At 35.8% G+C, this 72,089-nt stretch overlaps 1 long non-coding RNA gene across 2 annotated transcripts; it reads right to left on the minus strand.

The window, feature by feature from the left end:
- Positions 1–20,349: 20,349 nt before the first annotated feature.
- Positions 20,350–59,014, minus strand: LOC129468008 (uncharacterized). Of its 2 annotated transcripts, none has more exons than XR_010117289.1 (4): positions 58,877–59,014; positions 56,781–56,851; positions 29,370–29,456; positions 20,350–20,451 (listed from the first exon to the last, which is right to left on the minus strand). It is a non-coding gene; the product is annotated as an uncharacterized lncRNA (long non-coding RNA). The 2 variants fall into 2 exon arrangements; XR_008652524.2 differs by lacking the exon at positions 20,350–20,451 and adding an exon at positions 25,640–25,777.
- Positions 59,015–72,089: the final 13,075 nt, after the last annotated feature.

Raw genomic sequence — 72,089 nt, forward strand, 5'->3', positions numbered from 1 at the left:
AATACCAGATAAAACTAAATTGAAAGACATTGCATAAAATATGTGGCCAGTACTCCTAAAAACTGTGAAAGTCCTCAAAGTCAGGGAAAATCTGAGATTCTAAGAGACTGTCTCATTCAAGAAATATCAAAAGAGATACAGCAGGTAAATATAATATGATTTCTTATGGTATCCAGCGATTCTGAAACATAAAAAATACAGAAAAACTAAGGGATTCTGAATAAAATATGGCTGTTACTTGTAATCCATTGATGTAGGTTTATTAATTGTGATAAAAGTTCCATACTAATATAAGATGTTAATAAGAAGAGAAACTAGGCATGTCATAAAGCAGTTCTCTTACTATATTACAACTTTTCTGTTAAATTACAGCTTGTAAAACGAAAGTGAATTAAAAAACAGCAAACAACAACAACAAAAATGGGCCCCGGAGTCAGACTGCCTGGATTTGAATCTTCATTTGTTTATTGGCTATATATGTGATTTATTTTCTTGGTTAAAAAACTTCAATTTATAAGCTTATAAAATAGTGATAACAGTAAGTATATATTAATTTCAGGAATATTAGTTCCTTAAATAGAAATAGTTTCAAATTTTGGCTATACACACACACACACACACACACACACACTTCTCACTTACTAGGTTAAATACAAGCACCTCTGTTAGTAACATCTGGAAAATCATGACTCAGTAAACCAGTTTGTTTTTTTTCATCTTGTGGCTCCACTATCTTCAACTTGTTCATTTCAAGTGAAGAATGCATAACACATAGTAGTTACTAAAATCTCTATGTGCATTGAAAAAAAGACCTCTATAATAGTATAATAGGTATGGGGGTTTTTAGAAGATTAGATCTTGATTCTGGTATCTGAGCAGAACGGCTTTGTCCAATGCTATGGAAAAGATCACATGAGAGAATGAGAACAAACAGGTGCCTAGCATTCACACAAGGATGAGAATAGTGACTGTTTTCATCAGCCATACCAGAGAAATGCATGGGATTGGGTAGAATACTCAGGAAGATCTTGCCTAGGTAGTGTAGAGAAAATAGACCTAGACTAATTAGCAAATCTGAAAAGCAAGACCCAAAAGAACTAGTTTATATACATATATGTATTTTTTTATTATACTTTAAGTTCTAGGGTACATGTGCACAATGTGCAGGTTTGTTACATATGTATACATGTGCCATGTTTGTGTGCTGCACCCATTAACTCGTTCATTTACATTAGGTATATATCCTAATGCTATCCCTCCCCCCTCCCCACACCCCATGACAGGCCCCGGTGCGTGATGTTCCCCTTCCTGTGTCACACATGCACACATATGTTTATTGCAGCACTACTCACAATAGCAAAGACTTGGAATCAACATAAATGTCCAACAATGATAGGCTGGATTAAGAAAATGTGGCACATACACACCATGGAATACTATGCAGCCATAAAAAATGATGAGTCCATGTCCTTTGTAGGGACGTGGATGAAGCTGGAAACCATCATTCTCAGCAAACTATCACAAGAACTAAATTGTTTCGAAGTAACTACATCCAAAAAAAATCAGTGATATTTATAGAAATAAAAAAAATCAAGTACCAAATAATGTAAAAGCACAAGGTCTGATGCTCAATCAAACATTACCAAATATGCAGAGGAGAAAAACACAACTCCTAATGAGGAGAAAATCAATTGAAACTTGAGCAGAAGTGAAACGGATGTTATAAGAAGTGAATACAGATGTTAGAAAAGTCATTAGAAGTATATTTTAGAGGTTCAGAAAGTTACATAGAGACAGGAAAGTTATACAAAATCAAACTTCTAAAGTGGAAAGTACAATATTTGAGATTAAAAGTACGGATGGGATTAATGACACATTAGGTGTTACAAATGAAAGAGTAATAAACTTGAACACATAGTAGTGTAAACTATCCAAAGTGAAATAAAGGGAAGAAAAATAATCTTTAAATGTACAGGACATTAATATGCTGTGTAATAGCTTTAAGTGGCTATACAAATGTACATAATTTTAATATATTCTATATACAAATAATTATATAATCTATATTATAACAGATAATATGTAATATTATTATATAATATATAATATAATAACATTGTATATATAAACACACACATATGTATATGACTAAATAATTGTAATCTCTTAAAAGAGCCAGGGCAGAAACACTATTTGTAGAAATACTGGCTGAAATTTTATAAAGTTGAAGGAAATTATAAATCCACAGGCCAAAGAAGTTCAATGAATTGTTTATAATACAAGTGTAATAAGGACAGCTGTACAAACACAACATAACAAAATGACTAAACAGTGATACAGACTACATTATAAAGATAGCCAGGAAGTGGAGGAAGGCAGCATGTTACTTACAGACCAGTAAAGATGGGGATTACAGTATATTTCTCATCAGAAACAATGCAAGTGACAAGAAAGTATAGAAAAAAACTTTAAAGTGGTAAAATAAAATATGTTCACCCTATGCATCCAGTGAAAATATTTTTCAAAAGTAAACATGAAATACTTTTTCATAAATAGAAATGGTAAAAAAAGTATCATCAGAAGATGTGCATAACAAGAAATATTAAAGGTAGCTCCTAAGGCAAAGGAAAATAACACCAGATGAAAATGTGGATCTTCACCAACAGACAAGAAACATTGAATATGGTAAAGATATAGGCAATTATGTATATATGTGTGTATGTGCATACATATATATGTGTGTCATCTATAGTTCTTTAGAATATTTATATCTGTGTTTTTAAACTTCTTTGAAAGATCATTGTTTAAACAAAAATAATAGCAAAGTCATGGGGATTTGTTAAAGGTGACAACACTGCATAAAATTCAGAAGGGACAAAAATAGAAGTATAGCATTTTAATACTCTTTTATATAAAGTGGCATAACATCAATTAAAAGTAAATTGTCATAAATTAATGGTATGTAACATAAATTCTGAATCAACTACTGAAACAACAAAACAAAGGGTTGTAGCTGAGAAGCAGCACAATATACTAAATTGAATTATTAAACATCTGTTAATACAAAAGAAAGCAGAAAATGGAGAAAAATGGAATAAAAAAATGGGAAAAGTTGAAAACAAGTGGCAAGATGAGTGACTCAAACCTCACTGCGTCCTAACTATTGTATTACAGGTAGGTGGTCTAAACTTCCTTATTAAAGGCAAAAATTGTCATTTTAATTGGAAACATTAAATTTAACTGTATAACTTACATGCTGTATGCAAATAAAGTATTTTAAACACAGAGTCACAAATAGGCCAAAAAGTGAAACGATAGGAAATATATACTGACATTAGTTTTAAAAAGAAACTAGAGTGGCTATGTTAATATCAGACAAAGTAGAATTCAGGGCAAAGAATATTTCTTAGGATAAAGAAGGTCATTTTATACTGATAAAGGAGTCAATTCATCCAAAGGACATAACGTTCATAGATGTTTATGTACCTAATAACAGATCTTCAAAATTCATGAAGCAAAAACTGATGTAAGTGCAAGGAGAAAGAAACAAAACTAAATTATGGCTCAAGAGCTCAATAACCCTATCTTCATAATTGGTAGAACAAGTAAATACAAAATCATCAAGGATATACAAGACTTAACAATATCAACCAACTTACATCAGAACACTTATATCAACAACAGAACATGCATTCTTTTCAAGAGCACATGAATATTTACTGAAATAGACCGTATTCTAGGATACAAAAAAAATGGCTCAATAAATTTAGGAGAATCCAAGTCACACAAAGTATGTTCTCACACCACAATCACATTAAATTAAAATTAATAATAGAAGTTTCACTGGAAGATCCTCAGGCATTTTAGAACTATATAACACACTTCTAAATAATCCAAGGATCAAAGAAGAAGAGGGAAATTGGAACATATTTTAAACTGAATGACAGAGTCCATTTTACCCCCCTGCCACCTCCACTGGAACAGGTGCTGGTATCCACAGCTGAGAAACCCACAGATGGTTCAAATAACAGGACTCTGTGCAGACAACCCCTAGTACCAGCCCAGAGCCTGGTAGACTTGCTGGGTGGCTAGATACAGAAGGGAGATAACAATCACTACAGCTCTGGTCTCAGGAAGCCACATCCCTGGGAAAAGTGGGAGAGTTCTATATCAAGGGAACACCCTGTGGGACCAAAGAATCTGAACAACAGCCTTCAGGTCTAGATCTTCCCTTTGACAGAGCTTACCCAAATGAGAAGGAACCAGAAAACCAACTCTGGTAATATGACAAAACAAGGTTATTTAACACCCCCCAAAATCACACTAGCTCACCAGCAATGGATCCAAACCAAGAAGAAATCCCCGATTTACCTGAAAAAGAATTCAGGACGTTAGTTATTAAGCTGATCGGGTAGGCAGCAGAGAAAGGTGAAGCTCAATGTAAAGAAATCAAAAAAAGGATACAAGAAGTAAAGGGAGAAATATTCCACGAAATAGCATAAATAAAAAACAAAACTTCAGGAAACAATGGACACACTTATAGAAATGCAAAATCCTCTGGAAGGCTTAGGAATACAATTGAACAAGTAGAAGAATGAAATTCAGAGCTTGAAGACAAGGTCTTCAAATTAACTCTATCCAACAAAGACAAAGAAAAGAAAATAAGAAAATATGAACAAAGCCTCCAAGGAATCTGGGATTATGTTAAATGACCAAACCTAAGAATAATCAGTGTTCCCAAGGAAGAAGAGGAATCTAAAAGTTTGGAAAATATATTTGGGGGAATAATTGAGGAAAACTTCCCCAAGCTTGCCAGAGACTTAGACATCCAAATACAAGAAGCACAAAGAATACCTGGGAAATTCACCACAGAAAGATCATCATCTAGGGACATTGTCATCAGGTTATCTAAAGTTAAGACAAAGGAAACAATCTTAAGAGCTGTGAGACAAAAGCACCAGGTAACCTATAAAGAAAACCTAACAGATTAACAGCAGATTTCTCATTAGAAATCCTTCAAGCTAGAAAGGATTGGGATGCTATCTTTGGTCTCCTCAAACAAAACAATTACCAGCCAAGAATTTTGTATCCAGTGAAACTAAGCTTCATATATGAAAGAAAAATACAATCTTTTTCAGACAAACAAATGCTGAGAGAATTCACCACTACCATGCCACCACTACAAGAACTGCTAAAAGGAGCTCTAAATCTTGAAACAAAGCCTGGAGACACATCAAAAGAGAACCTCTATAGAGCATAAATCACACAGGACCTATAAAACAAAAATAAAATTTAAAAGACAAAAACAAAAAGCAAGAAATCAAGGTATACAAGCAACAAATAGCAGTATATACAGAATAGTACCTCACATCTCAATACTAACATTGAATGTAAATGGTCTAAATGTACCACTTAAAATATACAGAATTGCAGAATGGATAAGAATTCACCGATCAACTCTCTGCTGCCTTTAAGAGACTTACCTAACACATAAGGACTCACATAAACTTAAGGTAAAAGGGTGGAAAAATACATTTCATGCAAATGGACACCAAAAGTGAGCAGGAATAGCTATTGTTATATCAGACAAAACAAACTTTAAAGCAACAGCGTTAAAAAGACAAAGAGGGACATTGTATAATGATAAAAGGCCAACAGGAAAATATCACAATCCTCAGCATGTATGCTCCTAACACCAGAGGTCCCAAATTTATAAAACAATTAATAATAGACCTAAGAAATGAGATAAACAACAACACAATAATAGTGGGGGACTTTAGTACTCCACTAACAGCAGAAAGTCAGAAAGTCAACTCAAGACAGAAAGTCAACAAAGAAACAATGGATTTAAACTATACCCTGGAACAAATGGACTTAACAGACACATACAGAGCATTCCATCTAATGACTGCAGAATATACATTCTATTCAATGGTGCATGGAACTTTCTCCAAGATAGACCATATGATAGACCACAAAATGAGCCTCAATAAATTTAAGAAAATTGAAAATTTTCAAGTACCCTCTCAGACCACAGTGTAATAAAACTGGAAATCAACTCTAAAAGGAATCTTCAAAACCATGCCAACACACTGAAATTAAATAACCTGCTCCTAAATGATCATTGGGTCAAAAATCAAATCAAGATGGAAATTAAAAAAATTCTTTGAACTGAACAACAATAGTGACACGACCTATCAAAACCTCTGAGATACAGCAAAGGCGGTGCTACAAGCAAAGTTCATAGCCCTAAATGGCTACATCAAAAAGTCTGAAAGAGCACAAGCAGATAATCTAAGGTCACACTTCAAGAAACTAGAGAAACAAGAAGAAACCAAACCCAAACCCAGCAGAAGAAAGGAAATAACCAAGATCAGAGCAGAACTAAATGAAACTGAAACAAACAAACAAAAAAACCAATACAAAAGATAAATGAAACAAAAAGCTGGTTGTTTGAGAAGACAAATAAAAGTGATAGGCCATTAGCAAGATTAACCAAGATAAGAATAGAGAAAATCCAAATGACTTCAATAAGAAATGAAACAGGAGATATTACAACTGACACCACAGAAATGCAAAAGATCATTCAAGGCTACTATGATCACCTTTATGCACATAAACCAGGAAACCTAGAAGAGATAGATAAATTCCTGGAAAGATACAAGCCTCCTAGCTTAAATCAGGAAGAATTAGCTACCTTAAACAGGCCAATAACAAGCAATGAGATTGAAATGGTAATTAAAAGATTACCAACAAAAAAAGTCCAGGACTAGATGTATTCACAGCAGAGTTCTACCAGACATTCAAAGAAGACTTGATACCAATCCTATTGACCCTATTCCACAACATAGAGGAAGAGAAAACCCTCCCTAAATCATTCTATGAAGCTAGTATCACCCTAATACCAAAAACAGGAAAGGACATAACCAAAACAGAAAACTACATACCAATATGCCTGATGAACATAGATGCTAAAATCCTTAACAAAATACTAGCTAACCGAATCCAACAGCATGTCAAAAAGATAATCCACCATGATGAAGTGGGTTTCATACCAGAGATTCAGGGATGGTTTAACATATGCAAGTCAATAAATGTGATACACCACATGAACAGAATTAAAAACAAAAATCAGGTGATCATCTCAATAGATGCAGAAAAAGCATTCAGCAAAATCCATCATCCATTTATGATTAAAACTTGCAGCAAAATTGGCATAAAAGGGACATACCTCAATCTATGACAAAACCATAGTCAACATAATACTAAATGGGGAAAAGTTGAAACTATTCCCTCTGAGAACTGTAACAAGACAAGGTTGTCCACTCTCACCACTCCTCTTTAACATAGTACTGGAAGTCCTAGCCAGAGCAATCAAACAAGAGAAAGAAATAAAAGGCATCCAAATTAGTAAAGAGGAAGCCAAACTGTTTCTGTTTGCTGATAATATGATCGTCTACCTAGAAAACCCTAAATACTCCTCCAAAAAGCTCCTAGAACTGATAAAAGAATCCAGCAAAGTTTCTGGATACAAAATTAATGTACACAAATCAGTAGCTCTTCTACACACCAACAGTGACCAAGATGAGAATCTCAAATCAAGAACTCAACCCCTTTTACAACAGCTGCAAAAAAAATAAAATAAAATACTGAGGAATATAACTAAATCAGGAGGTGAAAGACCTTTAGAAGGAAAACTAAGAGACACCACTGAAAGAAATCATAGACAACACAAACAAATGGAAATACATCCCATGCTCACGGATGGATAGAAGCAATATTGTGAAAATGACCATCCTGACAAAAGTAATCTACAAATTCAATGCAATTATCATCAAAATACCACGATCATCCCTCACAGAATTAGACAAAAACACTTCTAAAATTCATATGGAACCAAAAAGAGCCTGCATAGCCAAAGCAAGACTAAGCAAAAAGAACAAATGTGGAGGCATCACATTACTTAATTTCAAACTATACTATAGGGCCATAGTCACCAAAACACCAAAACAGCATGGCACTGGTATGAAAATAGGCACAAAGACCTATGGAACAGAATAGAGAACCCAGAAATGAACCCAAACACTTACAGCCAGCTGATCTTAGAGAAAGCAAACAAAAATATAAAGTGGGGAAAGGATACCCTATTCAACAAATGGTGCTGGGATAATTGGCTAGACACACGTAGAAGAATGAAACTGGATCCTTATCTCTCATCTTATACAAAAATCAACTCAAGATGGATTAAGGACTTAAATCTAAGACCTGAAAATATAGAAATTCTATCAATTAACATTGGAATAACCCATCTAGACACTGGTTTAGGCAAGGATTTTATGACCAAGAACCCAAGAGCAAATGCAATAAAAACAAATATAAATAGTTGGGACTTAATTAAACTAAAGAGCTTTTGCACAGCAAAAGTAGTAGCAGAGTAAACAGACAACCCATAGAGTGGGAAAAATATCTTCACAGTCTATACATCCGACAGAGGGCTAATATCCAGAATCTACAACAAACTCAAACAAATCAACAAGAAAAAAATCCTATCAAAATTGGGCTAGGGACATAAATAGACAATTCTCAAAAAAAGATACACAAATGGCCGACAAACATATGAAAAAATGTTCAACATCACTAATGATCAGGGAAATGCAAATCACAACCACAGTGAAATACCACTTTACTCCTGCAAGAATGGCCATAATCAAAAAAAATTTTTAAAAAGTAGAGTTGGCATGGATGCAGTGAACAGGGAACACTTTTACACTGCAGGAGGGAATGTAAACTAGTACAACCACTACGAAAGACAGTATGGAGATTCCTCAAAGAACTAAAGGTAGAACTACCATTTGATCCTGCAATCCAACTACTAGGTATCTACCTAGAGGAAAAGAAGAAGTCATTATGAAAAAGATACATGAACACACATGTTTATAGCAGCACAATTCACAACTGCAAAAATGTGGAACCAAGACAAATGCCCATCGATCAATCAGTGGATAAAACTTTATATATATATATATATATATATATATGAATACTACTCAGCCATGAGAAGGAATGAATTAATGGCATTCACAGCAATTTGGATGAGATTGGAGACTGTTATTCTAAGTGAAGGGGTGGAAAGCCAAACATCGTATGTGTTCACTCATAAGTGGGAGCTAAGCTATGAGGATGCAAAGGCATAATAATGACACAATGAACTCTGGGGACTCAGGGGGAAAGGGTCAGAAGGGGGTGAGGGATAAAAAACGACAAACAGGGTGCAGTGTATACTTCTCGGGTGATGGGTGCACCAAAATCTCAATTCACCACTAAAGAACTTACTCATATAACCAAACACCACTTGTTCCTCAATAATCAAACATCACTTGTTCCTTTTATTTTTTATGGAAATAAAAAAATAAAAATTAAATTAAAATAAGAACAAACTATAATGAGAAATGAGTTTATTTCACATTTTAATTATAATGCCTTTTATTTGTATAGAACTTTAAAATGTCTAAAGTAGGGCTACATAAAAAAACATATTTTAAGTTGAATGAATAATAAAAACACAACATGTTAAAATTTGTGGAATGTTCCTAAAGCAATAACTTAGTGGAAAACCTTCTAGCACAGAAGATCTACATTAAAAAACAAAATCGTCTTAATCAATGATCTCAGCTTTTATCAATAACCCTGCTAAAGAAAAGCAAATTGAACCCAAAGTAAGTATGAAAAAGAAATAATAAAGACCACAATTTAATTCAGTGAAAAAAGAGAAAAATGGAGAAAAATCCATTAAATAAAAGGCTGATTCTCTGAGAAGGAAAATAACTTAGATTATATCATGACCAGCTAGATCATGCCCATTTCTGAGGTCTACCCCAAAATGCAAAATTGGTTGAACACTCAAAGATCCACCAATAATTCAACATATTGACAAAATTAAAAAGAAAACATAGATGGTCCCAAATAAATGCAGAAAAGCATTTGATAAAATTCAACATCCATTCCTGATAAATGCTCTCAGCAAACTAGGAACAACAGAAAACTTCCTTGATCCAAGGAAGGGAATTGGTGAATAACCTACAGCTAATGTAATACTTAATGGTAAAGACAGATTGTCTTCCGTGAAAAATCAAGAACAGAGGTTTTTCTCTCACCACTTTTGAGAGGTGAGCAGGATCATTGTTGTGGTGGAGAAAGACTCACTGGAAAAGCTTTCCTGTGTGTTCTTCTGCTACAGCTTTGGCTAACTTTTTAATAACACTTTCATAATAAGCAGATGTTAGTATTCTCTACCCCTCCACAGAAGCTGGAAGGTGCTAGGCCCCTGTGTAGTAGTGCATAGCATTCTAGCTTTTTTCCTCCTTTCTCTGTATCTTGGGCTCAGAGAGTACACTGTGTCTCTATGTGAATATGGACAGTTAGCATTTACCAACATGTATCTGTCTACTTTCTCTTGTTTAAAAAAAGAAAAAAAAACTTAAAAAAATGGGGTTATAGAAGGTCAGCAAAGGGTGGGTTTGAGATGTTTGGGTGGGTTAAGTGGGCATTTTGACAACATGGCTTCTCCTTTGGCATGTTTAGTTGTGATATTTGACAGACATCCTTGCAGTTTAAGATGACACTTTAAAAATAAATTCTCTCCTAATGATGACTTAAAAAAAAAAGAGTATAATTGGGGTGTTTGTAACACAAAGAAAGGATAATATGCTCCATTCACTCTGATGTGATTATTAGGCCAATGCATGCCTGTGTCAAAATATCTCATGTATCACATAAATATATGCACCTACTATGCATCCACAAACAAATTTTAAAAGAGTTTAAGTAAAACTAACTTAATTCTCCAAAGGTTATTTTTGTTACTTTGGGGGCTAGATATATCTCTTAAGCTTCTAGAATAAACAGATGGAGTTTGAGGAGGACGAAGAACATCTAAGACATTTAGGACAAGAAAATGATGTCTAAAATCAAATATAGATGCCCCATCCTATCCTATGCTCTCTCTCCCCACATACACATTTGTTTCATTTTATCAAACAAATGCTTTGTAGGACAAACCTTAGGGCAATAGTAAGAGTATGAATTAAGGTCTATAAATTGTTTTTCTGAAAGTCTGTGAAGTGTCTTGAAGCTGAATAATCCGGAGAATCATTCAGAAGATGGAAAATCTTAAATAAAGGCATGGATACTTATTCTTTAAAATGAATGTTACGAAATAACAGTGGGCAATAAAAATAATGTAGTGATATGTAAAAATGACATGCAGCCTAACTTAGTCACCAAACCACCCTCCTTGGCCAAGATTCATTGGTCTCCACATCAGTTTCACTATTGAGTACCTTTATAGAAATGCATGCAACGTAATGGAAATATACCTGCACCTTATTATACAAGTCGTCTGAATATAAATAATGCAGGAGCCTGCTCTCTGCAAAAAGATGTCGTGTTAGAAAAAGAAAACTGTAAACAGATTTCTAGTGATAGGTATTGTATATGCTCCAGACAGCATCAAGCTTTAATATGTGTGTGAGTGTAAATGTGACACACACACACACACGCGCACACACACACGCACACACACACAAACGCGCGCGCGCGCCCACACACACACACACACACACACACTCCTTTAACGGCACTGGATTTGTGCTTGCTTGTGTTTTTGTGTTTTGTTTTACTCTTTCTTTTGTATTCCTCAGCGAATCTCTACAGAACCTGTAATGTGAGTGTTCTTTGTTCATGATATTGTATACAAGGTTCTCCTGAAAATTAATAAGGCTGTCTCCAACTCACAGCCCTATTTGCATACTGCTCCCCTACCAGTTAGCTTTTGATTTTCCACTGTATCTCTTTATGTTCAGGCTGTAGCTGAATGGTTCCTCTGCCAAATCCCAGATCACCCTTTCATACAGATTTCACATGATATTCTTCTTCAATTCTGGACCTTGTATTTTGGGCATTTACTGCTGTAAGGCTCTTATGATTATTTTGTATTTCCTTTTTCCAAAAGATAAAATATGTGTCAAATTATCTTAATAAGGCAGTGCTAAATGGTTAATGAAAACAGAATTCTATAATGATAATTAGGATTATAACCAAGAGCTTTCCAGTAAAGTTACAGTGCAATTAACCCTTTAAGAGTGTAATATTAAGTAAATCTAATTTAATAGAATGTTAAATTGGTGGGTATTCTGTTTTTTTTTTTTGTTTTTTTTTTTTCCTTACTACCGGGATTCCCTCTGAGAAGAATTCACCAAAGGGAAGACTTAGCTGCTCCTTTATGGCCTAATATAATTGAAGTCTTTGATGCACGGACAAAAAGGGTTAGACCTGCTGAGGGTGAGCTTCCAATATTCATTCTCTCTCTCTTTCTGTCTCTCTCTCTCTCTTCTCAAACCATCTCTTGCTTCGCAAGAAGGCTCTACTGTACATCATTAGTTAATGATGTTTACAAGGCCATTACTTAGTAACTCTTGATTTTGAGGTTGAGATTAGCAGTACCTTTTAATCAATAAAAGGCACATCATTTCCGCCGGAGAGCACATATTCAGCTCTTAGGAATCTCATGGCCCTTGGCCTGTCCCAAGATTCTAAATGGTCCCCCTTCCCTTGAAAACTTATTTTCTCTTTATAATTTCAAATATCTCCTGGAATGGGCAATATGTACATACTTTTCAGCCAGAAGAATATGACAGTTCTCATATTTTTACCCTCTTAAATTAAATCCAAAGCACCTTGGATGCCAACACAATGGCAAGAGAATCTTTCAGAAAGCCATGACCAAAATGTTGAAGTTTTAAAAGTTATATGGGGTAAAAAAAAAAAAAGTGTTTGATTTTAAAGCCTTTACTGAATATTTATTAGAGGAAGAGAACAGAGCAGGAAACATGCATTTCTTTGTAAAGAGTCACATCTCAGGTGTCAAAGGCACAGAAGTGCTATGTGCAAGCAGTGTAAAACAAAGGAGAGCCACCCTGCTCAGCATGGACTGACATATGTGTAAAATGTTACTCCTGCAGGAGGCTCAGCAGCTGAACAGATGAACTAGCAGTTAAAGAAGTGTTCATCCTCTTCTATGTGGATTTTGTCTTGACTGTCTCAGAAGATGCATGGTGTTCCTTTAGAAGTGTTGTCTTTGTTTGACTCAATAGTTACCTTTTGGATAATCAAGCAGAGTGAAAAAGCATATCTGTACCTGATGCTGATAAGGAGGTATCACAAGATCTGAACTGGCACTGGGTGACACATATATCTTAGCTTGTTCTCTAGCCATTCTCCCCCTTCCTATGTATGTTGTGATATTATTCTAGACTGAATTACTTATGCCTTAGAACATGTACAGAAGCAAATTTGCATGTCGATTTTCTTGGTGAAGGGAGAGATGGATGTATTCTAAAGTCAGATAAACTCACTCAGATAAGCAACTGGGGTCACTCTAAAAGGAGACAGGATTTGCCTTGTTAAAGTATGAACAAGAAGGCACTCTCCAGGAAGGCAATGGGTCTCAGGAGAGAGGAGCAAGTTGGGAATTGGGGTATATCACAAGACAAAATCACATAAGAGGTGTCCATTTTTGTGCCTCACCCGTCACACTTGGGCCTAGAAGGTTAGTCATATGCAGCATGCAGCTTTTATTTTTGAACATTCCTCAATACATTTAAATTTCCTTCTGTTACCAAAACTCCTCAGTAAAATCAACATTTCCATTAAAATGTGTAAACACCTTGTAGAAAATTAAGCAATGGACCTTTAATGGAAATACAGTCTACCCCATATTCTCCTTTCCTGTTTTGAAAAGTCTGTGAGGAAGAAGTGATATCTTGTTGAGGAGAACTGTGGAATAGAAGTTCTAGGTGTTTGCCAGTATTAGTAACCCCTCAAAAGCTGAATTCAGATGTTCATAAGATAGAGAAATAACAGCCCAGGGACACAGCTCAAAGGCTAAAGGGAGACAACTCCCTCTTCTCAAAACCTTATAGGAAATTTATCCTTACAGGGAGTGAAACTACCAACAAGATTATACTTCCTATATACTTAACAAGAAGTGACAGCAATGTTCAGCCTTTCGTTAAATGTCTTTTGTAGGCATGTTGAACTCTCATTACTACCTTGGAAAAATATTGAGGTATGCAAGATGGTTTTTCTTTTTAAAATGTCCCAAGATTGTGGTAATTTGGGGATCCATTTTGATTTCTCTTATTGGCTTTATTATTTGGTACCAGTTCTTATATTCACTTCTTTTCAAAGAGTAGACCTGCCTCTAGATATTTCTTCCTTTTTATCTAATCTATTGACTCTAGTTAGTGATGAATGAGAAAACAAGTAAAAGTAAACTAGAATAATAGAAAATGATTTTGTAAGTTGAGCCTGAACAGATTGCTTATAAGTCAAGAGCAGACCCGGTATTAGTTTAGATCAGGTATTAGCTCCTCCAGGCAGGCAGCTCTGATTCTCTAGAGCTTCCCTAGTGCTCCCTACTTGGTTCTCCTGAATCATATCACCCTGTGACCATCTATTTCTTGTTGATTTCTATTGATGGACTATATGTTCCTTGAATTTCAGGACTCAGCATATCTTGATGACTATATATTCCCATCACCTATCAAAAAGGCTGGCAGAGGGTATGTTTTCGATGATATTCTTAGCTCAAACAAATAAATGAGACATTAACTATTATCTCTTATTTTTATCAGAGGAGAAATATAGCATTTTAAAAATTATTCTCTCCAGCTCTCTCCTTTATCTCCCATGTCAATAAGCCCATATTCCCCAAAATTACTTAAACTAGGGTTCACAACTCTGTACGTACATTGGAGTCACAGAGGACTCTCTACAAAGCCCCTATGTCTGGGCCCTACCCAAGAGGAATTCAATCACTTCTCTGTGAATGTGAACCATGAAACACTTCTTGTATTTATTATTTTATGAATGTATATTTATTTGTATTTATTTTTACTGTTAATTCTTCCAGGTAATCAAAATGTAAAGCCAAGATAAAGAATCACTGAGTTTGTCTACTCTGTTTTACTGATTTCTTTGCTCATTGCCAAGTATTTTGTACGTACCATTTTGATTCATTTTGTTATTTTGTTTTTTTCTCCATGAATTTGAATAATATCTACTGTTTTAAATTGTACATGATATACTTTAAATCTTTTTTCATCTTCAAAAAATTTTGGGGGTTGCCATTAAGTACAAATGAAAATTTGGCTAGATATATAATAATTGGGAATGAACATTTTCCTCTCAGCAACTGATATGGTTAGGCTTTCTGTCTCCACCCAAATCTTATCTTGAATTGTAATCCCCATAATCCTCCCAGGTCAAGGGAGAGACCAGGTGGAAGTAATTGAATCATGAGGGGGCAGTTTTCCCATCTGTTCTCGTGAGAGTGAGTGAGTTCTCAGATCTGATGGTTTTATAAGGGGCTCTTCCCCGTTCAGTGAGCACTTCCTCTTGCTGCCTTGTGGAGAAGGTGTCTTGCGTCCCCTTCGCCTTCCATCATGATTGTAAGTTTCCTGTGGCCTCCCCAGCCATGCTGAACTGTGAGTCAATGAAACCTCTTTCCTTTATAAATTACCCGGTTTTGGGCAGTACTTCATAGCTGTATGAAAACACACTAAAGAAGCAACTTATGACAATTTCAGTTCTTTGGCATTTACTGATACTGAGAAAAAATATGATTTATTAGTCACTACGCTTTCTTTAGTATTTCCGCTAGCTTCATAAATATATCCCCTTAAATGTCTTTGCAGGTAAGAATTAGATAATTTCTCAACTTTGATAGAATAACTGCTTTTATTTGGTTTTGTTTTCAGAGAGCAGAATTTGAATTCTTTTTTCATTTTGGTTGCCTTCCTTTGAAGTATAAGGTGTTTTAATGTATCTTGCAATTTTTCTCAGAGGGCACTGTGTGTCCAATATTGAGATTTAGGATTGGTTCTGTCAGAGTGGTGTGAGTTCCTATCAAATCTTTTAAGCCACAAATAAGGGGCAGATGTTGAAGCCAATTACAGCCTTTAGTTATAAATATGGGTTTCAGGTGCTCATTGAGAGGAATAAATAAAATACAGCTGGAGGCAACCTGACCAGAGAATCACTGCTGGGCCAAAGAGATTGTTGGGTTGTGTACCAGGGTGACTAAGTTGCTGTTTTAGAAGCTGCCTGCAGTTTACACCTGAGGTTGAAGAAGAAGTTGGGATTCACAGGGGACATACTGTTCTTTGGAAAACACCGTAGCGGGTATTTTTCTAGGTGGTTCAATCTTTCCTGGTGGGAGAGACTATAACGAAAGAAGGTGAGTAACTCTGAATAGTAGAGTAGCAAGAATTAGACCTGTTCCTTGGAGGATACAAAAAAACAAAACAGACATGCAAAAAAAAAAAAAAAAAATCCTGGGTAACGAGGTTAAGGCAGGTGGGAGGGAATGGGCTTTGGAGGATGAAGGAGCTCTTGGTTTTTTTATGTAATCAAAGAAGTTTGGCCAGTGAGAAAATTTCTCTGGATGACCTAGGAAATTCAGTATCATTATTTCTAACATTTAATTTTAAATTGTTCAATATTCTTTGCTGTGCTTTAGACCTTTTGAGTTATACTCAAATCTTCAGAAGTAGTACATTACAAACACTAGAATTTTATTAATGGCATATTAGAAAATGAAGGAGGAAGGACAGTACCTGAAGTGGGAGTGGCCTTCAGAAGACCTGAGATAATAAAGGCTGACCAAGGAAACAAAATGTACCCCACCTCCAGGTAGCTTCAGAAATGCTGGGAAGATTACTGGAATTTCCACAGTACAATATAAGGAGACAGGAGACATTTTCATTTCCTTTGAAGGGAAAGCTCTAGAGGAATTGGAAACAGAAGATTATACTTGCTTTTACAAGTGTAAATGACTCAACTCTAAGTTCTAAGTTCCCTCACTGGGGAACTTCTATGATGCTTCCATTTTGCCTGGAATGCTGTTAGGGCGGGGGGTAAGCCAAGGAAAAGTCTTCAGCCACTAAGTTCTAGGACCCAGGATTCAAGACTCTTCTTGAAGGGACAATTCCCAGATTCCATAGTTGCCTCCCTCCTCTCCCATCCTGATTTAGGCTGTATAAGTAGATTCCTGTAGGGACTCCATTCACTCTCCCCCAATAGATTTTTTTATTCAGATGTCTTATGTTCTACAGTGTTTATGATAAACTTCTCTCTGTCGTACACTGTAATATGTCTTATAGGAATTTCTCATCATTTCTATGGATGGAACCCTTCCATACCAATAGTTTTGTTTTATTTTGGGCTTTGATTTATATTCCTGTGAATCTGGGAGGCCAGCTGGATAGCCCAATTTGTCTCTTGCACATTTAGATTACTTCATGTTTTCGTAAGGGTAATTTCAAAACTCTTTTTATTTGTTAATTTGTTTAAACAAACTACTTTCTCTTAAATGTGAATAGGAAATATCACAACTGTTGTGCTATTTAATTAGCTCATGATCCCTATGCCTCAGAATAGAAATGTGAAATGGTCAGGTATTGGTGAATTTATTCTGGGGAGATGTGATGAATGGATTTGCTTCCTCTTGCTGTTGTAACAATTACCATAAATGTAATGGCTTAAAATGTAAATGTGACACAAATGTATTAACTTACAGTCCCGGAAGTCAGAAGGCTAAAATGGGTCAGGACTGCATTCCTTTTGGGGGCTTAAGTGAAAATCTGCTATTGTGCCTTTTCCAGCTTCTAGAGGCCCCTTGTATTCCTTGGCTTGTCGTCTCTCCTTTCATTTTTAGAGACAAACAGTACCACAGCATCTTCAAATCCGTCTCCGAATCTCTCTGTGATCTCTGCTTATCACATCTCTGCTGGCTGACCTTCCTCCCTCCGGCTTATAAAGACCCTCATAATCACAATATGCTCACTTGGATAAGACAGGCTAACTTCTCCATCTCAACATTCTTAACCCATCACATGTGCGATGTACATTTTGCCACATAGGGTAACAAATTCACAGGTCCCAGAGATTAGGATGTCAGTGTCTTTGGGGGATCATTATTCCATCTACACAGTGAATAAACACTTCACTACATGCATGCAGATATTAGGACATCCATTGAGGCTTGCAGTAAATGGAGAATCTTACCTCAGTGTTAAATGATTGAACTCAAAACATTCTCCAGGGAACAGCTCCCGACTCAGGGAGCCAACTGGACTCATGGAATACAGATATGATTTCCCCAAATGAAATAACTTCAGAAGACAAGTAATCATTTAGTAGAAAACACTGTGCTTTCTCTTACCTCCAGCCATCAAAGACATGGCTTTTTCTAATAGAATATTTCACCATACCCCCCTTTTTCTACTCATCCTTCAGATCTACAGCTAATTAATGTTGAAGCAGCATTGTCAGATGGAGTTTTTCAGGCCTGATGATTTTGGACAACACTTTGTATGTTAGTACCCCATAGACTCTGGAGTTGCTTGCTGAGTAATTTTAGATGACTAATAACCTCATAATTAGATAAATAATTGATATGGTTTAATTATATGCTCCTTTACAACTTTATTAATATTCGTGTTTGAGCTGTAGTTTCCTTTCTGCCCTTTACCTGCCTTGGAGAAAACAGAATTCTCCCCGGGTTTGGCAGAACGTGCTGGAGAACCCTTGCCAGCACTCAGGATATGTAAATTAGCCATCTTGTTCCAAGGCATTAGCAGCTGTTGTTTTTAGTTATTAATGAGATGGCCAGTATTTGCTGTAGGAGAGTGGAACCAAGTGAATGGGTTTGGTATTTGTCTTGTTTAAACTCTATTTTTTATTCAAGGACCCTCAGCCAAAGTAGTTGAGTTGCTCAGAAGGTGGCCAGAGATCTGCTGGCATTCCCATATTGTGTGTGTCTCTAGGCTATGAGCTGTTGTATTCTTCTTAGTCGTTGGCCTGTGTTGGGCTAGACTAAAGTTAGTAAGGTACGATTAATAAATCATCGATCTATTATTGGTTGAAATAATAAAAGTACTTCCCAAATGCAAGAGATGTTTCTATTATTACCTATCATAACATCAATAAGACAATAAGTATAAAGTTACTTTATTAACTGGAAAAGCTAGAAATCATAGAAATGTTATAGGACATTTTATATGTACCACCTGGATTAAATAGTAGAACACAGTAGATGATTATAATATCTGCCAATTTCTTTCGAAGGCACTATCTTAGAGCTGCATTTAAACTGAAGTATATAATTGTTTTCCCTTCTTTCAACTCCATTAATTTAACATCTGCAACACATTTGAACTTCTATTACAAATATTGTCAATTGCTTGGTCACAGGTTTTGAAACTAGAGGCTTTGTTGTTTTTGTTCTGCTGCCTCCTACCATCACAGATTTTAAAATCTAGAATATGGGATAGATACACCTTTCCCCTTCTATTACCTTACTATTACCATGGTCTAGGGTATTAAGGTGTCACACCTATGCTACTGTAGTAGCTTCTGAACTAAACAATTTACATCCAGTCTCTCAGTTTTCCAGATATTGGCTCCCATTGCTGGAAAACAAATGAAATATCCTCAATACTCTTAAAAAAAAAAAAAAAAACCCTGCTTTCTGCTTTTTTGTTGTTCACTTTTTTATTTTTGAAAATTGTTTGTGGGTACATAGTAGGTGTATATACTTATGGAGCACATGAGATGTTTGGATACAGGTATGTAATGTGAAATAGGCACATCACAGATAATGGGGTATCCATCCCCTCAAGCATTTATCCTTTGAGTTACAAACAATCTAGTTACATTCTTTATCTGAAAATATACAATTATATTATCATTGACTATAGTCATCTTACTTTGTGATCAAACAGTAGGTCTTATTCATTCTTCCTAACTTTTTTTTTTTAAACTCATTAACCATCCCACCTCCCCCAACCCCTTACTACCCTTCCCAGCCTCTGGTCATTATCCTTCTATTCTCTACATCCATGAGTTTAACTGATTTGATTTTTAGGACCCATAAATAAGTGAGAACATGCAATGTTTGTCTTTCTGTGGCTTATTTCACTTAACATAATGATCTCCAGTTCCATCCATGCTGTTGCAAATGACTGGACCACATTTATTTTTATGGCTGAATAGTACTCAATAGTCTTTTCATTATACTAACTTACTTAAAAGGGACCTACATCATAGCCAATAGGTTAAGGCAGGAAAATGGAAAAACAAAATATTATTTAAAGGTAATTTAAATCTCTGGAAAGATAAAACTGCTTTGACTTAAAATAACAGTTGATTTTTAAATGAATCAATTAAATTTTAATAAACCTGAGACTCTAAGCTTGAGCAGGGCATGCTGAGTATAGTTGTACCAGGGCCGCAACTGACATGTGACTCAGCTCCTCTGGATGCCTTTCACCAGTGATTCCATGTTCCCACATCAAGCCCCATGGCCTGAGGGTGGAAGTAGGGGTTGCCCTGTGATGAGGAACAGGAAGGAATTACAGCATCTTTGGTTTCTCTGTAGAAACTTTCAAAGTAAATTACTCTTATATTCTTACTTGGTAAGATTAAAGTCGTGATCATGTGTCTATTTTATTAAGTTTCTGACATCATTTCCCCCAATAGTGAGTTTATGCTACATCATGTGAAGCAGTTTGTGTGCTACAGTATTTCCTGCCTACATTAGCAATTTGGCAGTTACAAATTCAAGAAGGACTAAACTGTTTTAATTATTTCTTTCTTTAAAGAGCAACCTTTAAAGGCCTTGCTCTGTGTTCTTTTTGTGTGTGTGTGTTCTTCACTGAATGAGAACAAAGGAATATACCATAATGGTCTCTGCAATGATTGAAGCCTTCTAATGAGAACTAGATGGCTTTCTGGAAGTTTCCTTGCCTGATACTCCGGTAAACTCATTTCTTACCAACTGCTTAAATATCAACAGTTGTACTTGTCAGTCATAGCAACACAAACTCAATTTGTAATTTATTCTATTATAAAAATATTACTAATGATTAACTACTTAGATCATTTTTTATTAAAAATAACAATTCAAGATGTTTGGTCTGAATTACCTGAAAAACACAAAAAATTGAGTAGACTATTCAATTCAAATAAGGAAAAAAATGTAAGAAAAATTTAAAGAATGAAGTTATTCCTTTCCTAATTGTATTTGAAAGCGCTAAGAATGAGTACTACATATGTAGATATAATCCTCAAAGTACTCTTTGTCTGGAAAAAAAAATGAAACAATATAGGAGGAAAAGATAGTGATAAGAGTAACTTCTACATCTGGCCAGTTGTGCAAAGATCCTGAGGAGTGATTTCCCTCAGAGACATACATTTAAGCAGTAGCCAGGATAGAGTATGAGAGACCCTACAATGTAATATAAGGAATCTGACCATTTCATCAGTTATTATTTTTGTATCTCTAAAATTTTCATCTATATAATATATCACAATCCTATTTTAAAGGAGAAAGTATAATTTCTATTTTTCTGGCTCACTCTTGAGCAGAGATCTTCTTGGGAGATTCTATAGGTTCAATAGCCACATACAAATTATACTGTAATTTTATATATTTACACTATAACACATAAAAAAAAGGGCACTGCATTGCAGAGGATTAAGAAAGCAGCATTTGCTTCATAGCCTTCACAGAGAAGTATGTAAGAAATAAAGTATTTCTCCACTCTATTGATTCAGATTATATTAGTCTAGAGAGATCTCTTCAGATGATTACTGATTATAGAGCTCGAAGTCATAAATAGAGCTTACGATATTTCTCCAGAACTTTAAGTTGTTCTTAGGCAGATGTTTTCCAGTGATTGAGATACATACTATGGTTCCACACACACTAATATAAGGTTTTTTTAAAATTTTATTTTATTCCATGGTGTATATGTGCCACATTTTCTTAATCCAGTCTATCATTGTTGGACATTTGGGTTGGTTCCAACTCTTTGCTATTGTGAATAGTGCCGCAATAAACATACGTGTGCATGTGTCTTTATAGCAGCATGATTTATAGTCCTTTGGGTATATACACCATGGAATACTATGCAGCCATAAAAAATGATGAGTTCGTGTCCTTTGTAGGGACATGGATGAAACTGGAAAACATCATTCTCAGTAAACTATCGCAAGGACAAAAAACCAAACACTGCATGTTCTCACTCATAGGTGGGAATTGAACAATGAGAACTCATGGACACAGGAAGGGGAACATCAGACTCCGGGGACTGTTGTGGGGTGGGGGGAGGGGGGAGGGACAGCATTAGGAGATACACCTAATGCTAAATGACGAGTTAATGGGTGCAGGAAATCAACATGGCACATGGATACATATGTAACAAACCTGCACATTGTGCACATGTACCCTAAAACCCTAAAGTATAATAAAAAAAAAAATTTATTTTAATGGAGTCAAGGACTTCTCTGTGCTTTACATGAACTAGTAACTATGTTAGCTTGAGCAGGGTTTGCAACTAAACAATAAAATAAAGAGGTCAGAGAAAATGGTATAAACAATTTTCAGGAAACAGGAGAGAGTAACAGGGAGAAAATTTCCACGATACATTATTGTGGGGCCTTTTATTTACTGCCGAAAATGGCATTCTTTGAATTTGACATTTAATTAAGATGATATAGCAAAATGGTGGATATCATTTTTGATGTCTGATGTTTGTTGTAGATGTCGGTTTAACAAACAAATCTGTAGAGAAGATCAATACTCGCTGATTAGAAACAAGTTGGTCTGTACAGGGAGACGTGGACACGCTCAAGGCATGCTTGTTAACAAAGGCCACTGATCGGACGGCTGTGATGCCCCATTGGTTGGAGACATTTAAAACCAGTTGGAACAAAGATTCTCCATGAGTACTCATTCTGGAACCATTTTAACTTCTAGTTAATCTGATGATTTCTGATTAGTCAGAAATGTGAGGATTTCTGTGGCCATGAGAGTAAAGATAAGTAATCAGGGTCAGAGATACAGACTTTGTGCATGTTGTATTATTGCTACCTTAGGCAAATAAGGTGAGGCAGAGACCAGCTGAATGTGGCCATGATTGCTGGTTGCTCAGTGAAGACATGTAATCATAGAGCTCATGTTCAAACCTTTTAGAGGTAGAGGGTGATTCTACCAATGATGCCTGAAAGTTCAAACATGGCAAGTCCTGCCTCTCTGCTCCCTATCTTCACGGCACTTGAAAATTCCCCACATTCTAACTTGTAGGAAGACCTAACAGTTTGAAAGCCTTCATCTTTTTAAGTGGATTAAGTATCCAGTTATCAGTATATCTAAATGGGATTGTAGGTACATCACCTTCTGAGATGGAAATATGGTGGTAATATTGAATGTCAAGTTCTACCCAGATGATTGGGTTTTATAGATGTGGACATTCATAGTTATCACCGGTAATCTCAAGGAAGAGGAATGGGGAAAAGCACATGTGAGAGGTGCTGTGCTGGACACAGGATGGCTGCTGTCACTCAGCCTCATTGCCTCCATCCTTCTTGTGTAGTGACCTTTCATGTTGGCTGTGAATTTGCTACTTGGGAAAGCCTTTAATCTCCCCAGTCCATCTGTCAATAGGAACAACAATCTTTCTTTTATTTTTAAAGGAATTGTAAGGAATTGTTGTGATTATTAAATAAGCTGATGTCCTAAAACACTTCGTGGTCTGAGTTGGTCTGTGGATACATTTTTTTTTTAAGCTGATTTTATGTAATGCTATCATACTTGCAATAAGAACCATAGTGCTGCTTTGCCAACTAGGAAGTAATTTTTAAAATTATCTAGACTCAGTACAGGCTGCATATCCAATGAGCAAAAACAATTAGAAATATGGGGCTAATCCTGTAATAGAAATATGTCAGTCTTGCTAGTAAAACTAGAAGTGTGAATCTCTCGCACCCACAAGCAGAAACTGGGAAGACAACTGCATTCTGTGAAGTCATAAACTGTAATTTCAAAGTTTAAATCTTTTCCAATAAAAAAGCAGGTCTCGAATGATGTTTGTTGGAGCTTCTGTGGAGAACTGAACCGAATAGTTTTGCTTAAGAAATCAAAAATATTTTTGTTGTGGTCTTTCCTTTGTTGTCTCTTTCTAGGGAGGGTGATGGAAAAGGGAGAGTCAATGAGGAAAAGAGGGAAAAGAGGGAAGGGGACACTAGGAAAGTCACTTGGCCATGCAAAAATGCTAATGTGTATAGGAGAAATGGTCATTGTGTCATGTGGAAGTGTTTTGGACTGGTGAAATATGAGCCTGTTCTGTCCTTCCTGAGGTAAACAAATTTCTGTACCGTGGAATTAAAATCTAATACGTGTTTGCATATGAGCAAGAGCATGAGGGGATGGTTGGGATAGACAGGAAATGACGAGTAGATGGATGGATGGTTAGATAGGTAGATAGGAGAGAGAAAGGGAGGGAGAGAGAAAATAGTTACTTATTGCAATAAGTGCTATGAAGATTTACTTATGGAGTTTCAATAGATAATATCAGAGGGTACTTTTCTTAGGGTAGGCCTACCTGAGAATAAAAAAAGAGGCCTACAAAAAACCAAGGGAATGAAGATAAGCAACAAGAAAATAACAAGCCCAAAGGCTCTAAGGCAGATCAGAGAGATCTTGTGTTTTAGGAATGGCAGGGCCAGCTTAAAGGGAAAAATTGACAAGGAAAAGTATCACAAGATGAAGTTGACTTGATCCACTTATGTGTTTTTAAAAACAAAATAAATCACTCTGGCTACTATGTGACAAATGGATTGGAAGGGGGCAGAATCACTCTGCTGACATCAGGATTAATCTTGTATTAGAATATGATTCAAAGTCAACATTCAAGTGTCTAGCAGCATACATCTGTATTAATCAGAGTGAGCATTCAATCAATTTCTTGAATGATCAAATGAAGGGATGAATGAAAAAATAAACACTATATAAACAATTATTTAACTTGACTGGTTTTCAAACCAAAACAAATTTACAGTGTGCTTTTTCATAAAAGCCTAAAGTAGGTTCATGGCAGATGAAACTTATGAAGAGGAGATCTTATCAACAGAAGCAACCCTATGATGAACTGTCAGAATTAATGAAGAGAGTTAGTCATCTCTGATTTTGTTAAATAGGACAGCCTCTGTTAAGTAATATGAATTTTCTCACTTGAATAAAATCGTAGTTTTATGAATACCTTAGTCCTAAATTTGGAGGTTTCTCAGTGTTAATCTCAAATGCAAAATATATCTAACTCACAGTCTCAGAGAGGTTAAGGATCCAGTGTGGGAGCACGCAATTTTGTCATTGTGTGATGTGAAATTGTTTTATGTGTCTCAGTGCAAAGTAAAAATACAAAGAAATCATCATTTAGGTGATAAATTATTGGCTTCCAGACTAACATTTTAACTGATTTACCCCTGTTTTTCCTCTAGGATAGCTATAGTTGTTTGATATATCTGTTTTCCAGCTGATCAGTGATATTTAGGGGAACATTTCTTTAGCTGTATGCAAATTGGTCATGAAACACAGAAAGCCAAGCAATATGCCACAGAGTGAGATTTGTTAGGAATATAAGCTCTAGAAATATTGAGCTGTTAATCAGACAAGGAACACATCAAAGGCGTTAAGAGTAATGGATTGGCCAAATCACACAGTGCTGTCAGGACACACAATACAAGAGTCCTGTGCACTCCTGGGATGTTCAATAATTGATCAAAAGGAGCCTTATCAGAGGTGAATCAGAAATCAATCATTGCTTCATTGCTTGGATACACAGTGACAGCTCCATTTAAAGTACTTGTAGAATTTCTGAGAGGAAAAAATGGAATTTAAAATTAGTTCTGTTAGTTACTGATAAAATAAATTGAGATAAAAATCAAGAATTTCTTTCCATATTTTCTAGGAAATAGAATTTTAACTATCCTGATTTTGGGTCCCTACAGAACTATTAGGGTATCACCTCCTTACAATGAAAAAAGGGAGAAATACAAGAATAAATTCCATTTTTCAGTGATCCATATGAAGGTAAGAAAACATATTGTTGCACAGAAATAGAGAATTTTTATCAAAAGCTATGAAAGATTTGAGAAAAACTTAAGAGGCTCCATTCCTGCTCTTGCGTCTGTCTAAGGGGTTAAAAAGTCTGAGTTGTGGGTTGTTATTATTCCTGCTTGAGGTTGTAGAAGATACTTAGACCTTTATATCAGTTTCCTTATGTGTAAGATATACCAATTATCTTCAGAATTATTGAAATGATTAAACGAGGTAATGTATAGTGAAGTATTTTAAAATGGCAATTAAAATAGTTATAATAATGCTAATAAAAATAATATCATTTACTATGTGTATATGAGTGAATAACTGTAGAAAAAAGGTAAACAGGAAAGTAGAGAAAAACATAAATGTGTCTGAACAATTCCACATGGAAAATGTTGTTTGAAGATGTTAGTAGTTAAAATTATGACTTTAGGATATAAATTTTGTCAGTGATAACTCAGGAGTCAACTGGCATTATATTGGTGAAAAGTCCTGGCTCTTGACCAGGAGTAGGGACAGTAGGGTACAGGAAATGATTTTGTGGGGCTTGGAACATCCTACTGCTGCAAACCCACTTTATCCTCAACCCTCTGAGCCCTCAATACCCCAGTGTTGGGAACTCACACAGCTGTGTGCCATGGAGAAGCAAGTTATGATCAGGTTCAAATAACAAGAATTTCAATGACTACACTTGGGTGAATTTTATGCCAGTGAAGAGGAAGATGGTAGCTGTGATGTCTCATTAGAACCAGTTCATCTAGATCAGTAAACAGGAAGGCAGTTACTGAATTAACTGGACTGAATGACGCTGATTATTAAGGAAAAATAGGTCTGCTGCTATACAGTAGTAGACAGGCGAATACATCTGGGCAAGAGCGTCTGTGAAGTATCTTAGAGGACATCAGAAACTTCCATACCAGTGCTCACACTCCTCAGGAATGAAGCTTCAGTTGTCCAAGATGCAAAGAACCCTTAACAGTCTGATGTGCTGCCTCAAGGTAAAGGAATAATGGAATATATTGTGAAAGGTGGAAATTATAAATACCAGCCATGGTCTCATGATCAGTTGCAAAAACAAGAAAAATAGCAATGCGTATTTATTTCCTTCTTTGTTATGGCCATATTATTATAGTAAACAAATTCCTTCTCTTTTATATAAAGTATGCTGTTGGTTTTGAACTTCATGATTTAATTTTTACGTTATAGTGTCTCAGGGTGGAATTTTGACTAGATGAAGAATGAACCACACAAAGGAAGAGAAAGAGTGATTGATGAGCCTCCTCTTGAAGGGAGGGAACAAGTGACTTTTCTTTATACAAGGGACTGTTACATTACAGTAGAGAGGACCAAGTGGATCTTTCTGTTACCACTGTTCAATATTATGGATGTATGTCTCTACAGGGTTGTCTATGTGGGATAACTGGATGTTGGGATCGGCCTCTATTTCAGTTTCATTTTTTGGAAGGTTTGGAAAGATAAAAAATACATATTTTTTCTAGACAATTTTGTAGCCAGTATTCTGGATATTAATTAGTTTCTGCCAATTAAATGCACTCACATGCACAATTTCACTTTTCTTGTTTGGGGGGAAGGTTCTGAAAGGTAAATATTACATTAATGCAAAAGTAATTGTGGTTTTTGTTGTTAAAAGCAAGAACAAAAACCGCGATTACTTCTGCATCAACTATATATTTTCTAGACAGCTTCGTAGCTAGTATTCTGTATATTAATTAGTTTCTGCCAATTAAATGTACTCATATGAGATTAGAAGAACAAACCCATCTCTCTGTCTGTGCTAGCTGACAAGCAAGCTCTAGCAAACGCGTGTCTGAAGTGGATTCATTTGCTTGTCACCCGCTTCATGGGTTTGAGACAGCTGTGGCAATGACAGCAGTGGTAGTATAAAAGCAGATAGTTCCTGCCAGCGAGTCTGTGTCATGAAGGTGTCACCTTGAAAAGCAAATTTAGTAGTAGCCCCTGACGTCAGCTCTCCAGCCTTTTCAAAGATTTCTATATTAATTCCACTGTGCTTGAAAAACCTAGAGTAGTTTGTTTTCCTGCATTTAATCTCTTGTTGTCTGGGAATGTCTTTGAAAGGACTACAGTGTAAGTTCTAGGACCAACAACTTTAGACAGAGGTGTTTTCTGTTCCTCCAAGTGAATCAGAAACCGCTTATTAGAAGCCTAGCACAGAAGTGCAACAAAAAAGGTTCAAAAATAGTTATTTGATGAATGGATGTATGAAATATGATAGGGAAATAAATGAGAGAAGTAATAAGAAAAAGGAAATTATTTGGGTTGTAACCTGCTTCTGAAAAAGCAAGTGACTTTTAGAAATAATTAGCAACTAAGTAAATCAAGGTTAATAGTGAATTCCAGAGAGGATGAGAGCTGGTATTTGCCAAGTTCTCTATTGTGTACTAGACACTGTCTAGTATTTAGAGTATTTAGTATACATATACATATATATGTATGTATATATATACGTATATATGTATGTATATATACACGTATATATGTATGTATATATATACATGTATACGTATATGTGTATATATGTATATATACATATATGTATATGTATACTAAATACTCTAAATACATGTATATGTATACATGTATATGTATACATGTATATGTATACATGTATATGTATACATGTATATGTATACATGTATATGTATACATGTATATGTATATGTATACATGTATATGGTATACTTTGCAAACATTATTTCCTTTAAGCCCCATAACATCTATACTAGGTAGGTGGTATTATTATTATTACCATTTCACAGATGCAGAAACTAAAGATTCTGGGTGTTAAGTTCCGCAATATTTAACACAAGTAAACTTTGTACTTGAACCACAAAGCTTTAATTTTGGAAAGTGTGGTGTCGATGACTACCCCACACTACCTCTTACTGGTTTAGAGAACATTTTTTCTGAACATGCCAGCCAGAAGGACCCCTGAAAATCAGTTTTTCCAGATGATTTTACCCCTGAGGGACATTTGGAAGTGTCTGGAGGCATTTTTTTATTATGACTGGGGATGCAGGGGACATCCAGTGGGCAGGGGCTCTGCATTCTACAGTGCACAGAACATAGCTCACAACATAGAATTATGTGGTTCAAATGTCAATAGTGCCAAGTTTAGGAAACTCTGGGTTAGTCAAACATTTCTCAAACTGTCCCATAGAATTTCTATGTATTGTGAAGAACAGACTTGTGATTAAAAAATACACCTTGGGAAGTGCTATGTTTTATTCTTTTTGAATACTCTCTGTGAATATTGTATTTAAAACCTTATTTTAACATATAATTTAAAATTATGAAAAGTCCTACAACAAAGACACCTGCTTACCTTTGTTTATGCCACAGTTAGGGATATTCATAGTTAGGCTCACAGATGGAAACGGTCATGGCAGTCATATGTGACTCACCCAAGTTACTGGAATAAAAAAAAACACAATAAAAAGGCAATTTTCTTGACACCAACTCTAAAAGTTGTAAGATGTTTTTCCAGAAAAGAATATATTAATTTTAATTTACAAAGTTGAATATTGAAATCAAAAAAGAGCAAATAAAAGGTTATGAACCACAGTTTAACAATCCTATTTTCAGTCAATTGGCAGAGATCAAACTTCATAGGTATCTCATGTTTTATAAGGGCACTGACGCTCCTTCTGGTTCAAGGTGGAGAGGGGATAGAAATGGAGCTACGTGGAAGTTCTATCCTTTAATACCTTACCTTTCACTGCTGAATATGACAGAGTCCATAAGCAGGAGGGGAGATAATGGCAAGTGATGGGTTAACTTCTGCAGAGTTGTTCCTGCTTACAAGGCTAATCCATAATTATTAAGCTACATACCTGCCTTGGCCTTTGCTCTCTTTGGAAAACTGACTATACACACTCTGTTGCTTTCTTCTTTACATACTGCCAACCGCCCAACATTGCAAACCCTATATTCCCTTGAAAGGTCCTTAGAAGAGTGGGAAGTAACACAAACCTATTTAACAATGTTTTTCTTGAATAGAGAGGTGGAGATGGGCCATTTTTCAGTGTGGTCTCAAAGGAACCCATCAGGGGGAAAAACAAAAGCCTTGGAACAATGTTTCTCACCATACTTCAGACTGATTTGGAAGAGAAGTCTCTGCATGCCAATTTCTAACCATCTACTTTTCTGCATAGCTTAATGGTTGGCTTGGCACACCTCTGGGTTCCTTCAGACTTGGGCACAAGTGCTTATTCCTCTCTCATAATGAGATTTAATCAAGCAAAGCCAAAACCATTGCTACAAGTTAAACACTCCCCAGGGAGGGGGCGCCAATGACTAGGGAAGTAATGAACCTCTATTTAACTTTCAGATTTTGTTAATAACAGTTTGACTTGTACTGGTAGGAGCTAATTAGTTACTGCAGTTTCTCCATTACTGGCTTATAAAATGGGGCTTACCTTGTGCATGTTAAGCAATTTTCTCAGTGTGGGTCATTTTAGAGAAAACAGATGGAAACTCAGGGTCTTAAGCATGCATGATCATTTTGCTTTGTTGTGATTTACTTTCATATGGAGTGTCAAGAATGTCTACAGGTCAAGTTCTGACCAGTTCAGAAGCATATACTGAGACAAAATGGTTTAACTTTATTTGGGGATTAGCTCAATTATTTGTGAAGCATTAAAGAGTAGAGTTCATATTTATCTCATAGAAGATACCCCAGACATGGTATACTTTCTCAGGATTGACAGTTTAAAAAGTTGGGTACTGTTGGTGTTGGGTAATGAGTTGAGGCTTCTCCCTAGACTGAGAGGTATTCACTATGTCCTTAGGCTCGCAATGCTTGGTATTGTTCCCAAAGCAGACTGTGTCCACTGCTCTTATTCTTTCCCAGGGTGGTATTCTCAAAATTAGGAAAGGATCTTGATTACAACATAGCATTCGAAAAATCACTACAAAAGGGATCAAGTAATATGAGGACAAAGAGTTGGAAAGTAATAATCATAATTCCAGGCTCTAGGGGCCTTAGATGTTTATGAGCATTATGAAACATGGCTTTGAGACCAGAATATTCTGGATACTAATGTCATATTCCATGTCCCAATGTCACTAGACTCCAAACTAGATTTGGAGGTGGCTGTCATCCCAACTAAGAGTGATGGACAAAAGGGCATCCTGCTGTATACTCTGGACCACTGGACTAGAGATATATTGTCCCTCAGCCCAAGACCTCCCTTTTAGACCAGGCTGATTTTGAACCCTATTCAGGCCTCTGGGCCAATTGTTTCTGTTCCATGTAGTCCTTTCCACACCTCTTTAATTTCTGTGTCTCATCTTCTCAATTTCTAAAACAAAGATTTGGCATCTGATCTTTTTCGTATTTATATGTATATAATGAATAAAATTAATATGCTTTTGGATATATTAGCTAGATGGTTTGATTTACTAATAGGATGGACTCTAGGTTATTTCAGATCCTGAGCATCTGATGGAGCAGGAATGATTAATAAATGAAAAATGAGAAGGGATTTGAGTTAGTCTTGACTGAGAAGGAGCAAAATCACATTGATAATTCCATTTACTAGACTCAGTAGTATTTCTGCATTGTGTTTTAAACCACGTACACTGCATAAGTGGGCAAAGTTGAATAAACTTGGTTATAGTATTGAACACTTGCTCAAGATACCCATTTCTTGAAGTCTATAAAACCTTTATTTTTACATGTCACATTTTAAAATCTAAAATGTAATACATTTAACTGTATTCCAAATTTGCAATAAAGCAAGGGGTACTCAGTGGTTATAATCTCTTTTTCTCTGGTGCCAGGCTGGAAATGATTTTAAGAAACAATGCACACTAATTTGGTGACAATGAGATGCACTTTTATTTTTGTTCAGTCAGCATCAATGAAACAGGTCAAATGACACTGGAATCCCCATGTGTAAATATCAGTGTATCTGATAGTTAACAGTTCTACACTTATCCATCTAATGACAGTATCTCCTACAAAGTAGTCCTTTTGAAAGACTGGGGCCTTGCAGCAGATTCAGTCTGAGAACTTCCTTTGGTGTCTGAAATTTGTTCAAATCAACCCAGCATACACAATTTAAAGGTGCTGAGATATAAAAACTATATCTGCAAGAAATATTTGAATGACTTTTTGTTAGTATAAAAGGATGAGCATTGCATGTATAAATGCTACAGTGACTTAACATTAATTATACTGAAGTCTACTGTTTTAAGTAGAAAATTTTGGAACCATGAAAAATAGAAGTGTCTTGATTTACATTGTTCTTCCTTCTATTTTCTCAATATAGGTACCAGAGTTGGATTATTTCTTCTACAAGGCTAAATGCCTTTCAATTTTTATACAGATTGTGTTTTTGCTCTGTTGGTTTATTTAGCGTAGCCTTCTATTTGCTGCATAAGATGATATAGCAAAGGGAAATACAGAATATGGCAACTTTATGACATATAAAAGGAAGCGATGGAGGATTTGGTGAAGATAATTATCAAAACCTCACTTATGAATCCATGGTTGCTTTAGTTTTCTTGAGATTAGTTGAAGGCATATTTGGAAGAAGAATGGAAATGGAAGAAGACACTGCAGCATGAAAACCAACATTCTCCACTAAGGTCTCATTAGAGTTGGTTGAAAATGTGCGTTCCCTTTAGGTGCCACTAACACTACGAGCACATAGCCTAAGATTTTGTAGTCTCATTCTACCTTACCCTTAGGATCTTGAAAGGTTAAGATCCTAAGCCTGATTTTCACAGTATTTTAATATTCTATGATGCTGAATTTTTATTCTATGAGAACAATTTTGTTTATTAGAACCACTGCCAATTCATTCAGGTTCAATAATGATAAATATATTAAGAGATTAGCCCAGGCTACATAATTATAAAAGATCATCTTTTTAACCTGGAATTATATTAGAGAACTAATATATGCACCTGGGTAAAAATATAACCTGCCCAACAAAAATAGAAATGAAAACTAAAAGCCTCTTCCCTTACCCAACACCAATGTACCTCCCTATAGACAAATAGTGTTAACAGCTTTTTCTTTTTATTTTATGTGGATATTGTTTGTCTTTAAAAAGTGAACTCAGATCTGTTTCATAATATATTACCAGTACAGAGAAGTTTAAAAATAACAATGAAAATTAGGAGGCATTGTACTGTACTATTAAATACGTATCCTTCCCAATTTTACTGCCCAATTGTTAGTACTTGTGTCAATAAGTATTTCATTTGTTGTTTAGTTGACATCATTAATTAGAATAAGTTTAAATCATTATTTCTGCACACATAAGAACTTCTGTCAATTTTAGACAGAATCCGTTGCACTTCCTGTATGAAAGATGTGAAATTGGGGCACCTAATGTTCTTTTACTAATATTCTTATTAATTTTTTCCCATTTTCTTAGCCATTTTATTTTGCATCGAGAGTTATGACATTACATTTTCCTCTATATCTATAATTGGGTTTTTGATTGTGTCTATAGTTTGATTCTAAAACCACATATTCTAAAACTAATATCAATTTAAAACTTCAATGCCAATTCATTACAGAACTAAATAGAATGAAGAAAATGTAACCTAATATTGTTAAAAGTTACTGCTGAAAGAAGACTACTGAGTGCCAGTAACTGATAGATTGTCTTGTTTCTGGACCAGGTTTAGTTGCCAAGCTTTCTTCTACTCATGTGACCAGACTCATTTTACATTTGTTCCCAGATGATATGCCTATTGGAAGTTTAACTGGATATAGAAATCTATGAAAATGTGTTTGATAATGTAATTATTCTGTAGATCCAGCATTCCTGATAAGAAGTCTGATAGTCTGGATAAAGTATAGTGTTTTCCTTTTAAAAGATATAGTTATAATGTTCTATTTTTCCTTGTGGTTGTGAAAAATCATAAATGAATGCCTAGGTTTGAGGGAATTGTTTCAAATAACATAGACATTTCAAATCTGACAATATTTTCCCTCATATCCGTTGTTCTTTGATTCTGCCCTCCTTTCTGTTTCTGCTTTTTCATCATGGAACTCTTAACTAGGATTAGGCTAAGAACCTGTGTGTATAATACCTTCTCAGTAAGCTTGCTTTTCGATCTTTTTCTGTTGTTTTGTCCTTTCATTTTTCTATATTATGGAGATTTATTTCAATTCCATTTTTGCAAATATTTTTATTTTTGTTCATGTCCTTTTTGTAATTCAGATTACCTACTTAAAAGTGTAAGCAATTTGTCAAGTATATATTTTAGAGTTAACATATAACACATTGTATAATTACGTTATATGCATTTATATGTACACATACATAGCATTTTTTATTCTCAGATTGCTTCATTTAAAACATTCTTGTTCTGTTAATGAGTACATTGTTTTTGTTCTGTTTTTTGTGGGTTTTTGTTTTGTTTCTTTGAGACAAGGTCTTGCCCTATTTACCAGGCTGGAGTGCAATGGCTCAGTCATGGCTTATTGCAGCCTTAACCTACTGGGCTCAAGTGATCCTCACACCTCAGGCTTCTGATGAGCTAGGACTACAGATGTGCTCCACCATGCCTGGCTAATTTTTCTTTTGTAGCGATGGAGTCTCACTAGGATGCCCCAGCTAGTCTAGAACTCCTAGGCTCAAGCAATACCTCATGAATATGTTTTTAAGCATTTGCTGTTGTTTACTATTTGTCTGTTTTTCTCAGGGGTCATTTATTTAATTCCTTCATTGTTGGCATTCTCTTTCAAACCTTTTTTTCTCTTCTTAAATGCTTAATGATTTCTACTTATTTGTGAATATCTGTGAATGAAGAAACATAGAAGGGATTACAAAGAGAAGATATATTCATGGTGGGATCCTATCCTCAGTCTGAGCTGGAGGAATTTCTAATTTTGGACTCAAATACAATATGAAATGATATAATACGACTATTCTTTTTGTCTTGCAAATTTGCTTTGGCATTAACAAAAATAGGAATTACCAATTAGACAATTATACCATCACTGGAAGCACAATATACAGAAATGATGCTTCTTTCAAGGAAAGAAAATCTCATTCGAATGCAGAACGCAACTCTCTCAATGTTATTTTTTAAATTTCTGAGTAGTCACAACACATAAGACAGAAAAAGTACAAAAATTTACATTTAGTTAATACTATTTTCATCTGTTTCATTTTCAACAAAATTCTGTCAATATATTTAGGTATACAGTCTTATTGATTCTAAACATTTTATGAAAGACATGTTTCATGTTTGTGTAGGTTTGGGTATAGAAGTAGATTAATTTATCTCATTAAGCAATATTTGGTCCATATGTGCTTGGCATGCCACAAACATGCATATGTAATGGTGAACAAAACAGAATGGATCTGTTTCCATGGTCGATAAGATATGAAATAAACACATAACAAATAAATTACAGATGTAGTATATGAAAGAAAAACATGGGGTCCAGAGAGAAAAGAAATAAATATAAGTAATCAAATATTATCCTTTAATGGATTAATATTTAAGCTTAATAAAATTAGTAAGAGAAGGAGAAAATGACTCCTGAAAAGAGGGTGTAGGTGAACATTTCAGAAAGAGAAAATAGCAGATGTGAAAGCTTGATGTGGGAACAAGATGGGTTCAACCAAAGAGCAATGCTATTAGAAAGAAAGATAGGTGAGAAAAGGACAAGGATGGTGAAGAAGATAGAGGCTAGATGATGTAGGACTTTGTCCTAATAAAATGGGAAGTTGTGGAATTATTTTAAATGTGTGATTAGAGTGATGGAAGTTTCTGTTAAATATCAATTTAGCTTCTGTGTGAATGATGAATAAAATAAAAGAGTGTAATTTGATCATTGTGAAAATGTTTAAATTGAGATGTTGTTTTTACTTAGACTTGAGAATCTTTGTAAATCTATATTTATGTCATATAGTGGATACACATACTGTTCTTTCTCACCTGGAACCCATTATTTTTTCTTTTGGTGTCTCAACCTTAAATTATTAGTCCCCAGTGTTCTTATTTCTTATTTCCATAGTAGGGCAATTGGATATTTTATTTTAGAACTTTAAGTCTTATTTTGAGGATAAAAAAGATTATAAATTGTTGGAGTCAGTATACCCAGACACAGAATGCTGGGAAAAATTTCAATTAGTTCCTGTTATGTGGATACTGGTTGGCTTCCAGAGGATGGTTTGGGGTATTTGGATCCTTTCAAATCTCCATCAGCCTTTCGTTTTCATTGATTTAGATGATGTATATATTTTCTTTCAATATTTTGAAAGTGCAATTGAAATGCAGCTGTCAGAAAAATTTCCCTAGGCCAGTCGCCTCCTTACTAGTGTTTGTGAGAATTTCTTCTGGTTACGTTGTGTAACCATCAGTGTTTGTGTCTTTGCAAGACATAGTGCTTCAGCTATCCATTTCACTCTGTAAAATCCCCCAAATCCCTCTTAAACATTGTCTTACTTCTTAAGCCAGGTTGAATTTCTGTTAATGCAACCACAAAATTTTAACAGATACACAGCAGCCTCAAATACAAAAGTAACTAACCATGTAACACTGACAGCAATGCAATGAGAAAAGGACCTCCAAAAACTCCATAAAAACAATAAGAACAATGGCAAAAAGTCAAAATCAACTTTTTCATTACTCAGAATTAATAGGCCACGCAATAATCCAAGGAGGGTTTATTTTAAAAAGGGGCCAAATCTCTGTAAGAACAGCGAGCTTCCAACATTTTAACATACTCACACCCTGTTTCCGTTCTGTAGAAGCCTTGAAAGTCAATAACCGCACAATCACTGTAGCCTTGAAAATCAGTAGACGGTGGGCGTGGTGGCTCACACCTGTAATCCCAGCACTTTGGGAGGCCGAGGTGGGTGGATTGCCTGAAGTCAGGAGTTCAAGACCAGCCTGGCCAACATGGTGAAACCCCGTCTCTACTAAAAATAAAAAAATTAGCTGGGCACGGTGGCAGGTGCCTGTAATCCCAACTATTCGAGAGGCTGAGGCAAGAGAATGGCTTGAACCAGGGAGGCAGAGGTTGCAGTGAGCCGAGATTGCACCACCACACTCCAGCCTGGGTGCCTGAGCAGGACTCTGTCTCAAGAAAAAAAAAAAATAATAAAAAATAAATATCAGTAGACAAGCAGCCACTGAAGGAAGAGAACACGTTTGGAGATAACAAACAGTGCCATTCCCAAACAGTGGAACTTAACCAACCCATCCTCTGGTTTCCTGGAAACCGCCACTGACAGGGATTTTCTTTCATCGTCCTGACTCAAAACTTGCTCATTGTGGGCAGTTAATCAACAACTGTTTAACATCCCAACTTCCTGAAGCAGTTGAAACAAATGGGACAATTAAAAACTAAACAAAAAATCAATGAAAATTTTGGAATATGAAATGTCCATAGGAAGCTTTGTAAATCTTTGATCTGCTCCTGGGAATCTAGAAGACCACCTGCATCTGCAGGCATGTGTGTGTACCCAGAAAAAGACTTAAAAGACCCTAATTGCTCAGCTGTGGCTGATCTTGAGATTCTGTACCAACCAGAAATAAATGCTAAGACAGAGCTGTAGAAACTCTGAATGAATAAAAACACACTCCAGTACACAAATAGAACCCATCAGCAAAAGCTAGAGGACTTATAAGTTCAAGGTATTTATGAAAATCTTTGTCCAGTCTGTTCTTGACTACTAAACTGAGCAGAAACTTAATTGGTCACACATAATAAAGATTAGTGATTTTACAGAATCAGTTTTGAAAACTCATTAGACCAAACACTACAAACAAAAAAAATCTTTTTTTTTTTTTTTTTTTTTTTTAAGACAGAGTCTTGGACAGGCTGGAGTGCAGTGGCACAATCTTGGCTCACTGCAGCCTCTGCTCCCTGGGTTCCAGTGATTCTGCTGCCTCAGCCTAATGGGGAGCTGGGATTACAGGCACTTGCCACCATGCCCAGCTAATTTTTGTATTTTTAGTAGAGACAAGGTTTCACTATGTCTACTCTGTTTTTGTTCAACTTTTTTAGATTTCATATAAATGAGACAGTATTTGTCTTTGATTTATTTCACTGACATCATGACCTCCCGCTTCATCCATGTTGTTGAAATGGTAAGATTTCCTTTTTTATGGTTAAACAAAACTAACAATAGCAACAACAATAAACAGCAACAATAACAAGCCTTGGTGAGGAGAGGGATCCAATTTGTAAAGTTGCAAAATTTTATTACTTAAAATACCCAATTGTCTTTTTTTTTTTTTTTTTTTTTTTTTTTTTGAGACGGAGTCTTGCTGTGTCACCCAGGCTGGAGTGCAGTGGCATGGTCTCTGCTCACTGCAAGCTCTGCCTCCCAGGTTCATGCCATTCTCCTGCCTGTAGTCCCAGTTACTCGGGAGGCTAAAATGCCCAATTTTCAACATAAAATAACAAAAATAAAAAAATAAGAAAATATGGCCCATGCACAGGAAGAAAAATCATGAATAGAAACTGTCCCTGAGAAAACCCATGTCATAGAGTTAATAGAAATTTTAAATCAATTATTTTTTTCAACTTCCAAATAAGCAAATGGAACATACGTTAAAGTATGAGAAAAATGTCTCACCAAATAGAGAATATTAAGCAATAAAATTGACTTCTTTAAAACCACATAAAACTTCTGGAGCAGAATTATCTAATAACCTTAAACAAAAATTTCACTAGAGTGGGTCAATAGAAGATTTGAGATGGCAGAATAAAAAATGAATGATCTTGAATATATGTTAATTGACATATCTCATTTGAGAAAGAAAAAAAAGGTGAATAAAAATAAACACAGCCTCAGAATCCTAAGAGTCACCACCAAGTATACCAACATACTTAGAATGGCAGATCCAGAAGTAGAGGATAATAAAAATCCGAAAGGATATTTGAAGAAATGATTAAAAACTCCATAGAATTAATTTAAAAACATTAATCTACAGATCCAAGAAGCACAAAAAGCCCTAAGCAGAACACGAAATGTAATCAGCATGCAGACACATCATACTATAATGTCAAAAGACAAGGACAGGCGGGGCGTGGTGCCTCACACCTGTAATCCCAGCACTTTGGGAGGCTGAGGCAGGAGGATCACGAGGTCAGGAGATCGAGACCATCCTGGCTAACACGGTGAAACCCCGTCTTTACTAAAAATACAAAAAATTAGCCAGGCGTGGTGGCGGGCACCTGTAGTCCCAGCTACTCAGGAGGCTGAGGCAGGAGAATGGCATGAACCTGGGAGGCGGAGCTTGCAGTGAGCTGAGATCGTGCCACTGCACTCCAGCCTGGGCAACAGAGCGAGACTCTGCCCCCACCCCCCCCAAAAAAAAAGACAATGACAAATTCAAATCTTTCAATTGGCAAAAGTTAGGCAATCTATTATATATGGGTCATTTTCAGTAAGATTACTAGCTTATTTCTCAACAGAAATCCTGGAGAGAGGCTTTGGGATGGCATATTCAAGGTGCTAAAATAAAGAATATTGTCAGCCAAGAATTTAATGTTCAGAAAATCTATTCAACAATGAAGGAAAAATTAAGACATTCCTAAAAAATCAAAACTCAAAGAACTATTTGTTAGCATACCTTCCCCAAAAGAAATGATAAAGGGAATGTTCAGGCTGATAGAAAAGGACACAAGACAAAAACTTGCATGCACACGAATGAATAGCACCATACAGGTAACTACATCTATAAATTTAAAGAAAGTATAAATGCATTTTTGTTTGCAACACTGTGTGTGTGTTTCTTATTTAAAAGGCAACTGAAAAAAGCAATAACTTAAAAAATTTGTTTCTAAGATTAAAACACAAAGATTTAAATTGTGTGATGATAAAAGGAAAATGGAATTAAGTAATGATATTATATAAGAGCAAAGTTTTTGTATACTATTGGAATTAATTTGGTATAAATTTCAACTAGATTGTTATAACAAAAGATGTTATTTTAATCCCTAGGTTATTTCTAAGAAAATAACATAATAAGATAAGCAACAAAGAAATTAAAATACTACACTGGGAAAAAAAAAAACAAAAAATCTTTGAAAGAAGGTGGTAACAGAAAAACAGGATAACAAGTTATAAGATAAACATATAGAAAAATAGCAAAATAGCATCTGTAAATCATACCTTATTGGTAATCATATTAGGTCAAAATGGATTAAATGTTCCAAAAATCAAAGAAGGTAGAATTGATATTTTTAAAAGTATAATTCAATTATGTAGTCTACACAAAACATACTTTAGACCCAAAGACACAAAAGACTGAATGGAAAAGGATAGAAAAATATACACTATACAAACTGTAAGTAAAATATAGTTACTATATAAGACAAAAATTGTTAATAGAAACAAAGACAAATATTCAGATAAAAGGGTCAACAAAATATACAACTCACGTAAAATGGACAAATTTCTAGAAAGATACAAACTGCTCAACCAACCCAAGAAGTAAACAATCTGAATAGACCTATATAAAAATAGATTGAATTAATAGTCAAACATTTTCCACAAAGGGAAACCAAGAATCAGATGATATCATCTGTGAATTCTATCCAACATTTAAAAAGCAATTAATATCAATCCTTAACAAAATTTTTCAAAAAATGGAAAATCATGGGGTATTTTCCAACTCATCTTATGTAGCCATTATTATGCTAACACTGAAACTGGACAAGACATCTCAAGAATAGAAGAAAAAAACTATAGGCCAACATCTCTTATGATATATACACAAAATTCTCAAGAAAGTAATAAGCTGAATTTAGGAATATATAAAAGTGATTTTGCACTTTGGCCAAGTAGAATTTATCCCAGGAATGCAAGGTTTAACACATAAAAACTATCAATGAAATGCACCATACTTATATAATAAAGGAAAAAATGACCAATAGATGCAGAAAAAAAAATTGATAAAACTTACCCTTTTATGATAAAAGCACTCAAAAAACTAGAAATAAAAGGAAACTGTTTAAAGCTAAGCAAGGGCATCCACACAAATCTCATATCTAACCTTGTAGCTAATGGTGAAAGATTGAAAGCTTTGCCTTGAAATAAAGAATAAGAGGATGGCATCTATATTTGGAAAGAAGAACCAAAACTCTGTTTGCAGACTGTGATCTTATTTTAAAGAAAATCCAAAGAAAACAACAAAAGTCTATTAGAGGTTAAAAAGTTTAGAGAGGTTGTAAGATACAAAAATATATTTTATTTCTATATACTAGCAAAAAACACACAAAAAATGAAATTAAGAAAACAATACCATTTGAAATAGCAACTTTTATAATAGTAAAATAAATACAATAGGTCGGGCATGGTGGCCCACACCTGTAATCCCAGAACTTCGGGAGACCAAAGTGGGGAGATCATTTAAGGTCAGGAGTTTGAGACCAGCCTGGCCAACATAGTGAATCCCCATCTCTACTAAACATACAAAAATTAGCTGGGCATGGTGGCATGTGACTGTAATCCCAGCCACTAGGGAGGCTGAGGAGGGGGAATCACTTGAACCCAGGAGGTAGAGGTTGCAATGAGCCAAAATTTTGCCACTGCACTCCAGCCTGGATGACAAGAGTGAAACTCAGTTACAAAATAAATAAATACAATAATAAGAAATTAATTTTTAAATGAAGTCCAAAACTGTTAAACTGAAAGGCACAAAATATCATTAAAGGAAATTAAGAACTAAATGAAAAAAAAAGGAAGCAGATCTTCATGAATTAAAAGATTTAATATTGTTCAAATAACAATGCTCCCAAAATTAATCTACAGACTCAATTTAAACTGCATCAAAATATCAAAAACCTTTTTTTTTTTTTTTTTTTGCAAAAACTGACAAACTGTTCCTAATATTCGCATGGAAATTCAAGGAACACAGAATTGTGAAAATAAATTTAAGAAAGAAGAGCAAAGATAGAATACTTGTGTGTGTGTGTGTGTGTGTGTGTGTGTGTGTTGATGGGAGGCGTGATGAAGACGTTTTGGAATTAGTGCACATGTTTGTACATGAATATACCAAAACCATCTGAATTGTACACTTCAAAAGGGTAAATTTTTTGGAATATGTATTTGTTTCCTAGAGGTGCCATAACCACTTATATTAGTCTGTTTTCACACTGATGATAAAGACATACCTTAGACTGGGCAATTTATAAGAGAAAGAGTACACTTACAGTTCTATGTGGCTAGGGAAGCCTCACAATCATGGCAGAAGGCAAGAAGGAGTAAGTCACATCTTACATGGATGGCAGCAGGCAAAAAGAGCTTGTGTGGGAAACTCCCATTTTTGAAACCATCAGATCTCATGAGACTCATTCACTATCATGAGAAAAACACAGGAAAGACCCGCCCCCATAATTCAATCACCAGGGTCCTCCCATGACATGTGGTAATTGTGGGAGTTACAATTCAAGGTGAGATTTGCTTGGGGGGCGGGGGGGACACAGCCAAACCATATCATTCTGCCTCAGCCCCTCCCAAATCTCATGTCCTTGCATTTCAAAACAAATCACACCTTCCCAACAGTCCCCCAAAGTCTTAACTCATTTCAGCATTAACTCAACAGTCCACAGTGCAATGTCTTAAGTGAGACAAGGCAAGTCCTTTTCTCCTATGAGCCTGTAAAATCAAAAGCAAGTTAGTCACTTCCTAGATACACTGGGGGTATGGGCATTGAGTAAATACAGCCATTCCAAATGGGAGAAATTGGCCGAAACAAAGGGGCTATAGGCCCCACAAATGTCCAAAATCCAGCAGGCAGTCAAATCTTAAAGCTCCAAAATGATCTCCTTTGACTCTATGTCTCACATCCAGGTCATGCTTATGCAAGAGGTGAGTTCCCATGATCTTGGACAGCTCTACCCCATGGCTTTGCAGGGTGCAGCCTCCCACCCAGCTGCTTTCATGGGCTGGTGTTGAGTATCTGCAGCTTTTCCAGGTAAATGGTGAAAGCTACCAGTGGATCTACAATTCTGGGGTCTGAAGGACAGTGGCCCTCTTCTCACAGTTCCACTAGGTGGTGCCCCAGTAGGGACTCTGTGTGGGGGCTCCAACCCCACATTTCCTTCTAGCAGAGGTTCTCCATGAGGGCCCCACCCTTGAAGCAAACTTCTTCCTGGGCATACAGGTGTTTCCGTACATCTTCTGAAATCTAGGCAGAGGTTCTCAAACACCAATTCTTCTGTGGACTCACAGGCTCAACACAACATGGAAGCTGCCAAGGCTTGGGGCTTACACCCTCTGAAGCCATGGCCTGAGCTCTTTCAGCCACAACTGGAGCAGCTGGGACATAGGGCACCAAGTCCCTAGGCTGCACACAGCATGGGGACTCTGGGCCTGGCCTACAAAACTACTTTTTCCTCCTGTGCCCCTGAGCCTGTGAAGGGAGGGGCTGCTGTGAGACCTCTGACATGCCCTGGGGACATTTTCCTCATTGTCTTGGGGATTAACATTTGGCTCCTCATTACTTATGCAAATTTCTCCAGCTGGCTTGAATTTCTCCTTAGAAAATGAGATTTTCTTTTTTATCACAGTTTTGGGCTGCAAATTTTTCAAATTTTTATGCTCTACTTCCCTTATAAAACTGGATGTCTTTAACAATGCCCAAGTCACCTCTTGAATGCTTTGCTACTTATAAATTTCTTCACCAGATAACCTAAATTATCTCTCACAAGTTCAAAGTTCCACAAATCTCTAAGGCAGGGGCAAATGCCACCAGTCTCTTTGCTAAAACATGAGTCACCTTTGTTCCAGTTCCCAACAAGTTCCAGATCTCCATCTGAGACCTCCTCAGTCTGGGCTTTATAGTTCGTATCACTCTTATCATTTTTGTCAAAGCCATTCAACAAGTCTCTAGGAAGTTCCAAACTGTCCTACATTTTCCTGTCTTCTGAGCCCTCCAAACCGTTCCAACCTTTTCCTGTTACCCAGTTCCAAAATTGCTTCCACATTTTTGGGTATGTTTTCAACAGCACCCCACTCTCAGTACCAATTTCTTGTATTTGTCCATTTTCACACTGCTGATAAAGACGTATCCGGGACTGGTAATTTTCAAGAGAAAAAGGTTTCATGGATTTAGAGTTTCACATGGCTGGGGAAGCCTCACAATCACGGTGGAAGGCAAGGAGGAGCAAGTCACATCTTATATGAATGGCAACAGGCAAAAAGAGAGCTGGTGCAGGGAAACTCCCATTTTTAAAACCATCAGATCTTGTGAGACTCATTCATTATCATAAGAACAGCATAGGAAAGACCTGCCCCCATAATTCAATCACCTCCCACTGTGTTTCTCCCTTGACATGTGGGAATTGTGGGAGTTAGAATTCAAGATGATTTTTGGGTGAGGACACAGCCAAACCATATCATGACAATACAACTTGGTGGCTTAAAACAACAGAAATTTATTTTCTCGCAGTTCTTAAATCCAGAAATTCAAAACCAAAAGTTAGAGTGCACCATAATCTAGAATAGTTTATCATGAGATTCTTACCTAAATCTATAGATATCCTATTTCCAAATAAAGTTACATCCTGAGATTCTGGATGAACATGAATTTTGAGGAGATGTTATTCAACTCACTCTAAGTTGCCCTCTGTCTTCCTCAAATTCCTTACTTTTCTATATGCAAGCCACATTCACCCTGTCTCAATATCCTGAATAGTCTTAACTAATTCTAGCATCAACTCTAACTCCTAAATCTGATATAACATCATCTGCTAACTAATTTCCAAATCTCATTGTCTAATTCATCTAAATTGGGTATGGGTTCTACTTTGTGTATGATCCATCTTGGGACAAAATCCCTCCCTATCCCCAATTCTTGAAATTAGAAAACAACTTTTCTGCTTCCCAAATACAGTGGTTGGATGGTTATATGATAGACATTTCCACTCCAAAAGGGAGATACTGGAAGTAGTAAGGGTCACTGGTTCCAAGCAAGACTGAAACCTAACAGAGCAAATTTTATTATGTTTCAGAGTCTGAAAATAATCCTCTGTGGCTTAATGCTCTTTCCTCTGAATCTGTGGTGCTGGCAGCCTCATTCTCTGAGCCCAAGGCTTTATCTTTGGCATCAGGTCTCCTTTGAGAAAGGAGACCTGATGCCAAAGATATGTGGCAGCTGAGTAGTTCTATCAGCCTGCTTTCTACCTATAGAATTTTGAAAGTCTAATTACCTTCATTTGTTATTTTATCTTTGTCTCTGTCAGTCCGGGTGCACCTTGTGTTCCTGCTTCCCCAAGGATAATGTTCTCAATAACTAATCCTCCTGTATATGTTAAGAGGATAAATACCATTCAACAAAATGGTTTTCCAGTGATCCTTTCTGAATAATCCCATCTGTATTTCTGCTTTCTGCTAAAATGGTTGATTGGATCCATGAGTGATACAACTAATCTTTCAACAAAAAGCTGTTGCTATGGTTTGGGTGTGTCTTCCAAAAGTTCATGTGTTGAAAAGATAATTGTCTTTATAGTAGTATTAAGAGAGATGGTTCCTTTAAGAGGTGATTAGGGCATGAGGGTTCTACTCTCAGGAAAGGATTGATGCCTTTGTCTCAGAAGAGGGTTAATTATTGCAAGAGTAGACGCTCTACAAAAAGAATATTTCAGGTCGCATTTTGTTTTTCTCTGTTTAGCATGCAAGCTTCTGCCTTTTTCCTTCTGCCATGGGATGATCCTCACCAGATGCTGGTACCGTGCTCCTGAGCTTCCCAGCCTTCAGAATTATAAGCCAAATAAAGTTCTGTTCTTTATAACTTACCCAGTCTGTGGTATTCTGTTATAGCAGCAGAAAACAGACTAAGACAGCTGTCCAGCACATTCTTGGCATTCTCCCCAGAGTATGCTTTCTCAACAGTACATTTCCTAATTTAGCATCCTTTGAAATCTGGATAGACCAAGGAACTCACAAGTCTCAAATTGATGGTTCCTTTTTGCTTAACAGTTCCTTCCTCAATTTATCTCTTCCTTTTCGCATTTTACTCTAAACAGAAAGGAGAAATCAGACCACACCTTGCTTGGAAATCTCCTCAGCTATATATACAATTTTATCACTTACAAGTTCTGCTTTCCACCCAACTGTAAAATGTAATTAAGCCAAGTTTTCTCTCACTTTATAACAAGAATCTCCTTTCCTCCAGTGTCCGATAACATGTTTCTCATTTCTATCTGACCTCACCAGAAATACCTTTAACCTTTATATTTCTATGATTTTGTTTACAATGACATGTGTTTTCTCTAAGACAACAGCTTTCCCTACCATAATCCTCATTCCCATCTGAGCCTTCACCATTATTGCCTATATTATCTATATTTCTGTCAACATTGTCTTCAGTGCAATCTAGGCTATTTTCATCATGCATCCAAAAATGCTTCCAGTTTCTATCTATGTCCCAATCCCAAAGCCACTTACATATTGTGGGTATTGTTATAGCAGCAACCCATTTCCCAGTACTAAAATATGTATTAGTTTTTTTAGGGTTGCCATAATTTTTTTTACCACAACTTCGTGGCTTAAGATAACGAATTCATTTTCCTACAGTTCTGAAGTCCAGAAGGTCAAAATCATAGTGTTGTCAGGGCCTTACTTGCTCTGAAAGTATAGGAGAATCCTTCTTTGCCTCTTTCATCTTACGGTGACTCCTGGTTTTAATATCTTGTGGCAGCATGACACCAGTCTCTGCTTCCATTTTCATATGGTATCATCACTGTGTATCACTGTGTGCATCAAACATCCTTCTCCTTTCTGTTAAAAAGATACCAGTCACTGGACTTAGGACCCACTCTAAATACAGGATAATTTTATCTTCACATATTTATTTAAATCTGCAAATACTTATTTCCAAATAAGGTCACATTCTGAGATTCAAATGGACATGAATTTTGGAGATACACTATTCAACCCACTATCTTACATGAATTATATCTCAATTTTAAAAACTGATATTAAGAACAAAAAAAAATAAGGTGCTTAGTTCAGATACTATAATTACATTGAAACCTTTAATTATCCCACATTAGGAGGCAAATTTTATTAAATTTTATACTTTCAATGTCTGACACAAACACACAAAAAAATAAGTGCATTGGGGAAATAATTATCCATTTAATGACTTTATTGGCTACAGGAAGGAAAAGAAGTACACTGAATCACAACAATCATGGAGCTAATTGTTTTAACCATGCTTTAAACCAAGCAATTTAATCATGTTTGAAGGTTTAATATGTTTTCTTTTCAGTGAAGTATTTTAAATTATATGGTCTCCTTCCTGTGGCCAAATTGGCATTATTTCAAATTATTATTTGAGTACTATGTGTCAGGCACTGTGTCAAGCATGTGTTAGTTCACTGCCTTGGTCTGTTCAGGCTGCTACAACAAAGTACCTCAGAGTGGATAATTTATAAACAATAGGAATGTATTGCTCTGGAGGCTAGTTCTGGATGTTAGGAAGTCCGAGATCAAGGCACTAACAGATTTAGTGTTTGATGAGGACCCATTGCTCACAGATGGCAACTTCTATGTGCCCTCACATGGCAGAAGGGGTGAACAAGCTCCTTGGGACCTCTCTTATAAGGGCACTAACCTAACTGAAGACTCCACTATCATGACCTAATCACCTTCCAAAGACCCCACCTTCTAATATCACCATGGGGATTAGCTTTCAATATATGAATTTGGGGGGGGGTGGGGCACAAATATTCATTCTATAAAATTCACTTAGTTCTCACAATTTTATAAAGTACGTACTCAAGTAATCTTAATTTTATGAAAAATAAAAACTCTGAGACTTTGAGAAGCCAAACCACTCTCTCCTGTTCATATAACTATTAAATGAGTTTTGAATTTATTTACCACTGACATGGATTTCAATTCAATGCATCTTTCTTGCTCATCCACAATGTGTAAGTCTCTATCTGATGGAAGAGTAATTAATTTTTCTAAAGGAGAGCTGCTCTTTCTGGTGATACATATTCCCCTTTTAACATGACAAATTTCAGGATCTAATAGTATTATTGAATTGCCATTTGGTTATGCTTTTCACATTTCAATTCACATTTTAATTTGATTCCCACAGCAACACTGAAACAAGGTTTAATAGGAATTATTATCCCCATATTATAAATGAAGGGAAAAAAAGGTTTATATAGAGGTTATTCAGCTAGCCCATGGGCTTACATTTACTATAAAGCTTACTCAATTGGCTCCAAGGCCAGCTGTATAATCCGCAGTATTATGTCTCTCTAAGTTTCTAATGTTTCATTAAAGCCTTGAATAATTCATACAAGTAAACTTTATTAATAATGATTGCTCCTCTCTGTCAGATAAAGAAATACTACAAAGTTCTCTATTTTTATCTCACATAAATGTTCAACTCTGGGCTGTCCTCACAAATTTCATTGTCCATCATTACAATGCTGTCCCAGATCTCAGGGGAGAGAAACTTTCCATTCCTTCAATAACCTAAGGGTAGAAGGCACTAGAGGATACATTGCCCAAACAATTAGAAATGGAAACCTAAGAGATTCTGATTGAACACACACTAAAAGGGGGTGACAGACTTAATGTGTTAGGAAAACTGAGACAAGCATTGAATTTATTCCATGCCATTCTCTTCTAGCTCTAAATAGAGTCAAAGCTAAGACATCAGTGTTGGCAGTAAGAATGAAGAGGTGAGCTAGCATGTACAATTAGGGAGGAGAAGGAAATACTTGTAAGCATAAAATTTACAACTCTAAAGGGTTCAATGGAGCTCCCTTGGGCAATTAATACAGGTTCCACACAAACATGCACTGGCAGATAAGTGGTTCCGTACCCAGCCTTTCCTGAGAGAGATGGATAATTTTAGAAACTTTGGCTGATCTGGGAGTAGGTGCCCCTCAGACAGATTGACTGAATGGGAAATACGAATTGCAAAGACCTAAAGTCAGAGCAGAATGAGTAGTTAAAAATGCATAGTTTAAAAGACTCTCAGAGAAGATAGCCTTTTATTAATGGGAGATTGTAACTAGAGCTGAGGGTTCTGAAATGTTTACCTTGAAAGTAAGACTGGCAAAGTCCCTGTGATGTCAAGGAGTTTAGAGCAAAGCCTTAGAAATTCCTGGCTGTGAGGCTGCAGCAGCCTACCATTTTATTGTGAAATATCCCTTTGGTTTTACTAATAAAAATTAATGAGTTTCCAAAGTTTCCTTTTCAGTCCGTAAGTACTTAACTGCCTGGAGTTGAGCTGTTCCTCAGGGCTCCACCCACTGGAGGGCAGAGTGATTTTTTCATCCAATCATTATAGAAAACCTGTCTAAATTTACTTTATGCTCATAGAATATTTCAGCAAGTTTTAATTCTTAATATATTCTCTTTAAAGTATTAAAATTATCTCAAAATATGTGAATTTGGCTTAATGATCAGGCTCAAAATTCTGTAAGCTATATTCATGATTTTAATTTTTACTAAAAGAGAACCTTTATGTTGGTTTTTATAACTTCTCAAAAATCTTGCCATACATTTTTGAAATACTTGAAGTAATGTATAGATTGAGTAGACTGATCATCCGCTACACTGTTCTCAGCTAGATGCTGAAAACCTAGGGAGCAATCAAGTTAATATTAAGTAAATAAATGAATTAAGCAAGAACACATTTAGTACATCAAGATTTGCAAAGGAAGGCTTTGGATTTTGTTAATGCATTCAGGACACCAAGCACTACATCATCAGGAGAAAACACTGTGTTTGATTTTCATAAGACATATTATTAAGAAATTTTTGGTGCTTAAGGTCATAGTTAGGCACACACAGTATATACTTAATGGATTTCTCAATAGTCCTGAAGGTCAGGTGGAATTAGCCACATGTTGCTGCTAAGGAAGCTAAAGCTCAGAGAGTGAAATAAGTCCCCAAGTTTCTATAGCTAGAAAGTAGCTGAGCCTGTATTGATCTCCAGTTCTCCACTCCATGGTAATCTAAAGCCTAGTCTCTTTCCAGCAGGTCAGGGTATTTCTCCCTGAGTTACCATTTTATGAGGCTTGGAGAAAAATCTTGTTATTTGAGTTTCTACATTTTGGATTTCAGGATAAATGTTTTACCATATCAGAGCTGAATTCCCACTTGTGTTATCATCCCTGTAGCCTTTTCACAAAACAATGAACTGGACATACTATCCCACACCCTTTTGCTCACATTCGTATTCTAGTAGCAGAATGAATCCATGTTCAGTCTCCTTGTAAACATAACAAAACTGGCCTTTCACTTGGACAGTGCTTCAGGACAAGTGATTTTTTTTTTTTTTTGTGACAGAGTTTATGATTTTGGTCTGGTGAATGAATAAAATTGAAAGAAGATTTGGCTGTTCTTATGTCTTAAACGTAAAATGTTTCTAAAGCCAGTGTTCCTGCCTGACATATGATAGGCGAAGTGTGCAGCACTGTGATACCAAAGCTGAATGTAGCCAGGCCTTGAACTTTCTGTCTCCATCTGACTTTCTAACATTTAGTGGCTAGAATACAAAACGGTCTGCTGTGGCTCTGCCTCCCAGGTGTCGGAAAGAGCAAATGCTGAAGGACTTTCAACTCAACGGGCTTCACACAAACTGTACCCCAGAGAGAAAATCTAAGCAGTGCTTCAGGCAGGTGCATGATGTGGTTCAGAGGCAGAAAACATTTGATTCGTGAGCAGGAGGCACTAAAATAGAGCTTTGGGAAGAAAGAAGGGATCATGCAATGATGGGAGCAATATTGCCTCTGAGTTCCAACATTTGCACTGCTTCAGTGGCCATCTCTTTCCCGGGGCTTAAGGTTCAGCGAATAGTAGAGAGATCAGGTGAGGCAGAGAGTACAATATAAGCACACCAACTCCAAACGACCTGAAGATGGGAGGGGCATTACTCCTTCCAAGCAGAAAAGGAAGGATACTTGCATCCCCAAAAAAGAAGACATTTCCAGGAAACTGTGATTAGCTCAAAGGGCAAAAAAGCATTATATCCACAAGGGTTTTCTAATTTCCTTGCAGAGCAGAAAAATAAGTTGTTGCTTGTGTTCCTCCTGTTCTCCCTTTTCCCCCTCTCTTGCTCCTCTTCTTCTCCCTTCTTTTTTATTTTTATTTTTTGCTTTATAACAGGCTTGGCAGAATTTGTAACAGTTTTTTAAACACATCCTGCAGGTAAAATTTAATTTGTATGTTATTCTCTAACAAGATGATTTGGTTTCACAGTGATTGATGAGACTAGGACTGTCTTCATGGTTTTGAGGAGAATGCTCTGGATTCAGGAACAGCCTAATGGTTTGTATTTGCTCACCAGAGGGCCCTAGCCCTCTTTTTAAGGGCAAAACTCTTTAATATGAATACTCTGTAGTCAGAAATCTTTTATTCTCTGTCCTTCCCATCATTTCATAATGAAGACTCTGACTTGAACCTATGGATTTAAAAGGTAGTCAGTAGGGGACCTATAACAATGAAAACAGATCTCTATTAACATCAACAGAAATTTAGGTGTACCAAGCACTTCGCTTAGCTTGCAGGTAGTAGCTGCCTATCCAAAAGTGGATTTTACATGGGATGACCTTTGTGTGTGTGTGTGTGTGTGTGTGTGTGTGTGTGTGTTTGAGATGGAGTCTTGCTCTCCACCTCCTGGGTTCAAGCGATTCTCCTGCCTCAGCCTCCCAAGTACCTGGGATTACAGGCATATGCCACCATACCTGGCTAACTTTTTTGTATCTTTTTAGTAGAGATGGGGTTTCATCATGTTGGCCACGCTGTTCTAGAACTCCTGACCGCAGGTGATCCACCCACCTCGGCCTCCCAAATTGCTGGGGGTCACCATGCCTGGCCGGTGATGACCTTTGTAGAATATTTCTTCTATATGTATTTATTTTATTTGATTTGGAAATATTGGTCACATTAGTCTCTAAAACACAACTGCTTTAAGAAATAGTCTGATTTGGCAGAATAAGCTGTGAGACCACTGTGATCTTTGTTCATTATTGATCTTTGTTAATATAGATCTTGACAAAGATTGTGCATCCAATGGGTTAACATTGCTTGTGGTATTGATTCTTTCATCCCCTGTGGAGGCTAGAACAGGCCTAGAGGCAGCCAAAGCCCATGAGCTAGTCACCTCTAACCTCAAACAGCCTCATCAAATTACCACAGTGTACTGTGCAAATATTATCATATTTGATATGTACCAATACTGTTAAGCTCTGTGATACCTTGTAAATTCTAGACTAGTCATTTTGAAGTCAATAGACCTGCCAAAAAATAACAAATGGTGATGAGAACATTTCTTCTATACCTAATTTGTATGAGTTTTTATCATAAAGGATGATGAATTTTGTCAATTGCTTTTTTCTGCATCTATTGAGATGATCATATGATTTTTGTTCTTTATTCTGTTAATACAGTGTTTCCCATTTATAGATTTGTTTATGTTGAGCTATCTTTACATCCGTGGAATAAATCTTAATTGGTCATGGTGAATGATCCTTTTAATGCACTCCTGAATTCGGTGTGCTAGTATCTTGTTGAGGATTTTTGCATCTATGTTCATCAGTTCCTGTGGTTTTCTTTTGTATAGTGTTCTTGTCTGGCTCTGGAATCAGGGTACAACTCTGGCCCTGTAAAATGAGTTTGGAAGTATTCCGTCATCTTCAATTTTTTTGAAGGAGTTTAAGTATTAGCCCTTTTAAACGTATTTTGTAGAATTCAACAGTGGAGCCATCTGGTCCTGGCAATTTTTTTTTTTTTTTTTTGATGGGAGACTTTTAGTTACAGATTCAACTTCCTTACTAATTATTAGTCTGTTTAGATTTTCTAAAAGTCTTCATAGTTTATATGTGTCTAGGGATTAACATTTTTTACAGGATATTTCACATTTTGCATATAATTGTGGATACTTGTCTCATAATCTTTTGTATTTCTGTGGTATGGCTTGTTCCCTCTTTCATTTATTATTTTGAGTCTTTTTTTTCCTTTTCTCTGTTAGCCTGAATAAAACTTTTCAATTTTATTTATCTTTGCAAAAAGCCAAATAATTAGTTTCCTGGATCTTTTCTGCTTTTTCTAGTCTCTATATCATTTATTTCTGCTCTGATCCGTGTTGTTTCTCTGCTTCCTCTGGGTTTAGTTTGTTCTTTTTTTTCTAGTTTGTTGAAGTGTAACATTATCTTTTCTATTTGAAATCTTTCTTTTTAATTGATAGATGATATTTGTACATATTTATCAGGTACATGCATTTTTGATACATGCAATGTGTAATAATTAAATCAGGGTAATTGGGATACCATCACCTCAAATATTTATTATTTTTTTTGTGATGGGAATATTCTAAATCTTCTTTTCTATCTATTTTGAACTATACTATACATTTAGTTAACTATAGTCACCCTACTGTGTTATCAAATTGTAGAATTTATTCCTTCAATTTAACTGTATTTTGTACTTATTAACAAACTTTGTCCCCTCTGCCCCCTATACTTCTCCGCTGCTGGTGACCACCATTCTTATCTCTACTCTATGCTTCTCATTACCTATATGAGATCAAGTTTTTTTTTTAGCTCCTACATATGAGTGAGAACATATGCTATTTATCTTTCTGTGCCTGACTTACTTCACTTAACATAATACTCACAGATAACATTATACTAAATGATGAAAAGTTGAAAGCTTTCCCTCTAAGAGCAAGACAAGATAAGAATACTTAATCTCATCATTTCTATTCAACACAGTACTGAAAGTTCTAGCTAGAGCAATTGACCAAGAGGAAGAAATAAAGACATCAAAATTGGGAAGAAAGGAGTTCAATTGTCTCTGATGCAGACAACATGATCTCATATATTGAAAATCTTAAAGACTACTGAAAAAAAAAAACCTGTTACAAGTAAAAAATGTCCTGAGTAAAGTTGCAAAAAATAAAATCAACAAAGAAAAATCAGGATCATTTCTATACACTAACAATGACTGTCTGAAAAAAAAAAAAAAATCAAGAAAGCACTGCCATTTACAGTGGCTACAAAATAAAATAAAATACTTAGGAATACATTTACCCAAGGAAATAAAAGACTTGTACACAAAAAACAATAAAACACTGATGAAAGACATTAACACAGAAAATAAGTGAAAAAAAGTATCCTATGTCCATGGATTGGAAGGGTTAATATTATTAAAATGCCCATTTGAGCATTATTAAATTGACCAAAGTAATCTACAAATTTAATGCAAACCTATCAGAATTCCAAAGTCATTTTTCACAGAAATAGAAAAAATCATAAAATTAATATCAAACCACAAATGACCCCAAATAGCAAAAACAATCTTGAGCGAAAAAAAACAAAGTTGGAGGCATCGCAGTCTCTGATTTCAAAATATCATACAAATCTATAGTAATCAATACAGCATGGCACTGCCATAAAAACAGAAACATACACCAACAACATAATTGATAGCACAGAAACAAGTTCGTGCATTTATGGTCAATAGCTTTTTCACAAAGATGCAAAGATTACACAATGGGAAAGGACAATCTCTTCAATAAATTGTGTTGGGAAAATGTATAGTCACATGCAGAAGAATATGAAACATTTATTCCACACCGTATACAAAAATCTACACAAAATGGATTGAAGACTTACATGTAAGACTTGAATCTGTAAACCAATTAGAAGAAAACATAGGGAGAAAGCTCCATGATTTTGGTCTGGACAATAATTTTCTTTTAATATCCCCAAAGCATAAGCAACAAGAGCAAAAATTAACAAATGGGATTGAATCACACTAAAAAGCTTCTGCATGGTAAATTACACAACCAATAGAATGAAGCAACAACCTACAGAATGGATGAAAATGTTTGAAAACCATTTTTCTTCCTTTTTAAAAAAATTTGAGACACAATCTGCTCTGTCACCCAATCTAGAGTACAGTGATACAATCATGGCTCACTGCAGCCTTGAACTCTTAGGCTCAAGTGATCCCCCCATCTTGACCTCCCAAAGTGCTGGGATTACAGGCATGAGCTACCACAGCTGGCCCAAACCACACACTTGATAAGGGGTTAATACCTAGAATATATAAGAAATTCACACCACTCATTACCAAAAAAACAAATAACCTGACTTTAAAAATAGGCAAAGGACCTGAATAGACATTTCTCAAAAGAAGACCAACAAGCAGCCAACAGATATATTTTTTTAAATGGTCAACACCACTAATCATCAAGAAAATGCAAATTAAAATTATAATGAGATGTTACCTCACACCTGTTGGGATGGCTGACGTAAACAGGTTGAAAAGTGTTGATGATGTACAGAAAAGGAAACCTTTGTACACTGTTGGGGAGAATGTAAGTTATTGAAAACAGCCATTATGGAAAATAGTATGGAGATTCCTCAAAAAATTAAACATAGGACTACCATATAATCCAGTATCTCACTTTTGGGTATATGTCCAAAAGGAAATAAAATAAATATCATGAAGAGATAGCTGTATTTCCATGTCGTTGCTGCACGATATGCATAGCTAAGATACAGAATCAACCTCTGTCCCACAACAAATGAATGGATAAAATATGACATATATGCAGTGGAATACTATTCAGCCTTAAAAAAGAAGAAAATATTGTCATTTTTATCAACATGGATGAAACTGGAGGGCATTATGTTATATGAAATAAGCCATGCACGAGGATTAATACCACATGACCCTACTTATATGTAGAATCTAGAAGAGGTGAACTCATAAAAGCAGAGGATAGAATATTGGTTTCCCAGTGTGGTGATGGGTCATTGAGGAAATGTTGATCAAATGATAAAAAATTTCAGTTAGATAGGAGGAATAAGTTCGAAAGATTTATTGTACTACATGATAACTGCGGTTAATAACAATAAACTATTTTTTAATTGTTGAGAGAAGATTATAAATGTTCTTACTACCAAAAATAAGTACCTGAGGTAATGCATATGTTAATTAGCTCAATTTAGCCATTTCACAATATTTCAAAACATTACATACAAAAAATATAAACAGTTTGTATTTTTTTGGTTAACAAAAAAATACAGTGACAGGCCTTTCTATTCTTCAGACAGGACCCATACTCTCTTAAAAGGCTAATTTTGTCAAAGTATCTTGGAGCTGTATTTACTTCAGTGTTGATCCACAAGCACTCTCTCAGCCTCCAGATAGTGATGCTGGCTATGGCTTTGTGAGTAAAAGTAAATCCATACCCAAAAACAAGCATTACTTTTAATGGCAAAAAACACAATTGCTTTTGTGCCAATCTAATAGGAACTGTTTTACAACCTTGTTTTTTTCCCCACAAAATATTATCTGTTCAAGGATTATTGTTATGGATACATACAGATGGCTTATTCATTTTAATTGCTTAAACTTATACAGCTGAATGTATCTATTTTATTCCATTATTGATGGACAATTAGTCTCTCTAATTTTTCACTGTAATTGATGATGCTGCTATGAATTTGAATGGGTAAATATGGAAATCCTTAATGGAAAAAGTTCACACCTGGAGTATGCAACTGTCTTTTTCAGGGGCATTTGAAAATGTTTATGTTCATTTTGTTCATCATGATGGCTGAGGGATGCTGCTGGAAATTGGTACTGGGAGGCAAGGGATCCTTAACATCCTGTAATAAATATCTAAAACATGAAGGAATTAGCCATCCAAAACAACACAACTTTCCTTGTGCATAAACAGCTCTCTAGGTTGTGTGCTTAGAAGTGAAATTGTTGAATGAGGTGGATTTAGTTAGCTTGGTGCTTACCTTCCAATTTAAACTTCTCTTATTTACTTGACCATCTCACAATACCTGGAAAGTTGTATACTCACTTCTGTCTGTAGTTGCAGATGTGTTTTAGATTTCCCAGTTGGATGGTCACGTGGAGATTTGGAAGGAAAAAAAAAGGTGAAGTCTGGGCTGCTCTGCTAACAAGTAGGCACAGAGACGTTTTCCTTGTTTTATTCCAGCATCAGACAATGTCCCACTTTCCACTGTCCCACCCATGGGCAGGGTGCAGAGCACATTATTTTGCCTATGAACTAGCTGATGTGTTGCGGCCCTGGGGCTGACATTGTGGTGACAGCATCGTGCCCCTGGGATAACAGCTATCTAGTAGTATATTTCATTGGACCACATCCTGATTCCCCACTGAACTCATTGTGGCAGGACAGCAGCATCCCTGGTAAGCCAGATAACAGACATTGCCTAGGAGTGATTCTTAAAAGCCCTGCCTAGGGTCTCTTCCTTCATACTCTCTGAAAATGTTACATGCCTCTACATTCATGTTTTGAATTGCTTTCTCTTTCAGATGTCTAGATGTGTTTTCACAGTATTCAACTGAACCATGGCTGAAGCACTAGGTTTTAGGAAGTAGATACCTTTGCACTAGGTTTTGTTATATTGCTCTTCCGAATAATTGGATCACCTTATACCACCATGTATATGAGTTTCTATTTCCTCACACCCTAACCGACATTTGAAATTGTGATATTACTACTACTTCTTCTCCTCCTCTTCATCCTCATTATAATTATTATAACTATTGTCAATTCAATTATTGTTAAATGACATAGTGTTGTATCTATTTGAGAACCCTGATTATTAATGATTGAGCAGTTTACATGTTATTTATTTTCCATTTTTGATAAATGCCTGATTATCTCCCTAATCTATTGTTCCACTGATTTTTTTAAATATTGATACGTAGAAGTTATCAGTACTCTTGTGTCACTGTCCATCATTGGCTGGAATCAGCCCAAGAGAGGCGTGATCTCAGGGCATCTTGGCAATGGATTTCAGCATTCAGCAGCAGAGGTCCTCAGTCGGTTTTCCTCTCTGTGGTCAGAGGACAGTGCACATTCTTTTGGCTGCCACGCTCCTCCTCTTGCAGTGTTCAGATCTGCATTTTTACATGGGTGTAGGGAGGAGCTCCTCCATGTGTCTTTTGTGGCCCTCTTATCTGAGTAAAAACTCAGAAAAACAAAGTGAATCTGATTAACTAGAGGCTTCATTGCTGCAGATGATCACTCGTCATCACTGACACTCATTCCCTCCCTTCTCTACTCTATATTTCCCTCACCCTCAGCTATCACTTCAGCAGGTCTAGATGTCTCATCTGGTGGTGCAACTCACACTTTTATCTGAGGGCTCTGAAGCTTTGATAGCCATTCTACTTCCAGGTCTACATTGCTGGACATATCCATGCACAGTTATAATGGAGCAAGGAAGTACCAGGGAGGTTCCCAGTGTATCACTTCAGGTATTTCTCCTTGCTCCCATCTTGTGTATAAGGAGCATTATCTCCTGCTGCTTCCAGTTAATTACCCCTGCCAATATGGTGACTCCTTTTATTGCCTGCTGTTCCCTGGGCGGAAGAATTCCAAAGCGCCTGGGTAGCAAATGTAACTTTTAATTCAGTAAGATACTTAGCTGTGTCCCCTTGCAAGAGTGTACCTGTTTGGAGACCACGACCTTCAACCCTGCAGAGCCTAGAGTTATAGGGACATAAATCATAAATTCCCCCCATGAATCATAAGGAGCATTGGTAAGTGGAGCTGTCCATGCTTCCATCTTTTGGTTTCTGAACACATGTATTCTTCCTATAGGGGACAGGGCACCATATAGAGAGATATTTGTTTTAATAAGTACACTGTATTCTGAAGCATGTCACCCATTCATGGACCGCTCCAGCATCTCCTTCCTTACCTTCATTTCATGTCAGTCCCCTGATCTGCTGATATGTGTATAGGAGGCTTACAGAGTGTTGATCCACAAGCACTCTCTAAGCCTCCAGATAGTGATGCTGGCTATGGCTTTGTGGGTAGAAGTAAGCCCATACCCAAAACAAGCATTTATCATACCTGTGAGCATGAGTAGCACTGTTTTCAGGATAGAAGGTACCCAGTGTAATTAATTTCTCACCAGGCAGTCAATCTCCTTGAGGAATAGTGCCATAATGGGTGTTTAGCATTGGTCTCTGTTACTGAAAAAGGAGAAATTCAGAGGTGTCAATAGATCTGCCTTGGTTAGTGGGAGTTCATCTTGTTGGGCCCATTTATAACCTGTGACTTTGTCATCATGATCACCCCATTCACGTATTCATCATGCCCATTGTGGGGTGGCTGATGACAAAGGCTAAGTCGCAATGTCTATTTAATGGTTCAGTGTCTTTTCCATGATCTATACTTTCATGATGGGGTTAATGTGTAACGAAAATATCATTTTGTTCCCACTTCCATATGACCATACACATGCTTCTGTCTGGAAGATGTCTCCAAACTTCTAGTTCTTTTCCTCCTATAACCTTGACATGACACCATTTCTCATTCCACAAAAATAGATGACTGGGTTAACTGTTCATAGCTCAGCCCATTTGGAAAATTATCACTCTTGGCTGTTTTTAAGCACCGCCACTGAATGAGGATCTATAGTCACTGACCATTTTCAGTTTGTGCTCTCCCATTAAAGCTGAACTATCTATAAACCAAGTACAGCTGCTTCCTCTTCCTTCAGCTGGTTGCATAGAAACCCCCATATGGCTTTAAGTGCAAGAAGATGGAGAGACACTGGTGCAACTCCAGCAGATGACATAGGGTCTGGAAGTATGTACTCATGAGCAGAACCTGGGCCCTTTGATCTTGCTCAGATTCATTCCTTGATGTGCCATTTTCATTTATGATGGGAAGCTATTGCCAGGCCTGTCTGACTTTATGACTTGGTGGATCTGATAGACTCCAACTCATAATCGGAAATTTCAAGGCATTGCCACTTTGTGTCCCATGTTCAAGTGTTCTATCTTGAATAGGGCCCAGGGACATGTCAAACTATATTTATTTCTTAAAGTGCTTTAATTCTCTGTGGTGGATACCACGGCTCTGTATCCCAGGAGATGGCATTGTGATTCTCCCACTTGAGCTTGCTATGAGCTCCATACCACATTACTTCTCAAAACCATAATGTCAACAGAATCACATGGCCCAAGAGGCAGCACTGATGTCACTGCAACCTGGGTTTACTGCAGTGTTCTTCTCTACTCCAGGAAATCTGAGAGGTTTTCATCTTCTCTAGTAATTATTCTTACGTGTGGGTATACTACCTGTGGACCCAAAGTGGTCTACCAGATGCTTTGTTTCCTTGCTTTTGGTGGAAGATGAAAGATGCAGCAATTTGTTGTTTACTTTGAAAGGAATATCATGGCAATCTCCTGAGCAACAAATCTCTCTAAATTTTACTAAAGTGTAAAGCCCCTGAATCTTTGTAGGATTTGTATTTCTCCTTTGAAATGCACATATCCTGCAAAGGCCTCCAGAGTTCTAGCCATTTCTTTCTTATCTTGCCAACTCAGCATGATGTCATTGGTGTAATGCAGCAGGATGATACTGTTTGATATGTCCAGGTGGTCTAGATCTCTTAGGACTATATTGTGACAGAAGGCAAGAGACTTAACATAGTCCTGAGGCATAATTGTAAATAAATATTGTTCTGTACCACATGAATGCAAACTGTTTCTTATCCTCTTAACTAATTTAAATGGAAAAGAACACATTTGCCAAATCAATGGCTATATACCACATACCTGAGGTCTTATTAATCTGTTTCAGCAATGATACCACATCCAGTGCTGCATCTGCAACTGGCGCTACTGCTTAATTAAGTCTATCATAGAACACAGTCATTCTCTGTGATTCATCCAGTTTCTACAGAGGCCAGATTATTGAATTAAATGAAGACATAAATGGAATCAGCACAGTTGTATATTTTGGGTCTTTAAAGGTTGAACTAATCTCTGCCATCTCCTCCAGAATATATTAATACAATATTATTTAAAAATTTTATAGATGCAAAATTCACAAAACATAAGATAATCATTTAAAAACAAATAATTAAATAGCATTCAGTATATTCACAATAATGTGCAAGCAACACATCTAGCTTAATACATTCCTAAGACTCCAGGTTAAAATATATTAAGCAGTTTCTCTTCATTTTACCTTCTCCCTCAACTCCTGGTAAGCAACAATCTGTGTTCTGTCTCTGTGGATTTATCTATAATGTATATTTCATATAAATAGAATCATAGGATATGTGACCTTAAGTGTTGGAGGTTTACTCCTGTTGCAGTATGTACTTCATTCCTTTATTATGGCTGAATAATATTCCATTGTTTGTATATAACACAACTTATTTATCCACGTGTCTATGGTTGGACATGTGGGTTGGTTTTACCCTTTGACTATTGCAAATAGTGTTCCTATAAACATGAATATATATGTATTTGTATGAGTGTTTATTTTCATTTTGGGGGTATATAACTAGGGGTAGAATTTCAGAGTCATATGGCAATACCATTTTTAATTTTTGAGGAACCACCTAATCCTCTTCTACAGCAGATTAATCATTTTGCATTCCCACTGGCAATGTACAAGAGATCCAATTCCTCTACACCCTTGCCAATACATATTTTTCATTTTATTTATGACTACCCTAGTGGATGTGAAATGGTATCTCTTTGTAGTTTTGATTTGCATTTCTTTAATGACTAATAATGTTGAACATGTTTTTATGTGCTTATTGGACCTTTGAATATCTTCTTTGGAGATATGTCAAGTCAAGCCTTTAGCTCATTTCTAAATTAGGTTGTTTATTTGTTGTTGAGTTGAAAGAGTTCTTGATATATTTTAGATACTAGTGCATATTAGATATAAGATTTGCTAATTTTTTCTTGCATTCTATAAATCGTCTTCTCACTCTTGATATTTTTTGATGCACAATGTTTTTAATTTCAATGAGGTCCAACTTGTTTGTTTTTTTTCTTTTTTTTTTTGTTTTTGGTGTAATGAGTTCATTACCTAATCCAAAGTCACGAAGAATCACCTTTACATTTGCTTCGAATAATTTTATAGTTTTAGATTTAATAATTAAGCTGCTGATCCATTTTAAGTTAATTTTTGCATACAATAAGATAGGATATCTAGTTTTTCTAGCACCATTTGTTGAAGAAACTATTTTTCCTAATTGAATTCTGATACCTAGTCAAAAATCAGTTAGCCATAGATACATGGTGGGTTAGTTTTCAAGGACTGCAATAACAAGATACCATGAACTTGGTGGCTTATAACATGAGAAATTTACTGTCTCATAGTTCTGGAGCTAGACATCTTAAATCAAGGTGTTGGCAGGGCCATAGTTCCTCTAAAAGCTATATAGGAATCCTACCTTGACTTTCTCCAGCTTCTGGTGGTTTGCTGGCCATCATTGTCATTCCTTGGTTGCAGCTGCATAACTCCAATCTCTGTCTTCATCACTACTTGGTGTTCAGACATGATGCACAGACACACATGGTTCTCCGTGTGTCTGTGTTTTCATATGGTTGTCTTATAGGAATACTAGCTGTATTGGATTAGAGTCCTACCCTACTTCAGTATGATCTCATCTTAACTATATCTGCAGTAACACTATGATATGATTTAGCTGTTTCTCCACAGAAATCTCATCTTGAACTGTAATCCCCATGATCCTCAGGTGTCTAGGGAGAGACCTGGTGGGAGGTGAATGGATCATGGTGGTGGTTTCCCCCATACTGTTCTTATGATAGTAAGTTCTCACAAGATCTGGTGGTTTTATAAGAGGCACTTCCTTCTTCACTCCACACTCTTCTCTCTCTTGCCTGCCACCATGTAAGATGTGCCTCTTCCCCTTCCGTCATGATTGTAAGTTTCCTGAGGACTCCTAATCTCCGCCTAACTGTGAATCAATTAAACCTCTTTTCTTTATAAATTACCCCATCTCAGCTATGTTTTTATAGCAGTGAATGGATTAATATACCGTATTTCCAAAAAAATGACATCCTGAGGAATTGGGGACTAGTACTTGAACGTACTTTTCTTTATTATGGGAGGACACAACTCATAACATATAGGCTTATGTCTGGATGTTCTTTCTTATTATATTGGTCTATATGACTATCCTTATGCTAGTATCATGGTGTTTTGGTGAATTTATTGTGAATCCTCTTTTTTTTAATTTTTTTAAGATTATTTGGCTGTTCAGGGGCTCTCACAATTACACGTTTGATGTTTGGCTTTTTTATTTCTGCAAAGTGACTGCTGGAATTTTGATAGGGATTTTATTGATGCTGTAGATTACTTTGAGTAATGTTATCTTAACAATATTAAGTCACCAATCTATGAAAATGAGATGTCTTATCATTTACTTAGTTATTCTTTAACTTCTTTCAAAAATGTTTTTAGTGTACAAGGCTTTCACGTCCTTGCTTTAATTTATTCCTGGGCATTTTATTCTTTTGGATTATATAGTAAACGGCATTACTTTCTAAATTTCCTTTATAGAGTGTCTATTACTATTGTGTAGAACACAAATGAGTTTTTTTGTGTGTATGTTGACCTTATTTCTTGCAACATTGCTGAGTTTATTTACTAGCTCTAATAGCTATTCTATGGATTCTTTAGACTTTTTTTATATATAGAATGATGTCATCTCTGAATACACATAAAAATTTTACTTCTTCCTCCCCAATTTAGAGGCATCTATTTAATTTTCTTGTCTAATTTTTTTAACTAGAATGGGGTACAGTGTTCGATATCAGTGGTGAAAGTAGACATTCTTGTCTTGTTCCTGATATTAGAGGGAAATATTTTAATCTTTTACCATTGAGTATGATGTCAACTGTGAGTACAGTATTGCTGTAACAAATTACACTATCTTAGGTGTAGAAGAGCTTTTTCATAGCTTTTCATTTGACCCTTACCTCTATGACAGTTATTAATCCATAGACCAGGGACCCAATGTATAAGTCACTCTACCATGTTTCTAAATCTCAGTTCAGCATTGGAGTCTGGGAAAATGATTGTTGGATGGGCCTGAAGGTAGACAAGTGAGCTCACTGTGAGACAGAATTGAGTCAGAACCTCAGTTGTTATCTGAAAGCTCTCACTTTGACTGAAGAGTCATGATGACACTTTACATCTCAAAGTAGTAGGGATACAAGATTATTTATGGGATACATTTAAATGTGTATTTTAGATAAATAACTTTTAAGTATATGTATATCCCATGCAAATTTGGGGACATAGGTATACTAAATAAATTATATGTTGTTCTTTTGAAATGCAATTTTAACTAAGCAGTTTATATATTTAAGTCTGAGGGAATCAACACAGCAATTACTTGTCATGGAACTGTGGAGTCCTTCATCATAGGGATGCGGCTACCTTTCAGCCAATGGGTTCCAAATCTGAAAATCACTGGGGTAACAATCCTCAGTCACTTATTTCTCCTTCTTGCTTTATTTTTTTTTCAATTAGGTATTATATATGATAAGCAGCATCCCTGTTGACTGTCCATTTATTTTGCCCTTGGAAGCACCATGTTGTATTAACCATATTTCTAACTCCCTGTGAAAAATCCCCATAGCTGTTCATGTGATCTTGCCAGTCATCATGAGAATTGCAACCTTCTGGATTCTGGTGATCAAGGGACACCATCTATTACTTCAGAGCTTCATAATCATCATAGATGTTAATGAACATAGCTATGTAATCACTTCTCTGACCATCACCTTTGGGTCTGCAGAGAGCCACACCTTAACTTTTTAGTAATTCTGGTGATCCTCAAAAGCATCCTTTTGGCCTTGTGAATGATGTGTCTTCTAGCCCTCTTTGGAAACACTGGTGGGTGTTTTGGCTTTACATAATATATCCATTCTAATATTATACTTTCCTCAGCCAGCTTATTCTTGTCTCTAGTATCTTGAGTATCTACTTGAGCAACTTAAGCTTTTCTACCTCCAGGTTCATCTCTCTATGCTTTTTGTCCAGTCTCTATTTTAGATAAATATCTCCTTGAGAAGAGCCAGGTTATTTTTGTGTTAACTTCAGCACTTGACATGGTGACTTTCACATAAGCTTTCTTTATATCTCTCTAAACTTAGCTAAAAACTATGCCTAGTTTTGACTGACTGAAGATCATTACCACTTTTGAATGTTCTTAAAATCACCTTTTTATTCTTTAATATTAAAAATAGTAAGAGTCTGGCCCATTCACATATATTTCTAACTATTAAAGTTTTTCAAAGGGATAATTGCAAATTTCTAAGGTGTCTGATTTATTAGGATTTTAACATCTCAGGTCTAGAAATAGATCTAGAATCTCACTTTCCTACTTCTACCAGTGCAGGATTCCTTTTGGCATTGCTCCTCACAGCTGACAGTTGTACTTGCATTTTCCCAGTGACAAGAAAAACAGTTCTTCAAAAGGCTCATGTTGTGTGGTTAGATATTATTAATTGTTACAACACTTTTTCTTAAAATGAGACAAACTTTAACATTGCAACTTTACGCTATTCAACCTAGTTTTGCTCTTCAAAGTTATAGTGCATGAGGATATTCGTTTTCTTTATGGTAGTGCTTCAGATGTAGAACAACTGTCACAATGGCTTTCCTATGTACCCAAATTAATTCATTATCTTACCAATAGCTCTTCCTCATCTCTAGTTGGGATTTAAATATTTCACCCTCCAGATTACCCTTCTCGAACACAACTTCAGTTGTCAATATTCTTAAAATGTAGGACTCCAAATAAGACACAATAAATACTCAGCTATAACAAAAACAAAGAAAAGTCATTATTTGTACATCTTGACTTTATTAACAAAGCCCTAGTTGCTAACTTATTTTTAGCAAGCCTCCCTTCAATCAAGTCCCATCAAGAAACTGTCATTTATTTCTACAGAATTGACATTACCAACCCCTTTGGAGAGCTCCAAGTCTCTGCATGCAAATTAAGGTGATAGTTCCCATTCTGAAGTATATTATTGGAGTTTCCAAGTCCACACAAGAAATCTTGCAATACCTTACAAGGAAAATGTATCATGTTAACATCTGTTTGCATAAATCACATTATATCTTGTCTTGAAGTGGACCCTAATCTTGTGTCAACTTCTAATTTGTTCTTTTAGAATATCATATTGGCTTATCTTCATTCTGTATCTAACCAAGATAGTAGATTGTCATTACTAATGTCCTCGTACTTTTCTCCAACCAGAATTTCTTTGTAGTTCATGCAGTGTATGTGTGTGTGTGTGTGTGTGTGTGTGTGTAAGAGAGATAATGTGTTAGCCTATAGAGACAAATATAATTTCTATATGTAGTTACAAACACCTGTAAAATGAGATTACATGGAGCTTCTTCAAAATACACATGAAAAGTTTTATATTTTGTTTCCTATCTGGTTGTAGGTCCTTAAAAAGCAAAGTGATTATTTTTTATGCTTATTTTGGATAAGGCTTGAGGCCTCACAGTTGTGATGTCTCTCAAAGACATAACTGATAGTTTTAGGAGAATATGAACTCATACATAGTAAAGAAACAGCAGTAAGTGGAATTAGATATTGGACAGCTTTGGGGGATTAATTTCTCAGAAATTCTCAGATGCTTCTTGTTGTCTGTTCTTATCTACAGAAGACTTGAACAGAATTACTCCAATCTTTTGCAAGGATAGTGAGAGTGAATCAGCATTTGAGTAATGTATGTTATCATTGATATAAAATAATAAAGAATATACAGAAAATCAGCTTAGGAGAGTGTAAAGCTTATTTTCTGTAAGGAAGTGATAAGAAGCAGAGGGAGTCCTTCCTGTATGATATATCAAGGTGATAATGTGCCCTATTAGGACAATTTGTTTTATATTTCTTAAAATAGATATGACTAAGGAAATGACAGATGGAGGTCAGGAAAAAATTCATGAAGTCCTTCACCTTATATTCATAAATCAATGACTTGGTCCCAGAGAGTTGGCTAAAAATACATTTCTCTTTCAAATGAAGGAGATTAGGTTATGAAAAGAAGAATGTGTTGACTGAAATAACTGAGAACATCATCTCTGTCGTTAACGTTATAAGACAGCGTTACATGAAACACAGAGAAAATGAATTTTCTTCTTTCATTCATACTTTTCCAGAAACGCAAAGACTCTCTCTCTTTCTCTCTCACACACACATATACACAGAGAGAGAGAGAGAAACATGGACACATACAGATGTTGACTTTATAGTTGAAGCCACATAAGTTATAGTAAAAAAAAAAAAAAAAATGGCTTCAGTTAAATATTTGACCCCAGGATGAGAGACAGTTAAAGAAAAAAATAATTTAAATGAAAATGTACCAAGTATTTTCATAGGGAAAGAATTAGAAAAAGTATTCAGAAGGGATTATGTTGAAACAATACTAATGCCTGAAAAAAATATGCTTTAGGTATTTTTCTTTCTAAGAAGTAAAGACCAGCATCAATTTCCAAGATATATCAGTGTATAAAATGACAATCTTGGGTTGAGAATGCAATCTTTGAAGTTGAATGTGAAATACTGATTTTTAAAAATAATTACTTTTGAGATATAACTGTAACCTTTTAAACTTATAATCAGGTACAACCTAAACTATAATGAAGGCACTTAACATGTCAGGAAACAAGGAGAAAGAGTTCAAATGGCAAGGCAGCATTGTGAATTTCTAGTGAGATTTGCACTCTTGCTTCTATTTTTCATTGCATTCCATAAGTGTCACAGAAAAAAATTAAAGAAATGCATTCTACAGCTTATCATTCATGCTAGAGAAAACTCGTTTAATGCTTTTGTTGGCCATGATACTGAAAATAAGTCTTGATTGAAGCAAGCACAGTCATATATTGAAGTACACAAATAGACACGTTTGCTCGGTTTATTCTCCGGCCTTGCTGCAGGAATGCAAATGAGCTTTTCCAGATCCAGTTTCAAGCTGTCAAGTGACAAAGGAGGGAGGGGGCAGGAAAAAAATCAATTCAGTTAACCTAGCACAGAAGTCTACAGATTAATTACATTAAAGAAACTGAAAACAATGTGTTTTGGGGTTGGCAACTTGAAAGATTGGTGCCTGCAATACTCCTTAACATTATATAAACAAATGGAGCTTAATCAATTGCAGAAACAGCAGTCACCATACCTGTAAAAGGTGTTGAGCGAGGTTTTTCGCTTTGTTTTCAAATAAATGAAGTGGGTATTGAAGACAGGAGCCCTTTTGCAGCTGCAGGCAGGATTTACATATTGCTTACTGAATGGTGACAGATTGGCATTGTGACTTCAAATGCCAAGTAGGCATCACTAGGCCTATTTTTTTTCTACTGTGATTCCAGAATCCTAGGAATACAAAAGTAACTAGGTAGGCCTACATTTTGCTATGCCTACATTTTGCAAGAGAGACACAATCTCTGAGCCTTCTAAGTATGTGGGATGTCGTCTTTATTGTCTTTGGTTCACTTGAATAGATTAAACCCAATTTAATACCCAGTTGTTAACGGTGACTAATTCAGTACACTGAAAAAAATCTTAAAGATTATTTTGATTCTTTACCCAACTTTGACTCAAATATTGGGCAATTTACTTGTCTATCAGCTAGCTACTGGATGCTGACTGAAGATCCAAGGAAGGTTAGCTCTGTGAGCTAGAATTAAAAAGAAAGATAAAGTAGAGTTGTTTGAAATTCAATGGAAAAGACCTTAAAGTAGGGAACATTAGAGAAAGGCAGCCCAGCTTCAAGCAAAGTAGCAAAGCCTGTCCTATGGAAGACAGAGAATCTCTGAAAATAACTGATGCCTTTGAATTTAGCTACAGTATACAAACATTCAATACATTTTTAGTAATTTAAAATATGTAGAATATATATTCAAATATATATTCAATATATATACTTGGATCTGAATATAAGGAAGACCCAGAGGAAAGCAAAAATGATATGAAATGGATTGAAATGGCAGATACTCACCAGTTGGCAGCAAGGAGCTATGATAAATGAAAGGAGAGGAGAATAGGAGAGGATAGGTTAATTTGCTTGACATGAAATGTAAGGAAGATAAATTTGTTTTTTTTGTAATTTTAGCTGAGATCACTGATTTTGCATAGAAAAGATTGAGGTTTTGTTGAGAAACACTAAAGAGAAGATAGCTTTAGGAGATTATTTTGATTATTGTGAAATTAGAAACTAGAAGTTAGAATATAGCAATGCATTGGAAGTATAAATACTTTGAGGACTTTTCTCTGCTTTTAGCTAAAAGTTAAATAGATATCTTTATGCTACAGCTAAATATAAAATGTTGGCTAAACTCTATAGCCATATATAACAAAGAACAGATAATCAGAATTCGTATTTTTGCCCAATGATGATATTCTTTAATTATGTTAAAAATATGAAGTTTATTACTGACCAAGAATAAGCAAAATTATGTTTTGTGGCGCAGACATAATTACTTAACATGTCTATGTTGTGTAATCTCAGGTTCATTTTATTAGCAAATATGCTTCAAAACTCTGCAGTCCACAAAGTTTCTATGAAAAGGTTTGAATATGTTTTCCCTAATGCATAGTAATATCTTTGTTTTGATTAATAGCCATATTGCATTTGTCAAATATGGGTCTAATACAGATTTTTTTATCAGGCTCATCTTCTCACCACTATTTGGTAATGTGTATCTAGAAAATAAACAAACATGTTATAAACAAAATTCACTGTAAAGTATTTGCCCATTAAGTTGCATTGATGAATATGCAAAATATACTGAGTAAACAAAATGCAGATGTAAAAATTTCTATATAGATTTGTACATACATTTATATATATATACACACACACACATACATATATACATTTAGATGTGAAGACCGACTTATTCTTAAAAAATAATTTTTTTTCTCAAAGCCAAGTTACAGTACTTTGTTAGATGAAAGCGTTAAATTATTCTTATCTTATGCATTGCCATCTGGCATACTTGTACTTTTTTGTGAATTACAGAAAAAGCAATTCAAAGCCAGACATTAAATAGACCCATAAGTAATTATCCACATATTAAGTAGCTTCTGAAGACAGGTTTGAACACATACACTCCAAAAGGATTTTCTTAGGTTAATAGCCATAACTTTTTTCATTGAGAAAAATATTTTATAATATTATTGTATAATAATTTGGCAAACTGTTTCCATGTACATCTGCTTGATTAGTCTTATAACATGCCATATTACAAAAGTAATTATGTTCTCTGATTCATACTCATCCCCTTTTCTTTGATGTTTTTCCAGGTTTTATTAATGGGAAAAGAATCCTTATAATACAGAAAGTGTCTAAATCTTGAAAACACCCAGATGATTTTGCCATACAGACCTCAGGAGTCTGCAGATTTGGAGGGATGGTGGGTGGAGCTAATATGCTTTATTTGTGGATCAGGACTCATGTCCAGGGGGCCATGCAGATGCTGTTCTGCTAACTTTCTGAAAAAAGATAATGATAGAAAAACTGGTTCCATTTTTTTATAGTTCTAATCTTGAGAAATATGACTTTGTATTTAAACAATACAAATGACTGCACCAGCTCTACCGCCCTAGAGACCTTTGTAATTCTGTTTTCCACATGGCAGTCATATGTAATTTTGGTCACATTCACTTATAAATCGTTGATCTTCTTTAACACGTGGTCTCAGGATGAAACACTATCCTCCAAATATGGCCAGACCAAGTCAGAGTACAGAGGACTAGTACTTTCTGTTCTCTTAATAGAAATATTAAAATAATTCACAGACTGCATTTATCTTGTCAGGAGACATTGCCTACTGTTGCCTAAAAATTTGACTTATTAAGATCAAGTTGACATTCAGGTTAAGATAAATATGACCTTGACTTACTAAGATCATGCATAGTTATTAAATTTTTTCCATCTCCTCACACACACTACACCTAAACATAGACATTTACATCCAGTCCTATTCTATTCTCTTAGATGTTTCTGATTTTAATTACTAATGAGGCTCCCTTTAAAAACAACTTAATTTTTCTGGTTATAAAAGCAAAATGCTTTTACTAAAGAAAAATTTTAAAAAGCTAGGATAAAATAAAAACAAAATACCTAAAATATCATCATTTTGATTATGGGCATAACAGTTTTATATGCTTCTTTTTGCACATAAAATTCCATTATTGAATGATTTAGTATTCTTTCTTATTCTGATTTTCAGGTAGGACTGAATTGTATTAAACAATATGGGTATATGATAATTAAATAGTACGTAGTTATTAAGTTGGTATTTATCTGATTTTTTTGTATTATAAACAATACAATATAAACATCCTTATAGATAAACATTCTTAAGACAAATAATTCTTGGATAAAAATGTGTATATATTTGGGGGAAATTTTGATGAATGTTGCCATATTAAAATTTATTTCCAAAGTGGTTTATTGCATCCCCATCAGTATCCTGTGTGTGTATATATATATTACATATGTAATATGTAATATATATATATATATACACATATATATACACACATATATGTGTATGCACAGTGTGTCCCAGGGCACAGTGGTTCATGCCTGTAATCTTTTTTTTTGTTGTTTTTTTTGAGACAGAGTCTTGCTCTGGGCCCAGGTTGGAGTGCAGCGGTGCAATCTTGGCTCACTGCAAGCTCCGCCTCCCGGGTTGGTGCCATTCTCCTGCCTGAGCCTCTCGAGTAGCTGGGACTACAGGTGCCTGCCACCACGCCCAGCTAAATTTGTATTTTTTTTAGTAGAAACGGGGTTTCACCATATTAGTCAGGATGGTCTCAATCTCCTGACCTCGTGATCCGCCCACCTCAGCCTTCCAGCATGCCTGTAACATGCATGACTTTGGTGACTGACAAGGGAAAATCACTTAAGCCCAGGAGTTTGAGACTGCAGTGAGCTATGGTCATGCCACTGCACTTCAGCTGCACAACAAAGCAAGACCCTAACTCAGAAAAACAAAACAAAACCAAACAACACCAAACAAAAGCCAATGACAAAAAGTAGGTCCTCACTGGAAAGTAACTACTGATCTGTGCAGTAATATAGATACTACACAGAGGTCTATGTGAAAATCTCTGGGACATTACATTTATTTTAGTTTTTATCTGTACTTTCCTCTTCCACTTTCACTAAATATGCCATTTCTTCCTTATTCTATCTGAAGTCTATAGTAACTAAAATAGTACAATAGGGAAATGAAAGGACAATGGGTGGGC

The sequence above is a fragment of the Symphalangus syndactylus genome, chromosome 18 (assembly GCF_028878055.3).
Source record: "Symphalangus syndactylus isolate Jambi chromosome 18, NHGRI_mSymSyn1-v2.1_pri, whole genome shotgun sequence".
NCBI classification, from domain to species: domain Eukaryota; kingdom Metazoa; phylum Chordata; class Mammalia; order Primates; family Hylobatidae; genus Symphalangus; species Symphalangus syndactylus.